This window comes from Tachysurus fulvidraco, chromosome 25 (genome assembly GCF_022655615.1).
Source record: "Tachysurus fulvidraco isolate hzauxx_2018 chromosome 25, HZAU_PFXX_2.0, whole genome shotgun sequence".
NCBI classification, from domain to species: domain Eukaryota; kingdom Metazoa; phylum Chordata; class Actinopteri; order Siluriformes; family Bagridae; genus Tachysurus; species Tachysurus fulvidraco.
The window spans coordinates 14,690,987-14,762,874 of record NC_062542.1 but is presented as its reverse complement, the minus strand read 5'-3'; the positions used below and the strand labels follow the sequence as shown (position 1 = coordinate 14,762,874).

General features: G+C 37.8%; 4 protein-coding genes across 9 annotated transcripts in view; 3 read left to right on the top strand and 1 right to left on the bottom strand.

The window, feature by feature from the left end:
• The window catches only part of ctdspla (CTD (carboxy-terminal domain, RNA polymerase II, polypeptide A) small phosphatase-like a), a 36,841-nt gene extending 20,173 nt beyond the window's left edge, over positions 1–16,668 (top strand). The window contains exons 1-8 of one of the 3 annotated variants that reach the window (XM_027174818.2): positions 1,942–2,137; positions 2,398–2,555; positions 3,805–3,837; positions 9,923–10,024; positions 12,834–12,890; positions 14,522–14,614; positions 15,295–15,480; positions 15,879–16,668. In XM_027174818.2, the coding sequence (XP_027030619.1) occupies positions 2,092–2,137; positions 2,398–2,555; positions 3,805–3,837; positions 9,923–10,024; positions 12,834–12,890; positions 14,522–14,614; positions 15,295–15,480; positions 15,879–16,004 (801 nt within the window). In that variant the 5' untranslated portion in view covers positions 1,942–2,091 and the 3' untranslated portion in view covers positions 16,005–16,668. Of the gene's footprint in view, positions 1–1,941; positions 2,138–2,397; positions 2,556–3,804; positions 3,838–9,922; positions 10,025–12,833; positions 12,891–14,521; positions 14,615–15,294; positions 15,481–15,878 lie in introns of those variants that run through there. The other 2 variants (XM_027174817.2, XM_027174820.2) reach the window with 2 other exon arrangements.
• A 1,761-nt stretch (positions 16,669–18,429) lies between these two features.
• On the top strand, positions 18,430–29,647 carry vill (villin-like). 3 transcript variants are annotated; one of them, XM_027170122.2, is made up of 20 exons: positions 18,430–18,566; positions 21,063–21,139; positions 21,359–21,433; positions 21,626–21,819; positions 21,907–22,015; positions 23,121–23,231; positions 23,316–23,521; positions 24,925–25,003; positions 25,090–25,188; positions 25,272–25,425; positions 25,505–25,605; positions 25,707–25,844; positions 26,018–26,176; positions 26,644–26,823; positions 27,157–27,302; positions 27,411–27,555; positions 27,654–27,842; positions 27,956–28,024; positions 28,433–28,684; positions 29,333–29,647. In XM_027170122.2, the coding sequence occupies exons 2-20, from the start codon at positions 21,074–21,076 to the stop codon at positions 29,444–29,446; spliced, it is 2,586 nt and encodes an 861-aa protein (XP_027025923.2). In that variant the 5' UTR covers positions 18,430–18,566; positions 21,063–21,073; the 3' UTR covers positions 29,447–29,647. The 3 variants fall into 3 exon arrangements, with proteins under 3 accessions (XP_027025923.2, XP_047664900.1, XP_047664899.1); XM_047808944.1 differs by having other exon boundaries at positions 18,452–18,566; positions 21,038–21,139; XM_047808943.1 differs by lacking the exon at positions 18,430–18,566 and adding an exon at positions 18,612–18,776.
• A 1,619-nt stretch (positions 29,648–31,266) lies between these two features.
• Positions 31,267–53,695, bottom strand: plcd1a (phospholipase C, delta 1a). 2 transcript variants are annotated; one of them, XM_027174808.2, is made up of 15 exons: positions 53,482–53,695; positions 49,187–49,345; positions 43,237–43,465; positions 42,938–43,067; positions 40,968–41,196; positions 40,667–40,868; positions 39,148–39,292; positions 38,215–38,367; positions 36,229–36,375; positions 35,654–35,810; positions 34,919–35,035; positions 33,970–34,148; positions 33,247–33,382; positions 33,017–33,166; positions 31,267–32,128 (listed from the first exon to the last, which is right to left on the bottom strand). In XM_027174808.2, the coding sequence occupies exons 1-15, from the start codon at positions 53,525–53,527 to the stop codon at positions 32,040–32,042; spliced, it is 2,268 nt and encodes a 755-aa protein (XP_027030609.2). In that variant the 5' UTR covers positions 53,528–53,695; the 3' UTR covers positions 31,267–32,039. The 2 variants fall into 2 exon arrangements, with proteins under 2 accessions (XP_027030609.2, XP_027030599.2); XM_027174798.2 differs by lacking the exon at positions 53,482–53,695 and adding an exon at positions 51,581–51,810.
• A 6,057-nt stretch (positions 53,696–59,752) lies between these two features.
• Positions 59,753–71,888, top strand: part of dlec1 (DLEC1 cilia and flagella associated protein) — a 16,987-nt gene continuing 4,851 nt past the window's right edge. Inside the window, exons 1-22 of the mRNA XM_047808724.1 lie at positions 59,753–60,106; positions 61,303–61,443; positions 62,402–62,558; positions 62,662–62,772; positions 62,884–63,071; positions 63,217–63,413; positions 66,401–66,488; positions 66,707–66,794; positions 67,491–67,664; positions 67,761–67,897; positions 68,316–68,408; positions 68,646–68,736; positions 68,959–69,121; positions 69,362–69,554; positions 69,644–69,717; positions 69,830–69,986; positions 70,091–70,184; positions 70,472–70,602; positions 70,719–70,874; positions 71,122–71,252; positions 71,353–71,509; positions 71,661–71,771. Coding sequence (XP_047664680.1) covers positions 60,023–60,106; positions 61,303–61,443; positions 62,402–62,558; positions 62,662–62,772; positions 62,884–63,071; positions 63,217–63,413; positions 66,401–66,488; positions 66,707–66,794; positions 67,491–67,664; positions 67,761–67,897; positions 68,316–68,408; positions 68,646–68,736; positions 68,959–69,121; positions 69,362–69,554; positions 69,644–69,717; positions 69,830–69,986; positions 70,091–70,184; positions 70,472–70,602; positions 70,719–70,874; positions 71,122–71,252; positions 71,353–71,509; positions 71,661–71,771 — 2,916 coding nt within the window. The 5' untranslated portion in view covers positions 59,753–60,022. The remainder of the gene's footprint in view (positions 60,107–61,302; positions 61,444–62,401; positions 62,559–62,661; positions 62,773–62,883; positions 63,072–63,216; positions 63,414–66,400; positions 66,489–66,706; positions 66,795–67,490; positions 67,665–67,760; positions 67,898–68,315; positions 68,409–68,645; positions 68,737–68,958; positions 69,122–69,361; positions 69,555–69,643; positions 69,718–69,829; positions 69,987–70,090; positions 70,185–70,471; positions 70,603–70,718; positions 70,875–71,121; positions 71,253–71,352; positions 71,510–71,660; positions 71,772–71,888) is intronic.

Genomic DNA, 71,888 nt, shown 5'->3' with positions numbered 1-71,888 from the left:
GGACATCGTGGATGGGGTGCCGGTCCATTACAGGGCAGAATCACACACTCACTCAACCAACACACAGTATGAACAATTTAGAGATGCGTGTTAGCCTCCAGTGTGTGTCTTAGGACTGAGGGAGAAGACTGAAGAAGCCAGAGGAAATCACAGGGAGAACCTACAAAGTACACAAACTGGTCATAAGTAGAAACTGGGAATTTAACAACAACTAGATTCAAAAACTATCCATAATTTTCATTATTGGAAAACGTAGGTACAATAATAGCTATACTGCTCATATCAATGCTTCTGATCCATATTCATGTTTGATCAAGTAAGAAAATGAGTGAAGAGAACTTACATCTTTTAGCTTGTAAAGGTGGATAAGGCTAGCAGTGAGTGCTGCAGGTAATGAGCTGAGGACTTGTGCCTCATAGAAACCTGACACTGTTTATCAACCAGCTATCTAGTGTTTGGTCATCAGGACAATCTGTAACAATTTACACGAGCTGAACTCAACCCTCTACATGTTGGTGAAAGTCTGAGTTGTGCTCATCTGAGGAAAAGACGAGTTGAGCTGAGGAAAAGAGGAATATGGAAAATGTCAGACTGTGGAGTGAAATGTTAAAGGCCATGTTTGGCTGACGTCTTCAAAAGTGTCCTCGAGCCGTACGCTCTCGGGTCGGTGTAGCTACACCGGTGGAAGTGAGAGATAAAATGTTACTAAAAGATTTAAAGACAAAACGTTTTTGCAATATTTCCCTGTTGCTGTTGGATCTGGCTAAAGCTTCTATGAGCACATCGTGCAACACGGCTGTATCCTGGATCAGCCGTGTTACTAAACAGTGTTACATTCAGACTGTCATTTTTACATGCGAAGTGTTGGACACATTAGGCATTGATGTCCACATCTGTGCAGGGACATGCTGATACTCATCTCTAGAACATATCAGTACAGTAGGAATATTTGTGTTCAAAAGCAGGAGATTTGATTGTCAGTTTTGGGGCAAAGGACGGTTCAAATCATGGAGCTGAAAAAAACAATATGAACGTGATTTTTTAAAAATATTTGATTGACTTTGTATATGTTACATTAAATAAAGTTTTTTTTCTATGATGTATAGAAAAAAATTACATTCTGCCATTTTTGTGTTAAATTTGCTAGTAGAATTTACCTTTAAAAAAAGAAAGTCCAAATGATCAGTTATGTTTTAAAATTCAATAAATAAATAAAAATGAAAATTCAATGAATACAATTCAAAACTTAATTTTTTGTTATTTATATAGTGTATATAAATTCAAGATCTGTAACTGAGCAAAACTAAAAAAAAAAAAAAAAAAATCCCCAAATTTCCAAAATTATTAATGAATTAATTCATATATCAAAAATTATAATTAAAAAATTTTTTTATGCAATTTAAAAGAAAGAAATAAATAAAAGTGTGAAACTTCTCATCTCTAAAATAGCTTTTATGTCAATTATAGCCAAGGTTTCTACAGTGATGTAAACATTTGATGTTTAGTTTAGTTAATGTTCTAGCTAATGAGAGTAAACAAGGAATTTCAGTACAACATTAACATTTAGCTCTGTTCCAGTTCAAATCCTCTGTCTTTACCTCGGTTACTCCACGTCTCGTCACGTCAGATATGACTATAATTGGCTAAATTCTCGGCTTTAGCTCTACGGAGGAGTTTACTCTTCTTTAGGGATCTGAATGTTTCACATTTAGCTTAATTTACAAAAGATCTGTGTTTAAAAATGATTATAAAAATGCTAAAGGTTTCTGACGCGAAAGAGAAAAGTATCGTGATAATATGACGTGACTTCAAATATACAAAAGTCTTTAAATGCGGTTTGCATAGCTGTAGCTCTGAAATATTTTAGTCAAAGTATTTAAAGTATATAGGTGTATATATAATTTTTATCTATTTATTTATTTATTTATTTATGTTTTGCTGTGTCTCAGCTGTATCTGCACAGTGTCCATTTTAGAGGAGGGTTTGGGGAGTAGTCGTGGATTTTTTATTTTTTTATTTTTTTTGCTTCTCCGTGAGTTGCGTAACTTCTTTTTCTCCGAATCCATTACTGTTGACTAATGACATGCACGTATGAACTGCAGCTCAGACAGAACGCATACGAGAGAGCGGGGCAAAGGTAACATGGATACCATGGATACCGTGTTGTGTATACGTTAATACAGGAGGTCCTGTTTGCCCTCTGAGGCAGCAGCTCTGACTAACAGACAACTTTTCCAGTTATTTTTTTTTTCTTTCTTTTTTTTTCCTCCCCCTTCTCTCTCTTTGCTCCGACCTCCTTCGAGTGAGCGAAACAGATGTGAAGCAACAGTGTTCCGAGTTCCAGGGCAGAGAAGGTGAATGTGCAGATGTTGCAGTGACCGCTTTTCTTTGTTGCAGTCTCGCAGTCGAACAGCAGCTTAAAGAAACACAGGAGCAGGAGCATCTTCAGCCCGTTCTTCTGCTGCTTCCGCAACTACAATGTGGACCCGCCACTTCAGAACAACAAGACGTGTTCGCTGCCTCCACCTGCAGAAGAGAACAGCGGCTCCCCTAAGGTAAGCGTGTGCACGTGTGTGTGTGTGTGTGTGTGTGTGTGTGTGTGTGTGTGTGTGTGTGTGTATACATATAGTACATATATATATATATATATATATATATATATATATATACATATATATATATTTATATATATATATATGTATACATATAGTACATATATATATATATATATGTTTTGTGTGTGTTTGAATGTGAGTGCTTGTTGTTGTTTGTGCTATACACACACATCAGATCATTTATTTATTTATTTATTTATTTATTTATTTATTTAAATTGCAATGTTTAACTGAAGTCGTTATTACCAGCATCTCAGTTAAAGACTTGTTTGTCGTCTCACCTCACTCCTCGCTTTGTGTACACTCCGTGCTCTCGGCCTCTCCATCCTCACCGCAAAGTGTTCCAGCTGTTCCGAACCCAGTGAACTCACCCTGATGTTTACCATCCAGCTTCAGAAACGATGGACATGTTTCCCGACACACACATTCTTCAATATCCACCCACACGCACCCTCAGACACACACACACACACACACACACACACGCTCTTCCACTTCTCCGGTCCCCATAAAATGGCCCTTGAGTCTCAGATGATCGATTGCTGTGCTCCATACTTTTTTTTGTTGACTTCTTCTCTTTTCTGTCCCACACACACACACACACACACACACACACACACACACACACACACACACACACACACATACAAACACAGAGCAATGCCGTGCCCAGGGTACGCTACCAATTCCTCCACAAACATGCACATATGTTGCCAAGGCAGGTACACACAGCTATAAATGGAAGCGAGTGGGATCACGTTACTGAGTGGTGTTTACTCGCAAAAGCCTCGCATTCTGCAGCGGAATGTCCCACCGAAGTGCACCAGCTCCGAGCTAACCATGTTTCGGACCACCTTCTCTTTAAAAGGAGCACATAAATTCATGCGAACTTGGTGAACCATGAAACAGAGGGAATCAGTTTACACTCCAGTACAGGGCGCCTGTTCATGGCTTAATGTTGTTTCATTGCTTACATATTTCAAGTGTTTATGTTGATTTTCTCTCTCTCTCTCTCTCTCTCTCTCTCTCTCTCTCTCTCTCTCTCTCTCTCTCTCTCTCTCTCTCTCTCTGTTTCTCTCTCTCTCTGTCTCTCTCTCTCGCTTTCTCTCTCTCTCTCTCTCTCTCTCTCTCTCTCTCTCTCTCTCTCTCTCTCTCTCTCTCTCTTTCTCTTTCTCTTTCTGTTTCTCAGTGTGATCAGGTCCAGGTCATCCCTATCCCCAGTGTATGTATATCTTATATTCTGTCTGCCTGCTCGTGCCTGCATCTGATGTGAAGCTTTTGCTTTTTGTTTCTTTCCTGCACTTTTCCTGACCATTTCTCCAGAAACATCTGTTCATCCATCGTACCGACCCCATCCTCTGGGGTTTAAATCACTTATTATGACATAAGAAACCTCGTTCTCGTCCTTCTCCTAACTTCTCTCGTTTTAGACCTGAACATGCAGACCCATTTATCAAACAAATTTAATTTGTTAATAAAAATTACAAATCTAATAATATAAACATCGGTTGCATATGAGGAATCTCTTTAATGAGAATTTTAGAATCTGTTTAAATTGCTTAATTGTATTAATTGCACACAGAATTTAAATCATTATTTATTTATTATTATTTGTCCATATATTTAAACAGTGTAAGATGAGTCAGTTAGTTGACACACGTAATGTTACCTGATGCTAGGAGGAAGGGTTAATATGTGTTAATTTGTATTAGCTAACTGCAGTGGCCCAGATAATAGATATAATAGATTACAGCTAATAGATTTAATACATTATAGATTATAGCTAATAGATTATAGCTAATAGATTATAGCTACTAGATTACAGCTAATATATTATAGCTAAAAGATTATAGCTAATAGATTTAATAGATTATAGATTATAGCAAATAGATTATATCTTATAGATTACAGCTAATAGGTTATAGCTAATAGTTTATAGCTAATAGATTTAATCGATTATAGATTACAGCTAATAGATTATAGCTAATAGATTATAGCTAATAGATTACAGCTAATGGATTATAGCTAATAGATTTAATAGATTATAGATTATAGCTAATAGATTACAGCTAATAGATTACAGCTAATAGATTATAGCTAATAGATTATAGCTAATAGATTTAATACATTATAGATTATAGCTAATAGATTATAGCCAATAGATTATAGCTAATAGATTACAGCTAATGGATTATAGCTAATAGATTACAGCTAATAGATTTCATCGATTATAGATTATAGCTAATAGATTACAGCTAATAGATTACAGCTAATAGATTACAGCTAATAGATTTAATACATTATAGATTATAGCTAATAGATTATAGCTAATAGATTACAGCTAATAGATTATAGCTAATAGATTGAACAGATTATAGATTATAGCTAATAGATTACAGCTAATAGATTACAGCTAATAGATTACAGCTAATAGATTTAATACATTATAGATTATAGCTAATAGATTATAGCTAATAGATTACAGCTAATAGATTATAGCTAATACATTTAATAGATTATAGATTATAGCTAATAGATTACAGCTAATAGATTATAGCTAATAGATTGAACAGATTATAGATTATAGCTTTAATTAAAGGTTAAATATCCAGTTTCCAAAACAGCTTTTGTTTTAACAGATTACCTGCTAGCTAGCAAACGGGCGATGACACTTGAAGGCACTTCAACACTTGGCTGCCTTTCATCTTTAACACACTCAGAGGAAAGACCTCTATCTGACGGGTAGTTTATTTAGCTTACCCAAAAGTCTATCCGACACTTTTAACACTCAGCCGGGCAGCAGGATGTTAAATGTTCCTCCAGTGAGGTTCACACACTAACTGTGTTACATTCTCATAATTCTTAATTCTGTTCTAATTAGTTATAGAAGCTGTATCTAAACAACCGCTCGAGTGATTCCTCAGACCAAACGATTCCTCAGACCAAACGATTCCTCAGACCAAACGATTCCTCAGACCAAACGATTCCTCAGACCAAACGATTCCTATAACATGTGTGGTCCTGTTAGCTGTTTGTGAAGGATGTACAATATGTAGCAACGATCACTGTTACCTTGCATCAAACAAGCAGTTTTTGGACTGTTTGATTTCATTTGCTTTAGAAGCCCTACTGCGGTTTTCTAACAGGAATAAATAAAACGAGCGAGGACTGTAGAACAAGATACAAAATATAAGCGGCACAGACAGTCCAAGATACAAGATCCCTGAATACGAGCATTCGACTTCCTTCAGCAAGATAAGCACCTCATCCTCATCCTCGTGTTAGGAGTGGATTCCTTTATTCTTTGCTGTATTCTTTGGTTTGCCGTCAACTTCAGGGCTATACACTGAGTCTAGAACTAAATCCTTTAGGAACTTTGTAGAAGGTCACTAAAAGGTCATTGAACATTTCACACTTGAGTCTTGGAGCTGATATAAACACAGCTCTAAAAAAAAAGAATATTTTAGATTTAAGGAAAAAATACATAAAAATATTAAGTTTTCTCTACAGAATGTGATTTTATTGTGGTGACAAGAAACCAGTTCACTTGAAAATGATAAACTATAACATTAATAAAATGAATACTATATTTTATAGAACTGTAAAATATTAAACGTTTTTGTTGCATTATGGGATCGATTTTCAGCTCAGGTTTTTGAGGAGTTCGGTGTATGAGTTTATTCTTAGAAAATAAACGTATTTGATGTCCTAAAACGAACAGTGTTCATGTTACTCGATTCGGTCTCTTAGATCTGATGCAGATTCAGTGAAATTTCCACAGTTTTGAATTTGTTATTAACATATTTTACATTTGCAATGCAGTGACATTTTCTTCTCTCATTTTCTTCTTTTCTTCAATTAACAATAAATGTTGCTCAATAATTTTACCTCTTGTCTTGATAATAATAATAATAATAATAATAATAATAATAATAATAATAATAATAATTTAAAAATCATCCCCATGAAAAAAAGGTGGGAAAAAAAAGTTTCTGGTAAACAAAAACACTTCTGATAGCACAGAGAATTACAGAAGCTCTGGATTAGGCTTGAAATGACTCAAAAATAATAATGAATTATATATAAATGAGTAAAAGAGGGAAATTCAGTATTCAGTATTAAAATTTATTTCTCTGGCTAAAATCTTTGACAACCATTTCTTAATTCCTTATTTTTAAAATTTGTTACTAATCGTATCAGAACTGTATCTTTATCCTCGATGCTAACATCGCGAGTTTAAGTAGCAGCTAATATATCTTTTGTGTTGTTTTGTTTTGTTTTGAATGCCAGTGTTATTGCCACGTTATTGATTTGATTGGCATGATTTCTGCTTGTAATGCACAAAGAGGAATTTGGACTCGGATTTTTTTCCCCCCGGAACGTTCTCTTGCCCGAGGAAAAATGAAACGAACTGCTGTTGTACTAGCGTGTGATAAATGCTGAACAGATGTTTGTCATATTTTGTGTTTATACCTAATGATGCTTGGTAGAATAATGATGCAGCAATTTGATATCAAATAAGGACATTTGCCTTTTATTTATGTAATCCTCCATCTGTATTCTGTGAGAAAAAAAGAGTGAGAGAAAACTCAATAAACTTCACGTTAACATCATATTAGCATCGTTTAAGCGAGGGTTTTAATGCCAAGTTTGAGTAAAAAAAAAAAACGGATTTAGTTTCTATTTACAATAACTTTCTATTAGCTGTTTGGAAGAAGAGAGAGGTTTAATTGCTTTTAAGTGTATCTGACAGATTACGGAGTGAAATATAGCTTGTGAGGAAGTGATCGCTGCTAATCTGCCTCACAAAGCAAGTACAATGTATAATTTGTAACAAACAACCGATTTTCAGTTTTATTTATATTACATTTTTTGTTAGCTTTAGAAGCTCTGCTACTGTTTGTCATTAACGAGCCAGGACAGCGGAATAAGAGCCAAAGTACAAGTGACTTATCGCTTACTAGTGTGAAAGTAGCGTCAGCGTGTCACTGCGTTTGACTTGATCTTTTTAGAAACATCGGTTCCCACTGAGAAAACGTACAGAGTAGAAAGCTTGTTCATGACAAAGCACAACTTTTCAGCTCGCTCACCGATTCTCTTGGCGTTTGGGTTTGATCAAGAACGAGATAGATGTAGGTCTCGGCATTGTGGGTTTGCTTTCGACAAGGTACTCGATGGATTTTCCTCGTCCTTGTACTTATACTTAATTAGCATTCAGAAGCATTAACGAATCTTTCTGCAGCTGGATCTCGAGTTCCATGATTTGACTTTTAAATTGATCAAGGAGTGTTGATGATTTTTATTTACTGTATTAGTATTTGTACTACATGGCCTGTATTCATGGAAATTCTTAGTGTAAAGAGTTTCTCCTAGTGACGGCATTCCAAGAAAACTCTTAGAAATGTCCGAGTTTCCCCTTTAAACTTAATGAGAAGATCCTCGTAAAGATAAAAGTTATTCATAAAGCATTTTAACCCTTAAAAGAGCTCAAAGATCAAAAAGTGTTAGTAGAAGTGAGGAGAACTTTTAAGAGGGTTAATGATATGAGTTAGCGAGTTAATGATACAGATTAGATCGTGTAGGGATTATTTTTGTGACCGATCATATTAGATATAATGTCTCAGACATCAGCACAGAAACAGAGCTGAGATGCCATAGTGACAGAAATAATGTCATTTACATCTATTACATTTATAACATACAGATGTTAGAACATCTTTAATACGATCGGTCACGAACGTAACCCTACACGATATAGACTCAAATATCTTAACAAAGAGATTTATAATTTTTATAATAGACCAGATTTTAAAAGGGCTTCTTTTTTTATCCGTCAACCAATCACAGTCTTTAAAAGAATGCACTATAACTAGTAACGGGTTAAGCCCCGCCTCCTCTCTAAGGCAAGAGTTGTTGTATTTTCCTCGCTCAGAGCTGCTCTGTGATTGGTCCTGAATCACTCTGAAGATAAGATTCCTAGTTAGAAATGTTTAAGCTAAATTATGAGCTCTCTGAGATCAGTCTTAGAATCTTTCTAAATATAGTCCCAGGTTAATAACTAAAAGATAGTGGACGGGACACTACAGGCAAAATAAAGAGATGTTTTGACATTTTGAATAAATAGAAATCTCAGGTTTAAGCTAAAAGCAGGTATGTTATTTATTGCATGTGGTGGATCAGGAAACCCTACTGTCAGCATCGTTGGCACAGATACAGTACATCTCACAGCACGCGGTTCGTCCTTCATTGCCTTTGCTTCTTACACACAATGACACTCTTGTATACAAATACAGACACAGCGAAACACAACCAGTATATCCATTATATTGAGACAGTAAAAATACTGCTAGTAATAAATCATTTGAATAATTAGACCCTTAAGTAAAAGTAAATTAGTCGTATAGTAAAAAAAATGCTTTAATAATAGAATTTTGTTTCTTTAAAAATCTGCTAATTGTTTTGCTGTTTCAGTATTTTGAATGATGAGATGTAAAATACTGAGTACTGAAACCTGCACAGGTTTTTTTTAATTTTTTTTTATTTGCCTTCACTGTCTTAGTCATTGCTTCTAAACTTCTGGAGCTTGAATTTGTGTAAGCTAAATTATTACTATTATTAATTAAATGATTTAAATGAGTCGGATAAAGTGGTAGAAAATGAGTGAGAGTGAGTGAGTTACTTACCGCCCCTGCTATTAGAGTGAGAGAACGTGTGTGTGTGTGTGTGTGTGTGTGTGTGTGTGTGTGTGTGTTCACCCCCCCAGGTGAAGCCATCTGTGTGCTAATCATACCAGAGGACATCCTCACATTAGAGCTAGGTGTCATAGCTCTCAATGTCTCTGTCAGTCCCCCCCCCTTGTGTGTCTCTTTCGCCGTCTCTTTCTTTCTGTCTTTCTCTCACATCTTTCTTAATTATACATCCAAATTGTGCTTAACCACCATGACTAGGCGAAGGAGGCAAACGTTGGGGGAATCACTATTATCATAATCTTCTTGATCAGCTTGTACCCGAAATCTTCATTCTGACCCCCTCGCTTTAATTATCTATTTATTTTTATTTATTACATCACAGCAGGTAACACCAAGCCTATGTCAACAGCAACCTGGATCTGAAATGAAAGCTATAAAGCCGTTACGGTTTACACACCGGACAGCCTTCAGTTCCAACCCCGCTACAGTAATGACTCTGATTCTTTGATTCTGATTCTTTCTGCGAATTAATCACCGTTTTGTTTTTCCTCCTTTTCTGTCTTCTCTTTTTTTTCGTTCCCCTGTCCTTTTGGTCCTGCACGCTCGGTTACTTCTCAGTCTCCAGCCAAATATCTCCTACCTGATGTTAGCATCACGGACTACGGCAAGAACTGCGTGGTGATCGACCTCGATGAGACTCTGGTTCACAGCTCCTTCAAGGTACAACCTCAAACTCTGGGACGCATCATGACGTATTTTGTCAAAAATAAATAAATAAAATCCCTTAACATTTAGCTCAGATTTCACAAATGAGAATTTGTGAAATTTACAAATTGGGAATTTTTAAATGGGGAATTTTCACTTTAATTTATTAATTTATTTATTTATTTATTTATCATCATCATCATCATCGCTGATCACTCATTAGTACAAAAACATGTATTACATCAAATCAAGTGCAAACGTTTGTATAGCCTAAAGTCAAAAACACATTTTGTACCAAGACTGTCAGTGAGTTTGATGTTAAACTGATCTGGAGAAATTTTAAGAGATTTACGAGGAATGAATTGTATCTGATACAGAATGCAGGCTATGAGCTCGTCAGAGTCGCTATAGTAAAATATTTCACGATCATCACTCCTGATCCACCGAGGGCTCTGAGGCTCAGCCGTAGAAGACGCTGTGTGTTTAGAGCTCTGTGTGGGATTAAATCCTCTACTGAGATTTAATGACTGTACGGGGCCTAAAAACGTTCCCCTCAGGAGGCACCTGCTCACCCCGGGGATCTGTTTCACTACTGAATCTCCTGTAATTACACACATGCGCACACACACGCTCGCACACACACGCTCACACACGCACACACACATACAGAGTACACAAACATGCAGGCATACACTCACGTACACATATACAGACACGCATAAACACGTATGTATACACACACACACACGCATGCTCACACACACAAATACAAAAGTAGACACACATGTATGAATACACACTCACACTTACACACACACACTTGCATGGATAAACAAACTACACACACACACACACACGCATGCTCACACACACAAATACAAAAGTAGACACACATGCATGAATACACACTCACACTTACACACACACACTTGCATGGATAAACAAACTACACACACACACAAACACAAAAATACAAAAGTAAACACACATGCATGAATACACACTCACACTTACACACACACACTTGCATGGATAAACAAACTACACACACACACACACACACACACACGCATGCTCACACACACAAATACAAAAGTAGACACACACATGCATGAATACACACTCACACTTACACACACACTTGCATGGATAAACAAACTACACACACACACACACATGCATGCTCACACACACACAAATACATAAGTAGACACACATGCATGAATACACAGTCACACTTACACACACACTTGCATGGATAAACAAACTACACACACACACACACACGCATGCTCACACACACAAATACAAAAGTAGACACACATGCATGAATACACACTCACACTTACACACACTCGCATTGATAAACAAACTACACACACACACACACACACAATTTTTAAAAACTTTTCTCCTCTTTCTTAGGCAACATCATGTTATGTAAACTTTATAGATTGTTGTGTAGAAATCCCAGATCATGTTTTTTCTCCAACCAGCTGATGTTTGACGTGAGAATTAATTCATTGGTTTCCTGATTGGATAATTACTCAAGCAAGGCAGGTTTTACAGGTGTTTCTAATAAAGTGACAGACTGAAGGAGAGATTGAGCGAGAAAGAGAGAGTATGATCAAACCGTCTGCATTAATCGCCTGAATTTGGGAAAAGTGTCTCATGTTCATGACTTTGAGCATGCTCATAAATATTCACACCCATGCAGACACAACTAAACACACACACTCTTTACTGATACACATTATACAGACCACAGGCTACACACACACACACACACACACACACACACACACACACACACACACACACACACACTTTACCACATTAATGCTAATCTGTTGTATAGTTGTTTAGTGAAAGGATGTTAGTGAAAGTAAAGTTATTCTTCTAACAGCAGTGTGTTCCTTAAAATGTCCGCCTGGCAGTTCGTCTCGTTACTTAGGAAAGAGAAGGGAGGCGCTGGCTGAAAGAGAGAGGCCCGGAGAAAGGGAAGGAGTGAGGGAGATGGATGCCTTTGTGCATGCACACATGCTCACTCGCGCCCTCACATACACACACACACACACACACACACACACCACATGTACAAATACGCCCATTTTGCCACCCACACACCCATACTACATGAAAGACTAGAGACGATTGCACCCAAGGGCATGTCCCTGAGGTATACTGCACTGCACAGCCATGTTGAGGGCTGTTTCTTCATCCACGTCCCGCTAAAACACTGCTTACTTTTTCCTTCGAATGGAGTGTTCGAGATGTGGTCTGCTCTCGCTGACTAATTGCCTGTTGAGGGCCACATATTGAGTTGATTTTGTGCCTGTTCACTTGAAGGTCAAGTGGAAGCACAACATGCAGTACAGAGAGAGAGCGAGAGAGAGCGAGAAAGAGAGAGAGAGAGAGATCGGCTTTGTGATTTTCAGAGAATTATCTTTATTTTATATCACCAGGAAATACTGTACAGAAAGAAAGTTGCGTTTTGATGACTGACCAACAAAATCCAAAAATGAGGCATGTCCTGTTGTTAGGTTGGAATTTTCTTGGAAGGTGAAATTTCTTGTGTACATTGCTACATGGAGCTCATACGCCCCCTACTGGACATCTCGTCACTTCACGTATTTTTATTAAAGCATATGAGCCAGAAGCTTGCTTTTAGATCAGAGATCAGTGTTAGATAGTCAAGTCAAGTAAACACCTAGACGCAACTCTCAGAACTATGTCGAGTTTTAGCTCAGCGTGAAATTATAACACGGAAATTATACGTTCTGTATGAGATTTTAATCTGAACCTCTGCGTTCTGATTCCGCAGCCCATCAGCAATGCAGATTTCATCGTTCCTGTGGAAATCGATGGAACGGTACATCAGGTAACGTGAAGTCTATGAGTGCAGAGAAAATGTCAAACATGAACCGATCCCGTGGTAATCGATTGTAATGCTGAGGTGTAGTGAACAAGAAGGTGCCCTTACATGTCACTGAATATAAAGATCAGAGAGGATTCATGCTTCATTTCTGAAGGATCACTTTAAATCCAGAAGTGTACAGTGGTTAAGAACAAAACCTTTCTTGCCACAAACTACCCCGTTCAAGTACAAACAACAAACTAACGTAGAAGAAAAAACAACTTTACCAGATGCTCCATCTTTTAGCCCCAGATCCTATAAGCTAACCTCAACAAAACTAGCTAAATTTGCTATTGCTATAATGTTAGTGATGAACAGGAGCTTGATTTTAGTCATATCGTCGCTTTCGGGCGGAATCCTCGTATCTCCAAAACCATTATTTTTCAGGAAATTAAAAAAACGCCGTATTTTTTTGAGTTATTAAACATTGTATCAGTAAAGTTGTTATTATGCCTTATATTCCTATCATATACTGCACTGTTGTGTACCATCATTAACACAACATTTTCCCGAAGTCACCTTTTATCGGAGATACAAGCTTTATGACTTGGGAGCAGGGAGATACGAGATTATGCTGTCATCGATAAGAACGGTACGGACACAGACGTCGCTGCTGCCGACAGTGTTCAATAAAGTCTGCGGTCACGGAGTTAAGAGATTTGCGCTCAAGCTATTTGCTATTTTCAAGACTTTAGATTGGTTAATAACTTGTAAATATAACAGACCCACGTGGGGAATGACCGATAGCATCGATATGTTAAAAAATATGAAATTGACAAAATTTGGACATAGGAGGTTTCCGCCCGACAGCGACGATATACAGAATAACAGGCCACTTAGAATATATCTATTAACTGATCTGCTAGAATACGGTTATTAAATGTGAGCTAACTTGCTAGCAGTTAGATAGCCAGCTAGGCTAACTAAAGATTTCAGAAGAGAAAGTGGGTAAATTAGCATATCTTGAATATTTATGCATAATGGAATGTAAATTTAATAAACATTTTTTACCTTTAAAAAAAACTTAGTAAATCATTTTATACGTACATTAAACATCTTAGAATGTTGGAGTGATTTTAGCATCTTAAGCAACGGCTAAATGTTCGCTAAAGACAAGCATTTAATAGTTGTATCTTATATGTTATTATTTGATCAGTTTTTTTTCTTTTCTGCTGTTGGATCTACTTTGTTGTATATAGAAGAGAAAGAAGAGGAGGAGGAAAAAGAAAAAAAAAGAAGTGTGAGCAGATTCAGACAGTTTGCTTTAGACCAGTCTGCTCTGAAAGGGAGAACTTTGTAAGAGTCAGTAAGTGAAAAGTGCATCATGTCAGTATCACATTGTCACCACCTGCACCGTGTCTCGTCGGTGTCCAGACGATGGCTGTTACCTGGTTCAAGTAATCCAGGATAGGCTCTGTGTATCAGACTCGGCCTGTTCTTGGTTACTTGTACTGGGTTGCGGTGAATAAACGCCACATACACGAGAGGAAAGAAGACAAGAAGAGTGTATCAGAGCACATCAGAGTGATTGTGCAGATGTGTGTGTGTGTGTGTGTGTTGCTGATCAGCAGTTGTGTTGCTTGTTTTGCCGGCAGGTCTACGTGTTAAAGAGACCTCATGTGGATGAGTTTCTGCAGAAGCTGGGTGAACTGTTCGAATGTGTGCTGTTCACAGCCAGCTTAGCGAAGGTTAGACTCATTAACACACACACACACACACACACACACACACACACACACACACACACACACACACACACACACACACACACATACACTAAATAGAGAATGTATACTTGTTATGTAAAGCACTTACAACTGATTAGTAACGTACTACTTAGAATTTTGCAAATTCATTTTCTTGGGTTGAAATAACTTAGCGGGGTCACAGTGGCTTAGTGGTTAGCACGTTCGCCTCACACCTCCAGGGTTGGGGGTTCGATTCCCACCTCCGCCTTGTGTGTGTGGAGTTTGCATGTTCTCCCCGTGCCTTGAAGGATTCCTCCGGGTACTCCGGTTTCCTCCCCCGGTCCAAAGACATGCATGGTAGGTTGATTGGCATCTCTGGAAAATTGTCCGTAGTGTGTGAGTGAATGAGAGTGTGTGAGTGTGCCCTGTGATGGGTTGGCACTCCGTCCAGGGTGTATCCTACCTTGATGACACCTGAGATAGGCACAGGCTCCCCGTGACCCGAGAAGTTCTGACAAGCGGTAGAAAATGAATGAATGAATGAAATAACTTATTATAGAATCTTAAATAAAACAAAATCGATTATATATTCACTTAGTGAGGAGATATTTCATCTGTAGAAGAAGCTAGCAAAATTTGTGTTTAAATTTGTGTGTGTGTGTGTTTGTGTGTGTGTGTAGTATGCTGACCCTGTGGCAGATCTACTCGATCAGTGGGGTGTGTTTCGCGCTCGCCTCTTCAGAGAATCCTGCGTGTTTCACCGAGGGAACTATGTTAAAGACCTCAGCCGGCTCGGCCGACAACTCAGCAAAGTGATCATAGTGGACAACTCGCCCGCCTCGTACATCTTCCACCCAGAGAACGCCGTACGTCTCTCACAATCTGACCTACCATCTGTGTACAGTCCATAAGAATCTCAGACTGTTATTAAGTACAGTGTTATTATTTCCTCAGAGGGGATAATATATGTGTTATTCTGTCCTAAAGACTTTCCTGTAGTGGAAAACCTACTGATAAAATGCACAGAAATAGAAACGTGTCTCTACACAAAGCTTCACTTTATAAATAATTATAAAGGGATTTCTTTTTAAAATATGTTTTTGAATCTGTTTATTATCGATTGTATTATTCACTGTATGAACATAAACTGTCCTTTATATCACAGCAGGAACAGGACAAGTTGGAGTTCTCTAATTTCTCTTACAGTCTTATTTCCTGGTTTGTGTGTCTTATAAGCGTGTGACTATTTTTGTTTTCTTTTTAGGTCCCGGTGCAGTCGTGGTTTGACGACATGACTGACACAGAGCTGCTAGATTTGCTGCCTCTGTTTGAGGGTCTGAGCAGAGAGCAGGATGTTTACAGTGTGTTACAGAGCCTGAGGGCCAGGTAGCACCAATGCACAGGGATTACACCAGAAACACAGTCCAGCATCGCTGGTCAGGCCACGCTGTCGCATCTGCACTGCCCTACTGTCTGTCTCATGCACACAGGAGAGGACACATGGACCTTGTGCACCTATCGGAGTGCATCGCCACCCAGAGACACCAAGGGCACACACAATATGTACATAACGTTTGTTTCTAATCTTGCTGCAAAACAAGAAGGATTTTTTTTGTAAAAATTGAGATCATTATCCTAAAGTAATATTTCAGAACACAATGAAAATGACAGAAACATGTTGCGGAGGGTTTGGAAGATGCCGTAGCGACCCTCGACTTCGGTTCATGCTATGCAGACAGTCACGTCTCGGTCAGCCGTCTCCCCAACTGTGATTTTCCTTCTTTTCTTATTTAAAGAAAGTGCCTTCTAAACGTTTTTACAGACATACGTATAAGGGACGTTTTTATATGCTGCGTATTTCCAGACCTTTAAAACAATATTTGCTGTAAACCTCGAGCGGACAGACAAGCCTTTATTTTAACACTATTTATTTTATTTATTATTTCCCAGTGATTTCCACCAGACTTCATAGAGCTAAATGAACTGTGATGAAAAAAACAACAGATGTTTGTCTGGATTTATTTTTCAAATAAATAAATAAATAAATAAATAAAAATCATATAAGCATCGTGTTGAATACTGATTAGCATCTAAGTGCAGTTTGAGTAAATGACATGGAAACTGTTAAACAGCACTCAGTAAAGTACAGTATAAGCTTTTATGAGCATTTATCAGAAACAAAATAAAGGATGCAGTCGATATCAGTCATGGCTCAAGGTGTTGTTGTCTTTTAAACCTTCATAAGAGGAAGCAGGCTGAGATTTATTTATTTGGTTGATTGTTTATTTGCTTATATTTCAGCAGAGGATAAAAGTTATTAATTCAGTTGTTTATTTGTTTGTTTGTCTATCTTTGACAGAAGAATAATTGCTTCTTTTTGTTTGTTTGTTTGTTTGTTTGTTCATCTTTGAGTGAGAGTTTATTTGTTTGGTTTGGTTTGTTTGTGTATTTTTTTTATCCTTAATGTCCTTAATGTTTATAAATGTTTAAAAAAATGACAAATAAAAACATCTCCTGAATGAAAACATCATCAAATTTACAATTGTTTTGTTTCAACAATTCAACAAAACACAAAATAAAACATCCAACAAAATGTTTTTGTCTCTCAAAATTGTGGATTTCCGAGAGCTTCAGAGTTTTCATCATTGCAGACTTTCAGTCCCATTTCAGTTCTTCGGCACTGTTTCCTAACACAACGCCGCTGAAATCGATTTATCGAATTTAAAAGTTAAAAGTAACATTTCAAAGTATTTTTTCACATTTTAGGTCAAGATCTCAACATCTCGTCTGCTGTCATCTAAACCCGTTGCATTGTCTTTTGTCAGACACATTTCATTGCTTTAGGTGTTTTCCATTCATCCTGAACATGTTGACACAGAGCCAGAGATGGAAAATGTCATAAATACACAGGACTGTTTTCTCCTTTTTGTTTTGACGGCTGTCTAAAATTGACATTTTGCATTTCTTTCTTTTTTTTACAAGAAATGCACATAAAATACTTTGTGTCCTTTCACCTTCTTTGATAGTTACATGAATGCATCCAAACACCAGGCTCATTTTATATGGATGCACTAAAGTCAGGACAAAGTCTAAAACCTGTCTGTTTCTGAGCAGAGACGATAAAATAAATTTTGTCTTGTTACCAGAAAACTGTGACATACAAACTTCTCTTCGGTAAACTTCCATTTACGGCTTTACGTCTGATTGGTACAGAGTGTTGGCGCTGGAGATATCAACAGCAAATATCAACAATTCCCAATTACATCATAGAGCAGCATACTGTTTCCCTGACGTCTTCATACTATATATAAAAACGAGAGCTTTAATTTACAGTAAACCTTGTTTAGAAGGCAGAACTTCTGTCTGTTATAGAAAAGTACTCAATATCCTTCTGATTATTCAGAATATAACAGGGAGAAAATAATATACAATAAAGGGTTAAAAATAAAAAATATTTGATGCTTGATGGGGGAAAAAATCACCATTTTACAGTCCCATAAAAGTATACAGTTATTTTTGTATTTTTATTTTTTTAAACAGCCTTTTTAAGTAGTATATAAAATATTAATTAAATTAAGTAATTAATTAAAATTATAATCAAGGCCACTGAAATGGAGTATAACTGCTTTCTAATTTTTATTTTCTTGACCTTTTCTTCACCTCTTCATTTGTCCTTTAGTATAATAATAAACTACATGCTTTCCAGTGATATCTGGGGGTTTATTTCTTGAACATCTTCATACACACTTCTATGTATACAATAGAGGACAATAGGGCTTCAGCCTGTAGTCCATATAAAGACATGTTAGCGAACAGTGTGTGCTTGCAGTGTGTGTGCTCACCTGGGTGGAGTGATGGATAGAAACACACCCTGGTTTAACCACAGTGTAGGAGGATTCGATGATAAACACTGGGCAATACGCATACAGCTGAAAGGAACAGAGTTAAAAAGGTAAGAAATGCTGTGAGATGTATATATACAGTATGTATATATGTATATATATGAAATATCGATTATGAATATATTGTGAGTAAGATGACAGCAGATCGATATTGGACTGTGAAGATTAGAGAAACAATAAGAGAAATGCTTGAGTATATATTCATCTCTGACGGTGAGACGTACGATGTTGAAATCCTGCATGCAGCTACAATTCTACATGTAAGATTTTACTGATTTGATTCTGTAATGCTCATGTCTGCGATTTGTATACGAATGTTTTATTCTTTTGTACCCAGATTTTACCCAAAGTTTTTTTTATTTTACATTTACGTTTACATTTGGTACACACCTTTATCCAGAGCGACGACCTTTCTACCAGTAAAACATCAATACTGCTTTACTAGGTCACAGACTTAGGATATCACCAGTCTAAAACTCTTTTGGGAGGAATTTGTAGCATTTTTTAAAAATATATAAAACAAACAGGGAAAATAAGCACTACAGTAGTTTAAGTGTTTCAGGGTAAAGGTAGGTCTTCACCTGTGGTTTAAAGACATATCTCTGCTGTCCGGACGTCTAGAGGCAATACGCATACAGCTGAAGGGAACAGGGGGCAGTCGTGGCCTAATGGTTTGAGAGTCTGATTCGTAACCCAAAGGTTGTGGGTTCGAGTATCGGGCCGGCCACGACTGAGGTGCCCTTGAGCAAGGCACCAAACCCCCCAACTGCTCCCTGGGCGCCGCAGAATAAATGGCTGCCCACTGCTCCGGGTGTGTGTTCACGGTGTGTGTGTGTTCACGGTGTGTGTGTGTTCACGGTATGTGTGTGTGTGTTTACTTCTGTGTGTGTGCACTTTGGATGGGTAAAATGCAGAGAACAAATTCTGACTATGGGTCACCGTACTTAGCCGTATGTCACATCACTTAGAGGAAGTTAATTCCACCACCATCTACCTGTTACTCTAAGAGATGGTGGGAGCAGTGGATCAGTGCTAGCAGAATATATTGCTGTATGATTGATTTATATATATATATTGTTTTGCATGTGACAGTCAGCATTTTCTATCCTTCAATTTTTCAAACTTAATGGTAGTCTGGTGGTTTTCTATACAATGTACAAAAAAAAATAACCTGAGAATGATGTTCATTCAGCTGCTTCTATATATATTTATCTAATATCTTATAGCATTAAATATCTTTTTGCATCCTTTTTCTAATGTTCACAGTAATCAGAAATGGCTTGGGATTTGTTCGATTTTCCAGTATTCCTCGAAAAAGGGCTTTTTATTTTCTAATAAACTCCAAAGCCATGTGATTCATTCATGCTAATGTTTGATTGTTATGCTCTATGTCAATATACTGTACACTGAAACACAAAACCAGTCTTTCTAGGCTAGGCGTACAAAGAACGTCAGAAAGAACATCTGTTTGCCAAACCATTGCCAAGTGAAAACAGAACTGTGTATTTAATGAAATATGACACGTCTCTTTCTCTTAATGGTTGAAATCTATTCAGAATTTAAGAGGAAAATCAAAAAAGGTAGATTAGCAATCAGTAAAATCAAACATCAGATTTTAAGGTTACAAAACTTACGATTTAATAATGCCAATAATATTAATTTCTTCCACGTTATATGAAGATAATGTGCAATAAACTCATGTTTAACTATTCACATTATTTTTATAATCGGTTAGAGTCACACATCTCTGTTGTAGCTCATTAAATCAGTCCGATACTGATTATTTTTAAAGTATCAGGAGTTATGTTTGTTCTTTATGAGTAAACCCTTTATCTGCTCTGGCATTCCAATGAATATTACATCCTGTTAGAGGTGTAGAGGCACTGAAGTATATCAACACACCCAGCCCTGTTAGCCATCCATTAATATTTCTGGTTTTATATGTCAACCATTGTGTTAGTAGTTATTGTGAGTTTTGAGAGAGAGAGAGAGAGAGAGAGAGAGAGAGAGAGAGAGAGAGAGAGAGAGAGAGAGAGAGAGAGAGAGAGAGAGAGAGAGAGAAAATGGCCTGCTTGAGGGCTGGTGCTTTGTTGTAATTTCTTTAACTCTGTGTTTTATTTTGGTTTAAAAATTACTGCTTATTATTATTATTATTATTATTATTATTATTATTATTATTATTATTATTATTATTATTATTATTAGACTTTTTTAGTCAGGTTTGATTACAATAGTCAATCAATATTTGGGTCTATTTCTATCAAGGTTTGTATTTTAATCAATATGTAATCTTTTTCTTTATCTGTTCTAAGACTTTCCGTTATATTTCTGAAATGTTTTACTCTTTAAATATATATACATTTATAAATGATAAATAATTAAATGTATCACAAATGATTGCTGACTGAGCAAAAGAACAGGAACACAGTACGTTTTCACATCCATACTCAGTTACTGTATAGATTTGGATAAAACGCTTTGAAAAAAGCTTTGCATTATTTATGTGTGTATTTATTTACAGTTTGACCTTTCACCCCTTCTCTCAGGATACAGTAAGATGACTGAAAACGCCTCACTTAAAGGCATCAAGTACAAGCCTGGCCTACAGATATGGACTATAAATGTGAGAGACACGCTAATCTGCTCGTTACTGTGTGACATCTCTAGAGATTGAAGTTAATGATATTGATATTGAGATCATTATTGAAGTTAATGATAAATCAGAAACCAAGACAATGCATGTAGCAGGTTTGATTGAACTGACTATTCAATATTCATTCGTATGATGTGACACTTTTTTATTCTCTGTGTTTCTCATGCGGGTCTCTGTTTTTTGCTCCAGGATATGAAAATGGTTCCTGTGCCAAAGGAAGAGTTTGGGAATTTCTTTGAAGGAGACTGTTATGTGGTTCTTTATGTGCGTATGTCATTTCATATTCTGCTTTTTCTGTTGAAGATCCTCTGCAAATACTTCTCTAAGTTTGGTGATGAAGCTTTGAACAGAAGCTAACATATACTGTATATGTGTGTGTGCGTGTGTGTGCGTGTGTGTGTGTGTGTGTGTGTGTGTGTGTGTGTGTGTGTGTGTGTGTGTGTGTGTGTGATTTAGGGAGGGCCAGAGAATGTTCGCACCATGAACATTCATTACTGGATAGGGAACAACTCCTCTCAGGATGAGCAAGGTGCCGCGGCCGTCTACGTGACACAGCTGGACGATTTTTTGGGTGGAAGCCCAGTGCAGAACCGAGAGGTTCAGGGCTTTGAATCAGCCAAGTTTAAAAGTTACTTCAAAAACGGCATAATGTGAGTAAACGTTTAAGCATGAGGTGAGAATCGGTAGAGTAGATGTTCGATTTGTACTAAAGTCCATGCTTTCTTGTTCATCCTCAGATATAAAAAAGGAGGAGTTGGGTCGGGGTTCAAACACGTCGAAACCAACGTCTACGATATTCTGCGTCTGCTGCATGTCAAAGGCCGGAAGGATGTCACTGCCATGGAGGTTTCTCATGCTACTGTTAACCTTCTATAAACAATATATGAATGCATGCATGTTAATAGAAATAGCAAAAGAATTTAGCATGAGAAAGCACCAATGATTGATAATAATCAGACCTGACTTTCTTACTCGTGTAAACGTGCAATTATGTATCTACAATGAAGGCTGAAGTACAATTATTCCCTTTTAGATAATATAATGTAAGATAATAAATGAATTTGTAATTTCCTAAATTTATGGCTCTTCTTTTGCCTAGGAATTTAAAGACCACAGGAAACCACTTGGTAATGCTAACCAAAAACAGCTTTATTACAAGCAATTTTTTCTCAAATGTCAGCTAGCAATGAGGGGCACGGTGGCTTAGTGGTTAGCACGTTCACCTCACACCTCCAGGGTTGGGGGTTTGATTCCCACCTCCGCCTTGTGTGTGTGGAGTTTGAATGTTCTCGCCGTGCTTCGGGGGTTTCCTCTGGGTACTCCGGTTTCCTCCCCCGGTCCAAAGACATGCATGGTAGGTTGATTGGCATCTCTGGAAAATTGTCCGTAGTGTGTGAGTGAAAGAGAGTGTGTGTGTGTGCCCTGTGATGGGTTGGCACTCCGTCCAGGGTGTATCCTGCCTCGATGCCCGATGACCCGAGAAGTTCGGATAAGTGGTAGAAAATGAAAGAATGAATAAATGAATGAAGGTCAGCTAGCAATAAAAAGAGTTTAGTGAGCATAAATAATAATCTAAAAGTAGGCAATTGCATCTTTGGACTGTTGAAACTCTTTAAAACAAGAGAGCCTGTTATGCCTGTTTATGTTCTGCCAGCATGAGCTCAGTCACAAAACCGCCCTGAAAACAATACACAAAACAATACAGAGAAAATATTTTGATGTCTTTGTTTATCATGCCCCTGGCCATGGAAACTGTGAGGTAGTTATTCCATATTTACCGTGAAACATTAATTAGTCTAATTGTGTCTAACTGCCTTTGGCAAATAAAAATATTTGCAGAGTACTTCATTGTACATATACAACCAATTTAAAGTAGGACGAGTAACTAGGGCTAGCTTGATTTTACAGTATTTGAGCACAGTTTGATTCAGTTTGACCATTTCCCTCCTAGGTGGATGTGTCGTGGGCAAGCTTCAACAATGGGGATATTTTTCTGCTGGACATGGGAAAAAACATTGTTCAGTGGAATGGCCCTGAGAGCAACAGACAGGAAAGGTTAAAGGTAAAGTGATGCATTTCACCCCTTTGCTTAGGTCACTAGACTTATATCCCCTTTTTATTTACAGTAGTGCATTTTCCTCCATAGGGATGTTTGCTAGCTCAGAGCATCAGGGATAGAGAGAGAGGAGGACGAGCGCAGATCGGAATAATAGAGGGAGAAAAAGAAGAAGCCTACCCAGAACTGATGAAGATCATGATATCTGTGCTGGGCCAGAGGACAAGACCAGTGAAAGAAGCTATCCCTGACAGCACAGTTGACCAGTTAAAGACTGCTAATGTCAAACTTTACCAGTAAGCATGCTTGTGATGTAATTCTGTGCCTTGTTTTAGCAATTATGTGGTGTCTGTGGTGGAATAATGTAACACATCAGGTCGAAGTCAGCAGATTCTATCCACACAGGCATATTCATACCATTCCACAATCATTTATCCCATTTCTTCTACAAGGATGTACTCCGTCTCTTCCCCTACATTACATACCATATCTTCCACAAAAGAATATCAAATCTTAGATTTTTAGCACGAATATAGCAAATGTCTTCCTTAAGGGAATCTCTAATCTCTTCTGCAAGACTACAGTATGCTTCTACAATGATATATGCCATCCACAACGGTATAGTATGTCCCATCGCTTCCTGATTTAGGTCTTCCACAAGGGTATAGCCAATCACTTACACAGGGATTCTCTGCTTTGTTCTTCTACAATGTTATATCCCATCTTTCCTTCAAGATAATATTCTATCTCTTGCTCAAGGGTATATCCGATCTCTTCCACAAGGCTCTATCCCAACTCTTTAACAAAGTTATGCCTCGTCTGTTCTACAAGGGCATATTTCATCTCTTCTACACAGGCAATATATGCTCTTCCATAAAGAAGATCTTTCAACAAAGATCTCTTCCACAAACATACATACCATCTCTTTGCAAAGGGTATATACTTGCTTTCCAGTAAGAGTCTATTCCTGACCTTCCATAAGAGCGTACTTTTGATCTTCCACCAGGGCATATCCCTATTCTTTAAAAAATGTGTATCTCTGGTCACCACAATGGTCAGAGAAAAAGCATCTGAATTTATGAAGGTCACAATCGCTGTGCTTCGGGGGTTTCCTCCGGGTGCTCCGGTTTCCTCCCCCGGTCCAAAGACATGCATGGTAGGTTGATTGGCATCTCTGGAAAATTGTCCATAGTGTGTGAGTGTGTGAGTGAATGAGAGAGTGTGTGCCCTGTGATGGGTTGGCACTCCTTCCAGGGTGTATCCTGCCTCGATGCCTGATGACGCCTGAGATAGGCACAGGCTCCCCGTGACCCGAGAAGTTCGGATAAGCGGTAGAAAATGAACGAATGAATGAATGACAATCGCTGTGCTGGACCAGATGACGGGACCACCAACAGAGAACACATTAGACCGATACTAATGGCAAACCAGCAAACATACTCAGTGATTGTTCAAATCAGAAATCATGCATGTTTAAAAAAAAAATTTTTATTGATGGGAAGCATTATGCATTACACACTGATCAAGAGTTCAACATGAAGGTATATCCTTGTTCTTCAACAAGGGTTTATCCTGGTTCTTCAATACCAGGTACATCCAATACACCTCTGCTCTTCTGCTGGGGTAAATTGTTGCTCTTGTTTATGCTCTGTTGTTTCACCTTCTTATGATACTGCATAATTATTTGTAATGTTCACAGGATTTCAGATGACAGCGGTAAGCTGATAGTACAGGAAGTGGCTTCTAGTCCATTGACCCAAAACCTTCTCAATTCTAATGTAAGAAAATCTGTCTCCCTATCTTAGTCACATTGCTGTTTGTTCTGTGTACCACTGGCATTCATTGTTTGTAATCTCTCTTTTAGGACTGCTACATTGCAGACATAGGCGGTGTCTCTTTAGCAGTGTGGAAAGGAAAGAAGGCTTCTGATCAGGAGAGGCGTTCGGCCCTTCAACATGCAGTGGTAAGCTCAAGTTTGCATTATTACATTATGTATTATTTATTCTATAAGAATTACCTTCACCTCATCAAAATGTTTCCTCTTAGGGATTTATCAAAGCCAAAAACTATCCCCCCACGACTCCTGTGGAAGTGATGAGTGATGGAGCAGAATCTGCCATGTTTAAACAACTCTTCAAGTCCTGGACAGATAAAGGTCAAACCCAGGGCCTGGGGAAAAGTTACACCAGGGGCCAGATAGGTATTCACTGGATTACCAAACATTAATAGAATAAAACATGGTGCCATGTGTGGCTGTGTACTAATTCAATGTCTTATAGCCAAAGTTGACCAGGTCAAGTTCAATGTCATGGAACTACATGCTGAGCCTAAACTGGCTGCACAGGAGCGAATGGTGGATGATGCTTCTGGCGAAGTAAAGGTACAGTAAGGAGCAATACTGTACATGCAAACAAATAAACACCACAAAGTTATTTGTACCATGTAACATTAAAAATAATATTGCTTAACATTTACATTCAGATTTGGCGTATAGAGCATTTGGAGCTTCAGGAGGTACCACCCAGTACCTATGGGCAGTTTTATGGAGGAGACTGTTATCTAATTCTCTATACCTACAACAGAGCCAACAAACCACAGTATCTCCTCTACATGTGGCTGGTGAGCAAAAGAAAATATATTCTATAAGCTACGGCAAACATTTTGGTCAAATGTACAAATTTGAACTTAAAATCTTATGCTCATGCTTATTATAGAGAACCATGGAATATCTTTTACTCACTATCACAACTAATATAAAATGTGTGCTAAAAACACGCTTATGTATTGTCCAGGGTCGCCATGCCACACAGGATGAGATAACAGCATGTGCCTACCAGGCAGTCAATATAGACAACAAATATAATGGAGCTCCTGTTCAGGTCAGGGTGACCATGGGTAAAGAGCCACGCCATTTTCTGGCCATCTTTAAGGGTAAACTCATCATCTATGAGGTAAATCATATATTCATATGGTTATATAGTAACGAATGGAGATGTGTAGCATATTTTCTGTTTTTTATTATTTACATTTTTTATATACAAAGTTTTTAATTATTTACAAAGTTGTAAATATTGGTAGCATACAGTATGGGCTGGGATGGAGCTTATATTCATACTTAGTTTAATCTATTAACAGTTAATAATAAAAATTTGATTTGATTTGATGATAAGCCACATAGTAGTGGTATAGAATGTCGTACACCTTCTGTATATACGGTATATCCAATCAAATTCTACCGCTTATCCGAACTTCTCGGGTCACGGGGAGCCTGTGCCTATCTCAGGCGTCATTTTGATCAAGACCTAATCATAACAGGAAGTACAGTATCTGACCTATAGAACTGGTTTCTGTGTTATGGAGATAATGAGATGAGACATTTGTCTTCGGATGTTTTAAAGGCATGCTGGTTTGTTTTAAGGGTGGAACAGGAAAACCGGGTGTGGTAAACCCTGATCCCGGAGCCAGGCTTTTCCAGGTTAAAGGAACAGATGAAATGAATACTAAGGCTACAGAGGTGCCAGCTAGAGCATCTTCTCTCAACAGCAATGATGTCTTTTTTCTGAAAACAAAGGACATATCTTACATGTGGTATGGCAAGGCAAGTATTCTTTATATTTTAATCTTCAGTTAGGAAATAAAATATGATAGCATGTGCAGTTATAGGGAAATGATCAGTGACTTAATATTAGTATATTAGTATCTAACCAGCATCTGAATGGCACATTGGTATGTAAGGTCCTTGTTCTCCACATCTACAGCATGTGGAGATGTCGTAGCTTAGTGGTTAAAGCATTGGATTCCAATTGGTTGTGTGATTGAATCCCAGGTCCATCAAGCTGCTACTGCTGGGCTCCTGAGCAAGGCCCTTAATGCTCGCTCGTATGCAGTAAAATGAGGTAAATGTCTGTCATGTCTTTATGTGTATGAATAGGGCTGCAGTGGTGATGAGCGTGAGATGGGGAAGACTGTAGCTGATGTACTTTCAAAGGTGGACAAGCAGATTGTGATGGAGGGCCAAGAGCCTGCGCAGTTCTGGGTGGCCTTGGGTGGAAAAGCACCATATTCCAGTGACAAGAGGTAACTCAAGATGTTCCATTAGCATATCTTAACCTCTGTATGGAATCTTAAACACATAAGCATCAGGCGCTGAATTAATCCTGTTTACACACCATTCACCTTCACTAGCTTTGAGAAGTTAACACCATCGCACACTCCCCGCCTCTTTGAGTGCTCTAACCAGACGGGGCAATTCCGTATGGAGGAGGTGGCTAATTTCTCTCAGGATGACCTGGATGAGGACGATGTCATGCTGCTGGACACGTGGGAGGAGGTCGGCTTGCATGAAATCGGGTTTCTTTTTATATCATTTGTTGCTTTTGTGCTTTTAAAGACAATTAAAATACAATTGCTCTTCATATTCAATCACAGATTTTCCTGTGGATTGGCAACTCTGCCAACCAGTTTGAAATCCAGGAGTCTAACAGCTGTGCATTAGAATATCTGAAGACGCATCCGGCGGGCCGCAGCCCTGATACCCCCATCATCTCAGTAAAACAGGGCTACGAGCCGCCGACTTTTACAGGATGGTTCAACGCTTGGGACACTTACAAGTGGAGTGTGAGTGGGAGGAAAATAACTAAAACGAGTCATTAAAGTGTGCTGGCATCGTTGTGAAAGTGACTACTGTATGCCACTTTACTAAAGAGCATATCTGGATTTGTATTTTTCAGGGAGGTTTGTCATATGAAGAGATGAAGAGTAAGGTGTCTGCTTCAGGATCGGTTTCACAGACCAGTGTGGTATGTTATGTACAGAACTGCTTTGAGGAATGAAAACTCAGATAAAATGATGTTAAACTGTACTATTGCTTATCACTGGGGTGGAAACTTTAAAATACCTTTAGTATGAATGTTTTAACTCTATTTCTCTGTTTTTATCAAAAACATTATGGCATCCCATCATTTTTCCAAGAGCAAAAAGGCACCGTGTCTAAACCCTTAAACCAACTAGAACCATAAATAAAGCCACATTTCCACTCACATTCAACTGCTGATTATGTCTAATGGCCAATCGCATTCAACTTAATGTAAACATTTGTCCCAATTTTAAAATTCCAGCTTTAAACACACTAGCGATATCAATTTGTTTAACTTGCAGCTGCAATCTTCTCTGTCTTCTCTTCACATGAACCTAAACAATCCTATTAGAATATGAACAACAAAGTTATCAACAGAAAGTCAGTGGGTGGAGATGTGCTCAACAGCGCCCCTGGTGGTCCCAATACTGAAATCTCAACTCAGAACTCCAAATCTCAAAATCCTCGACCCCTCGTGAGCAGCGGCGGCTCACGTGTCGATGTGGCTCCTGGTAAAAGTCAAAGCTCAGTGAATTTGGGTCCTGAGAAGCAGACCAATAATAGCTCCAGAGAGCCTCAGGCAGTGGATCCCAGCAACCGAGAGGTGGGTAATGAGCAATGAGAATGTTCTGTAGAGTGAACAGAACATCAGATTTTATGGTTTGTTATTATGATTTATTATTATTTAGTATACTGTAGTGTTGCGTTACTGTAGTATAAGAAATCAAGACAGTCAGATTCAAGAGGGAACAGCATGGTTTCACTGTAAAATCTAAAAGCAAGACAATATGTAAAAATCTTTCAAGTAACATTGAGTTCAAGCAAAAAATATTTTATGTTAAAACACAAAAAATAAACAACGTAAAAGCAACATTACGTCCATTTGATATCTTTTCCCATCAAATATGAAAACGCTTACAGTACGCTTCCGTTTAGTAAAAACTACCCTTCCTAAATTTCATGCACCGGATGATAGAGTGCATAGTTTGTAGTGCATCATTTGGGACACAAGTTTGTCTCTAAAGGTCCTTTAAATAAAGCCACTGAATCCTCCATATTAATTCTTATTATATCAACTGACTAATTAGTCATTACATCCATTTCTGGAATCTACCAGTATGTTTAAAGTCTGTGTAAACTGTGGGGTACGTAAACTCTTTCCAACTGCCGGGTTTAAGGGTCATTACATACACATGTCTTTATCTCATCCCCTAAAAATCATTGATTCTCATCTCTGTCATCTGTGTTTCAGAATTATCTGAGTGACGCAGACTTCGAGAGTCTTCTCGGCTGCTCCAGGAGTGATTTCCAGCGCTTGCCAAAGTGGCGTCAGAGCGACCTGAAAAAGAAAGCTGGGCTCTTATAGGAATTCTCCTAATAAGCATAATCTACTACACAAATAAATACAAAGAATATATTCCAAATATTAAAAAGCAGATATAATTTTACTGTCCCATTAAATCAATATCACTGAAACTGAAAATTTGCTTGCTGAAATGCTTTATATATGCTTTTTAACAGCTTTGACATATATGCCTGAAAATAAATGCCAGAATCTGCTTGATTACCCAATCGAACAGAAATTCGTTTATTTACAACTGATGATAAAACAGAAACATGCATAAGTACAACACAAACATCATATAAAATGTAAAATGCTAACCTGCCCTTAACCGTAACCACTTTAACTTGTAGAGCAGTAGAAAATAAACGGCTTGTTACATTAGTGCATTAGTGTAGAGTTCAATATCTCTTCAGTTTGAAGTTCTCTCATCTTCAAACCTCTAAATAAATTGTTTTTCTCAAAATCTTTGGTCTACTTTTGTCGCTTCAGATTCACAACAGTACATCAGCACGACAAGAACAGCAGCTTTTTTTCTTTACCCGTTTCTATTTCTACACATTTCTACGCAGTTCAATTCAAATCATTTGTATAGCATTTAACAATTAACAACGTCTCATATCTCTTTACAGAAGTATAGAAACAAAATGAAAATGTAAAATTTATAATTAAGTTACTATTTATCGCTAACAATTTTTCTTCATGAACAAGCCAGAGGTGACGGTGGCATGGAAAAAAACCTCTGAGACGATATGAGGAGGAAACCTTGAGAGAAACCAGATTCAGAAAGGAACCTCATCCTCATTTTGGTGACGCTGGACACTAAATAATATAAATATAATAAAATAATGTCCTTTCTAATGGTAACAATTTCCCATAGAATACATTTATCTACAATGTGACCATTATTATGCACTCATTCTTCAACGTTAACAAACTTCAATCTTAGCTGAAAAGTGTCCCAACGGCAGGATGCTACCGTCACCGAGCTTTACCTTTAACACGGTAAGAGAAAAGAAAACAAAGAATTGACAGAATATGGATAAATGAATAAGCTACAAAGAAATGACGGATGAATATACCTCACATTTCTATAATAAGTGTCCTAATTGCAGGATGCTACCACCACCAAGCTTTACTTTATTTTGAACACAGTGTCCAAAAAGAGAGAGTGAAAAACAAAGAAAGAAATTAAAAAGAAAGAAAGACTGAATATTAATAATGATATGATATGAACTATTGATAAGCTACTAGAAAACGTCTACAGATTTCACTGTTGTATTTCACATTTAAGTTTCACTTTTATATAATAAGTGTCCTAACTGCAGGATGCTACCACCAGCATGCTTTACTTTTAACACGGTGTTCGATAAGAGAGATTGAATTTACTGTAGGAAAAAAACAAATAAGAGGGGCATGGTGGCTTAGTGGTTAGCATGTTTGCTTCACACCTCCAGGGTTGGGGGTTCGATTCCCGCCTCCACCTTGTGTGTGTGGAGTTTGCATGTTCTCCCTGTGCCTCGGGGGTTTCCTGCGATGGGTTGGCACTCCGTCCAGGGTGTATCCTGCCTTGATGCCCGATGACGCCTGAGATAGGCACAGGCTCCCCGTGACCCGAGAAGGTCGGATAAGCGGTAGAAAATGAATGAATGAATGAAAAAAACAAACAAATGACTGAAAAATAATAACAGAATAAGAGGCTACTAGAAAACAATGACTTGTTTGAGTCTCATTGAGTTTCACTTTTCTTTAATAAGTGAGTTAAGTTTTTATTAAGATTTGTTTTTATATAGGAAAATGACACTGTAGCAGGGACTAGTAAAGAACCACCAGACACACACACATACAGTAGAAGCCTTTCAAAGGTTTATTCAGATGTTTGTGTACAAGTAGTGACTAGAGAATACGACATATTTGGTCCTGTTACAGTAACAATAAACAATGACTGGTTTAGCGTCTGGAGTCGAACAAATCGTCACCTCACCGAGCAGAAAAAAACGGTAGTAGTGATTACAAGACTGACATGATCGTAAAATTCTTAGATGTTACACATCAACTAAAGACCCCGAACATGGCACATAGGCGTACTTATATAAAGAATTATTATTTTAAAATAATTTAAAGAAAAAAAATAAAAGAAGCAAAACAGATCCCATGTCAGTCCTTTTTAAAATTCCTTTTTGATTCATTTATTTTTTTTATTCTTTTTCCCCTTTATTTTCATTTATTTCAAATAAATGAATAGCTTAATGTAGTGGAAATTGTTTGTGTTCCCACATGCTGGATTTATTTAAAATAAAAAAGTAGAGATATTAATAGACAGCGTTGGGCTGTGGGTTCACTTTAAAAAGTTGCATTCAAACCTGATTCCTAAAACACACACAATTTTTTTTTTTACATTTGTAGTTAATAGAAAATATCATTATTAGAAAGTGCCATTTTTTAAGGAGGTAAAAGATAAAGTCTCTTTTTAAATGAAAGGTTTACACACAATGACTATTTCCTCCACATTCGATAGAGTTATATTCTGAGAGTTTCTTTGAGGATCGTTGCTCGGATCCGTACATCTCCTTTAACCCAGCGTCTCTGCAATTTATCGCTTGCACCGTCGTGTGCTTTAGGGGTCCAGGACCATGATGTGGACGAACAGTTTTGCTGAAGGGATAACGTCTCCATTTTTCGTTAGCAGGGGTACATGGCGGTATCCTGCGGAAACACAGCGGTGTTTGTGAATTAAAACATTTATTACACTCACACTCATTCGTCATGTGACAAACCATCGTATTCTAGGAACATATTAAAGGAGTAGTTTGCATATTTTTAGAGCGGCCTGCTGCCATTTATCCTGCTCCATTTTGCTTGATGTATTTATGTACAACTTGTGAGGAAAATTCTTATTGCTACGTAAGTAACTAAAAGCAATGAATATGTGAATTTCAGGGCCAGAAAATGAAGTGAATGAACTAAATTGCCTTAACTGTGGTCTGGTAATACTGTCAGTTACAGGTAAATCTAAAAGTGTGTGAAGTCTAGAAAACACTTTTCAATGTTACACACTGGTTCTTTAATGAAAAAGGCTGTGGAGAGAAAAAGAGTCATTTTCAGGTCACTAGCACATCGGCTAGAGACGTCGTTGTCAGTTAAACAGGAAGTGTTTACACCTCAGTGAATACAAATGACTGCTTACTAGCTCTTAAACATTAAGGTGAACTTGAAATGAAATACATATTGGAATATTTATTTACATTTTGTCCTTAAGACTTTCCAAACACATCTGGTTTCGTAAGCACAATGTTAATACATTTAGCATTAAAGATTAGACTTTGTTCATAATTTTAATGAAATACATCTTTTTTTCTTTACTAATCTCTCTTTTTTAACCACCTTTGTCTAAGGTGCCAATAATTCTGCCGCAGAGTGGATATCACATTAGCAGTATATTAACAAGGACATGTTTACATGAAATAGAATAAAGACGATAATTATGATTAATCTTAAAAACGAAGGGGATAATGTTATAAAGGGAAGAGCGATAGGTCAAGTTTGTGACATTGGAAGGTTTTAGTGAACAAACTTAATAACCCGGAGCTTTACCATTCTGCATGCTGGTAAAAGGTAGTGTGTACTGGCCAATGAAGTCGTTTTGTGATGCAGCATCATAATCCTCCACCAAGAATCTCACAATGGCCAAATCCGGCACCTGAATGGTGAACTGAAGGTTTGTATTCCACATTGGATTGAAGCCTGCGGACAGAAAACATGAAACAGGAAGTTAGATGACAGTCATGAACGCAACAGGAAGATGATTTGTTGATGAGACTCGCCGTTGTCGTTGATGTATGATGTCTGTGCGCTGGCTCGGTCTGCTGGCACACCGGCGATTTCCACCCTGACGTACGGGTCCACTATGGACTTGGGTTTATCCTTGTTCAGTTTGGGAAGCTGCTGTGCTGAGATAACCTGACAGGGAACATGACAGCTTACGTTTAGTGTCTTTATGAGCTAGGATGCCTTTCTTGTAAGCAATCTTAGCCATAAAGCTACATTGAGGAAATAAAAAAAATTCATGATCAGCTAGCTTATTAAACATGGGATTTTGCAGAATTTTGCAAAAAATACTTTTTCTTTTGCAAATAAATTAATTTAGTAGTGAGATCTTTGCCCTGTAAAAGTATTTAACCTCCTGAACATGCCATATTTATAATGTTACAAACTAGAACTGATATAGACTTAATTGCTCTTCTATGAAAATATACTATAAAAATAATAATAAATGTATAATAATATATAATAATTTTTTTTTTAACAATTTAGAAACATGTAAATGATTACACTGCTGTCATAAACGTCACAACATTAACTATATGGAAGTACTTTAAATGTTAACTGGGCTATTCAGTGTTTGTTTATGTATATAATCGTCATAATATAACAAAACTTTTTCTGATAAACAGCATCACCTGTTGGACAAAATCTGAATGATAGAATACAGTAATAAATGCAGTGCATTCAGAGTATCCAATATATTAGATAAACTAGATAAACACCATAACATGTAGGATCTTCTTGTTCAGCCACTGTCCTTGTGTGAGCTTGTTGGGGTTAAACTGAAAGTCCGGGTTCCTCATGAAATAAGGCTTCAGGATGTAGCCGCACTTCCCATTAGGTAAGAATCGTCCTTGGTTGAAATCCATCTCTTTGCAGTATGTTTGGAAGTTCAGGGCCACTGTTAAAAACAAGAAAAAATTGTTATATTTATTAGTGAATAAGAGTAAATCGAAGTGGAATATAAATAATGTCTAATATGTTCGGAGTTTAAATTTCGTCTTAGCGACATTGCTGGTTTTTCTAAGCTAAGTAACGATCGCTTGTAGCTTCAGGTATTAGCATTGTGCAAAAACTGGATGGACGGCGACACATTTGCATCAGTTTTTTAGTAACAACAAAAGAAAAGAGAAGTGACCAACAGGATTGTGAGAGAAACTCATTAACACCTGTTTGCCCCATTCTCATATATTAAAAAATACAGAAGACGAATTTTGTGTGCTGATGCTAATTTTGAGTGCTAATTTCGAGTGCTAATGCTAATACTAAGTTAAAAATAGTGACATCTATATCCACGTCCCATCCAACTCATTTCGGTTTGAATTTTAAAAACTTCTTTAGCAGACTTTAAACCTACTGAAAAGTCTGATTTACACGATGAAAATCAAGTCAACAGTTGAAATTATACACAGAAATGTTCTCACAAAATCAAACGATATGACATAGCAGAGCTCAGTCCTGTCTCTTACAATGCATCATACTGTATTTTATATAATTTGCTACGTCACTAACAACGAGACGAGTCTGAGGCGAGTCACGAGATCGATCATTTTCGCTTATCTCTGTTAGCTTCATATCAAACTCTATACACCGAACACACCAGAGATCATGAGACACTTTTGCCTGAAGGAAAGGAAAAGAGGAAGAAATAAAACCCAATTAAAATGGCACCGATTTGGCAGCCTGCGTTCCACATGGTCACAGGATTGTAGTTGGACGAGTCTGTGCGCGTGCCTGCAGGATAAATCCTGCTCAGCTTGTCCATGTTATGGTGAATGAATTCAGTAGCTGAAACAAGGAAAAACAAGGGAATCAGTTTAGGTCAGAAACACACAAGACAATGGAGCTACAGTATGTGAGGATAATGACACAAAAACACATTTATATCACTCCTGCTTGGGAGATACTGATTAATTACTAAAGTAATAGCTCTCGCAAAACAAAGCTAAAATGTTGTAATGTCCTAATATATAGCGTCCTTATATATAATATCCTAATATATAATGTCCTAATATATAATATCCTAATACTATATATAATGTCCTAATATATAATGTCCTTATATATAATATCCTAATACTATATAATGTCCTAATATGTAATGTCCTAATATATAATATCCTAATACTATATATAATGTCCTTATATATAATATCCTAATACTATATATAATGTCCTAATATATAATATCCTAATATATAATGTCCTAGTATATAATGTCCTAATATATAATCGAATCACGGAGGAAATATGGCTTTCTTCTGGATGAGAAAATGTAGCTTAGAGGCGTGAGGTGAGACGTGACACGTCTGGTGTGGATTCAGGGTAAAGAGATTTTTAAAGCTTTTTGGTGCATGAACTTAAAAACCACACAGAACCTGGTTTATATGCCATAAAGTAAATTACCTGATTCTTCTGCCAGATGCTTGGCTTTGCTTTCCTTAAAGGAGGCCATCTCATAACAGGCCTGGTTATTACGCGAATGCTCGAAGCTGTTGAAGTGGACACTCTTGCAGTAGATCACCAGGTCGGATAGTTCTTTAGCCAGCTTGATCTTTTTTTTCTAAATAAAGAAACAAATCGGTTTGTATGGACGTGTATGTAATTAAGTAAAAAAAAAACACTGTTGTGTTTTGCTATTCACACTATGAACACAGACGAGCGGAGATTCCTAAATACGTAACTGATTATTGTCTGGAATAAGATGAGTGTGTTTAGTCTCTCTCTCTCTCTCTCATTCTGTCTTTCCACTTCCCAAAAATTGTCTCTCTTTTTCTTCAGACAGTAGATTTGTATCTGCTGAACTGCTGCTGTAATCATAAATCTGCGCATCTCTGGATTCAACAATCTCCTCACACAATTTATCTTTATTACTACGTCGTTCCTCCTATGCGATCTCAGAGACTTTTTCCCTCAACCTTGGTTCTGTATCGGCATCCAGATTTCCGTAAATCTACATTGAGGGTATGTTTAATATGCACCTTAGCTTTGTTCTCCTGTGAATCTTGTTTGGCATCAGCAGCTTCGTCTTCCTCAGACACACTGTCTACGTCATCGGTGTTGTTGTTAAATGCCGCGTCCAGCTTGTTGAGGCGTTTACCTTTGACCAGGATTTTCCCCATTAATTCCTGCAAGCAGAAACATCTTATTACTTTTTACACACTATAGACATGCTATATATGATGCTGCTTTGGATTGTAACAATATGCTCCAGAGTGGAAATGAACGAGGTAACGTTTGCGTTGTGCGACGCTAGAGGGGTGTCCAATTCCACAACGTAGGATTTACTACAAGAGATTTGTCCGAGAGCACAGTGGGAATATCCCACATTGTACTGCTTATGGCAATAGACTCTAGGGTTGTTAAGTGGTTAAGGTGTTGGACTACCGATTGTAAAGTTGTCGAATCCCAGGTCCACCAATGCTGGGTCCCTGAGCAAAGCCTTTAACCCTAAATTTCTTAGTCTTCACACACACACACACACACACACACACACACACACACACACACACACACACACACACACACACACACACACACACACACACACACCATGGAGGAGGTCAGATTTTGGTCAAAAAACCTCTGATATTAAAAAAAGTATTAAATGACTTGAAAGATGACTCGTTGTACCTCCTCATGTCTGTGTGCTTTCATGCAATCTTGTTTGTTTCCCCTGCAAGAGCATTCCAGTCCCGCCTTTTACCCCTGAGGCAAATGAGTAAGAATGCAGCACTACTTCCAAAAAACCAGACGGAACTCACTCCGAGCCAGAAAACCTCTTTGAAGCCCTTAACTTCGGAGTATACGCTAACTAAACACACAAAACTCCACTCACCTCTAAGCTAGAATCACCTCACATTTTGAATAATAATAATAATCAATGCATAATAATTCGCAGCACGAACCGTTACAGAATACGGGGTTGTGTTATTGTTATTTTTTTTTCCAGTTTACAGAAGCACCATCAGAACAACAACGAATCACTGCTTCCGTTGTGCTGTGTGTTATGATGCAACTAAGGGAATTTAAAGAAACAGGAAGTTCAAAATTTTGATTAAGGAAGCCATCTGAGGACAAGTAGGGACAGGAACAGGACAAGTAGGGGAAGGGACAGGAAAGGTTTTATCCCACACCCCAAAGACTGAGCAGCGTCTTTACTGTATCGTTACTTTATCTCCACTCTTTCCACTCCACCTTATACAGCTCTTCCACTCTGGGTTTTAAGGAAGCATCAACATTGTGTTTGTGCATCGGTTTAATTTAATAATGCTGTAAATACACAATGTGAGTGTTCCAATTGATCAAAAATGAATAAAATCCCAAAATCGTATTCTTCCTTCTTTTCTATGTAATAATGTTTTGCTGGCCTTTAAAAAAACGCACATTCGTGACGTTGGTATAAAAAAAAAATCCAGGCAGTAATGACTGTGTCCTGTGGTGAATAAAATAAGATGGTGTCCTGTGGTGTTTTATATCTCGTGTCCTACAGCGATCTGACGATTCTAGTTACATTTAATGTTGTGGAATGCCTGAGGTGCGAGTTCCAGTGATCAATGCTTCTGTTAAAGTTTCTTTTTCCTTTCTCTTTAAATGAACGTCATGTTAGCGTGAGCCCATCATGTCCTCTGAGTGGTGAGACTGAAGATTAAACAAACTCCACCTTTTGTGACACGTTATTTTCTTTTCCTTTAGCCCCACAGTAAATTGTCGCTATAGCAGCAATGATAACGTATGCAACTGTGTACGTGACAAATGAAAAGCATCTCCTGACCGATCGACGGCGCTGTGCTATAAATTATATTCACCAGGAATCGTTTTCCTTCCTTCTTCCCAGATTCCCTCCTTTCATCAAGCAAAGATCTCAGCGCTGTGTCGCTCAGAACCTCTGAGCCGTTTCCCTGAGTAGCTGCACCCTTTAAATAAACAGCGTTTTATTAACCTCGGTGTGATTAAACATGGCTGACCTCAGGCGACGGCAAGCGGGAGGGAATCTCTGTCCCCAACGGCCGAGTGAGAAGAGCGCTGCCCAGGATGGAGGTCATGTGATGAGCCATGCGTTTCTGCTGTTCCACTGAACAATGATTCTCCAAAGACAGGATTACTGGATACTTAGACGCCTGCCAAGAAAAAACAAACAAAAAAAACACACCACAGATGTGAAACATCTCTGATGGAATTCTCTTACTTGCTTGTTTGAAGCTTGTTAGTTACTGTATGTAACAGTACTTAGTTACTGTATGTAAAACCTGATGTGTGTCGCTGTGGCTGAATTTTTTTTAACTCAGTGCTAAGAAACCATGTATTTCAACAAAACGATGTGAAATCGAAGAATTTTTTAAAAATTTCTTTACATTTTCAAAAAAATATTGATTATTTACATTTTATTTACTTTTTAACACTTTTATTTAAAATTTTTATTCATTTATTTTTTTATTTTCATTTACTTTTGTGTTTGTACTGACATTTTTACGTTTACTTTTTTCCATTTTTATTTTATGTACTTTTCTATGCTTTTTATTTTGCAAATAATTATTGACATTTTTTTAGCAATTTATTTACTTAATAAATTTTTATAAATATATTCTTATATTCTTTTCTATGCTTTTTATTTTGCAAATAATTATTGACATTTTTTTTATTAATTTATTTACTTAATAGATTTTTATAAATATATTCTTATTTTTTTTTGGTTTGTTTGTTTCATTTTTATTTGTATTTTATTGTTACATTGATATTTAATGTTTTTATTTCATTAAAAATATCAAGCTAAAGCTTATTTTGAGTACTAACAAAAATGGCTGGCTAACAAAAATTTCTACTTTTTTTTGCTAGCCAGTTTTCCGCTCCCTATGTTACCGTTCATTTCTGGTGGATGAAAGCTGTGTGTCTTCACTTACTTTAAAAGCGTAATCCTTGATCGCCTGGATGACGTCCTTGAAGAGCACCTTGGACGTGAGCGTGTGTCCGTGGTAGATGACGGGCTCGCCATTCTGTCCGTCCCAGCAGTCCAGCTCCACACAGCGGCAGCTTTTTAACAGAGCTCTGAAAACGTCCGCATAACAACAGCATCATAACACGTACTGTAACTACCCCATAGGGCATTTTCAGCCAAAGCACACAATCTGCTCCTTGAGAACTTGTGAATTATTTCTGCCAACTTGTTTCATATAGAGTTTTTTATTTACCTCAGTCAATAATAAAGCTATTTTTTTTATATATTTGGGAGAAAACCACTGAAAACATTAGAATTTATGAGGTTGGGCTCCTGAATTTAAGCCTTCAAGAATTCTATCAAACATATGCAACCGCAAACATTTCATAGAAATAAGGAACAATCTACACACGTCCTTCTGGCGTATGTGTGTACGTGTGACCCACGTTCAACCCTGTTACATCCAATTCCAAAACCCATCAGGGTTTAAACACAGGGACTCATCTGAAGTCTTGGCGCCCCCGATATATAATATTATAATGTGTATAATAATATAATTGTTTCTATAGTAACAACTAATTTAGTAGCAATTGAGTTCTTTAGTAATAACAGCGAGTATACAAAAGTCATTTATTCATTCATTTTCTACCGCTTATCCGAACTTCTCGGGGAGCCTGTGCCTATCTCAGGCGTCTTTGGGCATCGAGGCAGGATACACCCTGGACGGAGTGCCAACTCATCGCAGGGCACACACACACTCTCATTCACTCACACACTACAGACAATTTTCCAGAGATGCCAATCACCCTACCATGCGTGTCTTTGGACCGGGGGAGGAAACCGGAGTACCCGAAGGAAACCCCCGAGGCACGGGGAGAACAAGCAAACTCCACACACACAAGGCGGAGGTGGGAATCGAACCCCCGACCCTGGAGGTGTGAGGCAAACTTGCTAACCACTAAGCCACCATGCCCCCTATACAAAAGTCAGTGAATCAAAATTCACAACAAAATCAGACACTTTAAGAATAAAACAGAGTAAATATCTGTGATGTCACACTGACTTTTAGCTCCAATAAACAACAAAGCAATAGCTTTTCCTTTTCTCATTCATTAACCCCTAGTGGCCATCACGTTTTTTTTCTGTAAACCAATAAAAATGTATGATTTTACAATCCTAAAAATGCCAGGTCACTGTTATTTAGTATTGTTAATTCGGAACAGTGATACTGATGTAGTGAGGACAGGGGGTGTGGCTTCAAATGTGGCACAGCCAATCAGAATCAAGAACCGGAACATTCCGGATTCTAATACTTATTCTACTGTATAACTAGATTAAAACTAATAAGTAATGTTTATAGCTCTAATAGTGAGGAATATACAGTACAGGAACCACTCACATGTCCAAATGGGTTAAAGAATAAATAAATAAAATATAAATATGTTAATATTGGATATACAGAGGTAGTGAGAACATGACCGTACTTGACGTAGGCCTCGGTACTGCTCGGTCCTTTGAGCTGGTCCAGCATCAGGTAGGTGTTATGGGAGGAGGAGATGAAGTAATGATTAAGAGGCTGCCTCATGTCCTGATACACACCGATGTGGGTGGGGTTAAGGATCAAACCTTCCAAATGGGTCAGGTACTTCAGGAAGCCATCTTTGGTCATGTGCTTATTCTGCTTTGCTGGATCAGTGCAAAAAGTAGTACACAGAAATCACGTGACGTGAAAACAGCTAAAAAGGAAGATAGAGCAAACGAAAGCGTAAACGTCAGAGCTGTTACCTGTAGGATCCGGCTCGTATTTGTCTATAAGCTTGACGGAGTCGTCCAGAGTCACAGCCTCCCTCTGCTCCAGCTGCAGGAAATGTAGCAAATCGTTGGCACTCATCTGACCACCGGATCTAGCGAACTTGTTGTAGATGACGTCGATTTCCTGGCGCTTCGTTAGCAGTTCATAGAAGTGCTTGATTTCCTCCCCCTCCAGAGTTCCTGAATTCGATGTGTCACATTGCTGTTAAAGATATTGAAAATATTACAGCATGACAAGAGAAAATTGGAAAGAAACAGGTTCTTTTGGAAGGGAAGGCTACTTGTAATGCAGCAGGTTCACAGATGGCACAGCCATGGCTCACATACTAGACAAGATGAAGCGTTAGCACACTTTTCATCATTTTATGAGAAATCCCGCTTAGAAAAAGTACAACATAGTTAGCGATCATGGACTTGATATTGAAATTTTGAAAGCTGATGTGTTTCATGTGTTTGGAGGTGAGAGAGCTGAACAAAATTAAGCATTAAAGCTCCGCTGCATTGCTTTGTTTATTTAAATATGAAGGCAGTTAAACGAGATTATGGGTAATGGAAAGTGTAAACAGGCCATCATGGGGTGTGGTAACACTTGGCATCACACCACCCTGTCATTGGTTATGAGCACATGGTGTGTGTGTGTGTGTGTGTGTGTGTGTGTGTGTGTGTGTGTGTGTGTGTGTGTGTGTGTGTGTGTGTATTATTCCTTACTCTGGAATTCCTTACATTTTTTACACGTACTGTATAGAGTAAGTTTGTTTCTAACAGTATGAAATACAGACTGCATCACAAATCAGATTTAGTCAGCTGCAAAGAATCTAATCAAATTCTCCAGCATTTTTTTAAGAGTCCCTAGAGTTTCAGTAAGACATGCCAAGCCCGAGCTGTAACCACACCCCAGATGACTCAGTTACTCACTCACTCACACACACACACACACTCCCTCACACACTAGTTGTTTTGTTGTGTTTCTTGTTTAGAGCTCAACAGACTTTACAGTCTACGTCCTTATCTACAGAACTCGGTTACAACAACACAGATTTGATCCAAATCGTGCTTATATTCACGACAAACTCACAGGAGTGACACGTTTGTAGGAGTCTTCAAAATTCCACACAGACTTTTTTCACTCTGAGTCACAGAAACCAGTTATGTGAAAATCTTTGTGTACATGACAACTGTAACACAACGTCCCGAGCTAAAGTGGCTCCATTCGGTTTAAATAAAGGTCGCTGAATCCTCCACGATTCTAATTATAACCTTTTAGTGCTTTTTAGTGCTTTTTAGTGCTTTTTAGTGCTGAGTCACTATGGTGGTGAATGTGGAAATGTCCAGAGTATTAAAAAAAAAGCCCACAAGGAAAAATGTAGACAATGTTTACAATGTCACTAGTTACACAATGTTGTTGTTCAACATACGTTATTGCGATAAGCTGAAAGTGGAGCAAACCGATGAGCAGGAACAACAACGGTGTGTATGATACATTTAGGATAAGAAATTACACACATAGAAGATTTTTCAGGGCAAAAAGGAGGGCAAATGTGAAATGGAGGTAGTTTAAATATAATGGAGGTAGTGATTTAAGGCACGTCCAAAGAGAAGGGGTTGACGAGTGCAGCTGGAGGAATGAAAGAAAAGAAAAGTAATAAAACAAAATCTGCAATCAGTCAGTAGTGAACTAAGACTGGATTATACACCACAAGTCTTTCTCCCTAACATCACTGCATGTTTTTGTTCGAAAATAATCAGGAACATCAGAAGCTCGCTGAAGACCGACGCCACTAAACAAGCACATCGACTTCCCACAGCTTTTACTCACAGCCATAATTAGCTATGCCAAATAAAACATTATTTAGACAGTTAACAGAACTGTTTATGTCAAACACAGTTAATCGGTCGAAGTACTTTACAGATGATCAGAGGCCTAAAATAAAGACGCTTCGTACCTTAAACAGATTGGCAGCGTAAGTGTCGTCCACTTCGACGTTGATCTGGCGCATGAAGCTCTTTACTTCCTTCAGGGTCATCATGTTGTCGCCGTTTTTGTCCGCTTTCCGCATGCAGCTGATGATCCAGCTGTGACTCGGATGTAAGGCAGATGTACATTTGAAGGTAGTTCACAATAACGCTACGTGACATTTCACTGGATTTTGATAAGGTCATGTTTTAGGATAAAACAAAATTTTTTTAAAAAAGAATTCTGAATTTCAGGTTTTCTACATTTCAGATCTCTCCACAAGGATACTGTTCGCTTTTCTGCTGAGAATTGAGGTTTTGCATGTTGGTGATGACCTTATCCAACCCTGTCACCCATTTCTTGGCGTCTTCTTTGCTGCTGGCGATCAGGTCGAGATTGCTGCGTTTGCCTTTGAAGATGATGGAGAAGCACCGATCGTCCAACGTGCTGTCCGTGTACTTCTTCAAGCCTTCGGACTGACGGCCGAGACGCACTGAATCGATGTCGTCGACGGAGACTGATGAGGAGATGGAGGATATAGTTAGAGTTAGTGGGACTCTTCACTGCTGGACTAAAGTGAGGACATCAACATTGGGTAATGTGTCTTCGAGTGTTGGGGATTGTGAAATTTGAAATTTGAAATTTTTAAGAAAAAAGAGAGAGAGAGAGAGAGAGAGAGAGAGAGAGAGAGAGAGAGAGAGAGAGAGAGAGAGAGAGAGAGAGAGAGAGAGAGAGAGAACAATGTGCTGCAGTGCTTCTAGGAAACTCGTCTCGTCACTTGGTGTAAATAAACTTGAATATAAAATTGTATATCAATCTGCATTTTATTTTCAATTGATTTCTTTATTTTCATGATCTTTTTCACCCTCGCTGGAAACGGAGGTAATTTATTTATATTTGTTGTTTTTTTTGTTTGTTTTATCGTTGTTCTTTTTGCTGGCAAAAATGCTGGCAAAAATCTGCATCGACGCGACTGAATGGTACTCGTGCTCGAAGTCGGGGTTTACAAACAGAAACCTGAAACTGTACAACAGGATGAGCCGCTAGTTTCTAGTCTAGAAGAGGTTTCGGAGTAGCGTCGGCTTTTGTCTGTTGTCGACTTTTGTCTGGGTTTGTAATCTAAGCCATGCTTCAGTTTGTTGTGAAATCCTGATTGCATGGCACGGTTGTATTGTTTGTACACTACGGGGTGATAAATCAAGGTCTGAGATAATATTCCAGTGATAACGTATATTGCCGCTGGTTCAGTCCTGTACCTCAGATGGCCTTTGCTCTTGGAGAAAGATCACTGCTCTCTAATTTCCAATGATCTCCAACCTCGTCAAAGGCTCGTCTGATTATGTGCAGCTTACCGTATAGCACCTTGTATGATGTAACCTGTCAGGAATAGCCATCACAATCCTCTTTATCCTCACCCTGAGGCTAATAAATGCCATTTATACCCCAGCTTTTGCGTCAGAAGTCATGGATTCACATTCCACACCTTCAGCTCTGATAGTAGTAGCGTGTAGGGTTTGAGATAAATGGCAGGTATATACACAGTAATGCACTCTTTCTGATATGTTTCTATAGTCACAGCTTGTTCCCAGGGACTTGTAAAGCAAATACAATCCAAATAATGATCTATGTTAGATGTGTCATAGTTCTTGTAGTCCAAATGGTATCAGAGATGACACTGGGGCAGATAAGGTTTTTTTTTAAATCTTATGGATTTCTGAGGGGTTTTTACGTAATATTTACCACAACATTATTGCAATGTTTGTACGTGTAGGAGCATAGGTTAGAACTGATGTTTCTAAAGATTCTCAGGCAAAATCAAACATTACAAACAGAAACGTTATTGCAGATTTTGTTTAACACAACACTACTGCAACGCCTTTACAACATTGCTGCAACATTCTTACTTATAGAAACGGTAACACAACACTAATGCAACATTATTACAACATTACTGCAATGTTCTTGAAGCAACAGTAACACAACATCACTGCAACGTCTTTACAACATTGCTGCAACATTATTACTTGTACAGTAGCAATGGTAACACTACTGCAACGCCTTTACAACATTGCTGCAACATTCTTACTTATAGAAACGGTAACACAACACTAATGCAACATTATTACAACATTACTGCAATGTTCTTGAAGCAACAGTAACACAACATCACTGCAACGTCTTTACAACATTGCTGCAACATTATTACTTGTACAGTAGCAATGGTAACACTACTGCAACGCCTTTACAACATTGCTGCAACATTCTTACTTATAGAAACGGTAACACAACACTAATGCAACATTATTAGAACATTACTGCAATGTTCTTGAAGCAACAGTAACACAACATCACTGCAACGTCTTTACAAAATGACTGCAACATTATTACTTGTAGCAACGGTAACACAACACTAATGCAACATTATTACAACATTACTGCAACGTTCTTGAAGCAACAGTAACACAACATCACTTCAACATTATTACAACATTACTGCAACATTATTACTTGTAGCAACATTAACACAACATTACTGCAACGCCTTTACAACATTGCTGCAACATTCTTACTTGTAGAAACGGTAACACAACACTAATGCAACATTATTACAACATTACTGCAATGTTCTTGAAGCAACAGTAACACAACATCACTGCAACGTCTTTACAACATTGCTGCAACATTATTACTTGTAGCAACGGTAACACAACACTAATGCAACATTATTACAACATTACTGCAACGTTCTTGAAGCAACAGTAACACAACATCACAGCAACGCCTTTACAACATTGCTGCAACATTATTACTTGTACAGTAGCAATGGTAACACAACACTACTGCAACCTCTTTACAAAATTACTGCAACGTTATTACTTGTGGAAACGGTAACACAACACTAATACAACATTATTACAACATTACTGCAACGTTCTTGAAGCAACAGTAACACAACATCACTTCAACATTATTACAACATTACTGCAACATTCTTGTAGCAACGGTAACACAACATCACTGCAACGTCTTTACAACATTACTGCAACATTCTTACTTGTAGGAACAGTAACACGACATTACTGCAATGTTCCATAATATAAGGTCATGTTTCCATAAGGTTTATGTTCTCAGCTAGACAAAATGTAACATTAGGTACAGAAAACTCTCCTGTACAATATACTGCACCACTAATGCAATGTTTTTACATGTAGGTACTGTAAGTAAAGGCTACAGTTTCTGAAACTGACAATAAACATTCCTGTTAACATCTCAGCAACCTTTTTTTACTTGGAACTTAGGAATGTTCCTGTACTGTTTGTTTTCGTCTCAGAATGCTATTTAAGCAAAAAAAATGGAGAACTTTGTGAAGCAAATCATTACAGCCCAACCCCCTTCGAATCGACCAGTGTTTAATAACCCTGAGGAATCAATCCAGAGTAAACCTGCTGTTCCTGAGACAGCACGTCTGGAGCAAGTCCAAACTTGAGACAGCCAAGAGGTGAGGAACACTATTACAACTATTTCTCTCATCAAACCAACAATTGCACCACACATGCAGACATGTTTTCCTGAGAAAGGCTCTCACACTGTTAACAATATGTCGAAACACCCCAGGGATAAGGTCTAATGCTGCTAAGTACATTTTATATGTACATGTCATTACAGCATAGACTAAAGAATAAGAAATGACAAGCCTGGCTGTTATATAGCTGTTATAACTACAGTATACTGTATACTGTTACTTTCCAGCACATCCTGAAGTGTGTTACTGATCTTATACAATAACGGGTTGTAACTACAAGTGTAAAATAAAGAACAATGAGGTCAGGAAAAAGAGAGAGACAGACAGACAGAGAGAGAGAGAGAGAGAGAGAGAGAGAGAGAGAGAGAGAGAGAGAGAGAGAGAGAGAGAGAGAGACGCTTAGACTGATCCAAGTGTAGGTTTTAGACTGTTCAGTGAACACAAGGCACCAATTCGACAGGTAAACCCAACAGGACCGGAACAAACTCAGGCGAACTAGGGCATGCAAGAACAAGGGAGAAATCCAGTGTGTGTGTGTGTGTGTGTGTGTGTGTGTGTGTGTGTGTGTGTGTGCACTAGGGATTGTACCCTGTGGAATGTCTGTAATCCACAGTGTTTGTTGGGAAATGGAGTTCGGAGTGCGGACTAACCTGACAACCAAGTTATACCTTTATTTTTTTATACATTTATAGCATTGTTTAATGTTACAGAGCTTCTCTCTGATTTACATTATACAGTAGCAGCAATTAACACCTCACCTTCCACTTTCTAGTCTGATTGTTTGCCATCAACTATTCTATCTGTTCTTCTTCCTTCCGCCGACCGTAAGACAGACTCGTCTCAGTCGTGTGTTCTCTCTAACCACATCCTGTGCAGATATTTATCCCGTAGTGGCTTTTTGACTGACTTTCATGTCTGTTCGCAGAATGCTGTGAGGAAATGATATTTTAGGATACTTCTGCTTCTGTTATACGAAAGGACAAAGATTTTGTTTACTTCAGTGCTTTTTATACATCAGCAGTTTGGGGTTAACCCGTGTGTCCTGACCCGGGTACTTGGCATTGAGGTATAAAGAATAAAGACCGCTTAATAGACAGCTCAGATTTGTGGATTTATAAAAGCAGAGGCATAAATAATGTACAGTGGAGATCAAAATTAGAGAAGAATTTATAAACCATTTATATCGATCAAAATTAGAGAACAAGTAAGCATTGTAGCAGGAAAGAAGATTACAACTGACGTTGATTATTTTTCCTAGAACCTCACACCCAAGTGTTTAATCCCTTAGGTAAGATTATACCATTTTACCATTCGTACTACTCGTGATGTGGACATAACACTAAAACTCTGCTTGCTACAGATATCGTTTTATTTTTAATATATCCTAAGAGTACACAGACTTTCGCTCCCAACAAAGGAAGACCATAAAACTTCGACTTCCGTCATTATGGAAATGCCTGTGAAAGCAAAAGGTGTCTGTTTTTCTAAATTCAAATCTGAGATCGAATTTCTTTCCTTTGCTCATCACATTCAAGGCCCTGAACTTTGTAGCTCTTTTGTTATAAAATTTTCTGTCATTTGATTTTTTTATTTGATTTTTATTTTTATATAAACAAATGTTGTGTAGTCAGGATTTTTACCATTTTCTATCATATAACTATCAGTATTGGGACACTTGTTTCCCAAGTAGATATCAATAACAAACACACACACACACACACACACACACACATCTGGAGCCAGCTGTTGCTTGGAAAGAACCAGATAAACCCGGCTTGATAAACACTTTTGACCAGAAAGAGCTGGAAAGGAAGTTAAAAGGTGGACACGGCGCCAGCTATTGTGTGGGAATGAGATTTCCAAATGGCTGTAACATCCCCTCCATGTACCTCTCCCCTTTTCTCTGGACATTATCAACCCTGTGTTTTGTTTTCCACACTGACAAAAGGGTTGTACGTGTGCACTCTATGAAAACACTGAAGCAGACAGTAAGAATAAAGAATGAATGAAAGCTTCGTCCTGATCTGTTTCATAAGAGTAAACATATCACGATGCTTTCTGATTGTGGAACAGGAGCCTAAAGCTCTAAGTATGATTACTGTGGAGTCATCACCGGCATCTGGTCCTGATAATGGAAGAAATTTGATCTGAACTGGGTCCTGGGCAACAAGGTAGAAAGTCGACTCAGATTTGTGGATTAATTACAGGACGACAAATGAAATGATCGGAAACGAAACCAAAATGTACATTTGTATTGATTAGAAGTTTGATAAGACGTTTGTTCCTGACAGCCTCCTGAGATACTTTGTGTAAGGAGACTCCAGTTTAAGGGCTTTGTAACAGTAAGCTTTCTGCACAGAAGAGAGACAGAGAAAGAGAGAGAGAGAGAGAGAGTTCTAGCATATGTTTGGACACACTGATTTATTATCTTCTTCTTTTTTAATTTCGTTTTATATTTATGGGAGTAATAAAGCTACATCTCTTATCTCTCTAAAGACCAATCGAAATCTGCATGAAGCCGCTCCACTGGGTTCATACAGGGTTTCTTCTTAATACTAAAAAAAAAACACTAAAAATTTTATGACCTATGACATCATAAGACAGCAGGATACTGTGGTCAGAAGCTACCTATGCTATACCGCCTTGCTGCTACCTCGTGCAATGTTTGTTAGATTCCATTTCCTGCTCAACTCCGATTAAAGTGTACATGCTCACAGGTGTGTTTTTTCTTGAAGCCCTTGTGCGTCTCTTTCCACACCGTCTGTCCGTCCTCCATCAGCTTGTAGAAGCGCTTCTTTTTCCATTTGCCAGATTTCACCTTGGTCAAGTCGCCTCCTTTGGTCAGGAACTGCAGGTTCGCATCACCCTCCAGGCCTGAGTTCACGCACACACACACACACACACACACACACACACACACACACACACACACACACACAAAACAAACGAGTATTAAAACCCAAAATAAGCTGTTTTTCAATATCTTCTTTCACAACGCACTTAACCTTGAGATATCATCGTCCCAAAATTCCAAACGTGTACAAAGTGAAACAATGAGGTGTTTGAATGTTACAGCTAGATGTCTTGTTCCCAGAGGAAACCTTTTGTCTAAGAGGGTATAAACATTTCAACAAAAACATTTTGTATTCAAATATGCAATGGAGTATTTATACAACCTACTGTAAAATAAGAACGCCTAGTAGAACTGAGAAATATTTTATTTTGGAACAATACACAAAACTATTTGGACCTGACGACAAGTCTTTGCTAATGTGTTGCCAGTGTTATTTTGCTAAGTTAGCTTTTTTTTTTCTTTTTCTTTTTTTTTTTGCAAGGGTGTGACAACTTTTATATCTAATTTGGGTTAAAATTGAGCATTCATTCATTAGAGCTCTCCATTTAGGGAAAGTAGGTACATGGCTAAGAATTGTGCTATTATACCACCTTAAACGTGCACACACCAACACACACACGGTTTTTGAGGACTGCTCTGAGAATGTATAAAGGAGACTTCAGAACACTTTTGCTGTGGTGTAAATCAGTAGCTTGATGCAGACCATAAACACACAGGCTAGTTGGAGAAAATTACATACATTTTAAATTAATAAAAGAAATAAATAAAGTACATAATCAGACTGAATTAATTAACATCAGTCATTTGTTATTGTGTAACTTTGCAAGATTTTTAACACAAAAAACATCATTTTAATAATACGCCATGGACAATACTGTATGTACTTCCTTTTTGTTTCTTCTCATCTCCCAGGGTGAGTGTATTTTTGTTTCATTCCCCACACTGTATTTGCTTGAAAGTTGGCACTATATTAAGACTTTCAGCAAAGTCACAAATGAACTGGATGACGTTTATTTCATAGAAATGTTATTATACAGCCGGTTCTATTTTTCTACCACAGTGAGAAAGCTACGTTGATAAATCAGATGCCTACGGAAAGCTTCTACGTTCTACACAGAAGTGATTCTTCTACTCACACCTTACAGAACAAGGAGATTATTTAACCCTCGTGAGCTCTGAGTGGTTCTGTTTTTCATAAGGTGTGCAATGTAAACAAGAAAGCTATTATGCAAGCAAAAACAGATCAGTGCTTTGCATCTACGCTTTGGTTCATTAGACGCTTTCTTCTTTGTCTCTAAAGAAACGCTTGAGTTAAAATAGAGAGACATGGAAGCGATCGTAAACCTGCCAGCAATTGTAAATAGTCAAAATAAAAGATTTAGGGTTCTTGCCACATAGGACCGAACGCCACACAATTCTGATTCAGTGGTATATAAGTCTAAGGGGTCACCACAGAAATGTATACAACTGCTTTAATTTATTGACATCAGGAATAATAGTAGCTCAAGTGGTTAAGGCTCTGGGTTGATGGTCAGAAGGCTGGGGTTCAAGCCGCCACTGCTGGACTCATGGTCAAGGCTTTTCTCTGTTCTAAGGATGCCGCATCATCAGTCGACCCTGTGCTCTCGCCTCAACCTTCAAAGCCGGGATGTGTGAAGAAAGCATTTCACTGTGCTATATAACGTATATCAAAGGATTCTTCATTACAGTACGTTACGTTACACTATTTATTAAAAATAGCTATAAATTCAAAAATACAGCATTCATTTCGAAACCCAGTAAGCAGTTACATCCTCTAAACACGCCATATCTACAGGATAAAGACATATAGGACATATAGATTACTCTGTATATACTTTTCACCCTAACCTTCTTTGAGACCTAGTGAATCTAGTGTCCCTTCAAACTTTAGCTACTTAATATATGCAGCAAATCGAGTCTTTAGTGAGTTCTGATTGGAGAAGCCCGATTTATATGCAAATGACTGAGGGAAAAACCAGGAAGTTAAACAGCTACTTAATATAAATAAGTAAATGATCGAAACTTTAATTAATTAATTGTGATTGGATTGATATGCAAATTAATTTCGGAAGAAGAAAAAAAAACTCCGAATCTGGGCAGTTTATCTGCGATATAAATTCTACATACGACAAAAATAACAGTTTTTTAAAGTTAAGTAAATGTAGGTTTAACAGGACATCTGGAAAAAATAAACAAACCAAAACTATAGCAGATAAATAAAAGGCTCTGTTCACCTTTATGGGCTCCGTTTCTCTTCCCACCGTCATTTAATTCCTGCGTGTTGTTTTCAGAAACCTTGTCTTCAGACATGGTGCCGTGTTTCTACAGCCTTGTTTTCAGACTCACTAATAAAACTAGATGGATATTTTCTGCAAACTAAGATGACACTGGAAACCCATGACGTTCATCCCTGTAAACCAAGTATGGGGCGTGTTCCAAATCTCTCTCTCTCTCTCTCTCTCTCTCTCTCTCTCTCTCTCTCTCTCTCACACACACACACACACACACACACATACAGTACACTCATACACGCATACACACACTCTCTCTCTCTCTCTCTCACACACACACACACACACACACACACACACACACACACACACACACACACACACACACACAGTACACTCATACACGCATACACACACTCTCTCTCTCACACACACACACACACACACACACACACACACACACACACACACACACACACACACGCATACAGTACACTCATACACGCATACACACTCTCTCTCTCTCTCTCTCTCTCACACACACACACACACACGCATACAGTACACTCATACACGCATACACTCTCTCTCTCTCTCTCTCTCTCTCTCTCCCTCTCTCTCTCTCTCTCTCTCTCTCTCTCACACACACACATACACTCTCTCTCTCTCTCTCTCTCTCTCTCTCTCTCTCTCTCTCTCTTTCTCTCTCTCTCACACACACGAAAAATCACCCTTTTGACTCAACCACACGTGAACCCTGCCTTAGAATACTTTCTTAGCACTTTAAACTCAAGTTTTACTAAAGTTAAAGTGTGTTAAAGAACACTTCAAGTTTAAGTGGTTTTCTTCCACAAGGAAATTCAGTGCTTGTGTTTTTAAAAAGTATGTAACCAGGGCTTTGGCTAAATTGTATTACAGTAGGTTACCACGCCATCTGTCGGTGATATGTCCACATTGCAATAGCTTTATTTCATTTTCTTCCAATTCATCATATTTAAATATTAAATACTCGAAATTCATAATTTCCATTCATTTTCAGCTTATTTTAAAGTTGGTCACCAATCCCAGATAGCTCTTGGTAGTTTTTGTAATAATAGTCACTATAATATATTAAAATGTGGTCCACCATTAAAAAGTCAATGCCATGTTACAGTCATGTTACAGAGCATTACACTGTAATAACATTCTCTTAGTCTAATCTAGTTTAGTTTGTTCTTTTAGGATCCACGCTTTCTGATACAGCTTTATAAACCTGTTATATATAAGTGTCTATAACAGAATACAACACCAGCACAATTCATATGTAAGTTTAAAAGCTTGATGATTAAACTGTGATCCATCTACAATAATATAAGTCATTACATTATAGTAGTCATTTTATAAATGGATAAAATGCGTGATGTGTCTTCTCTGATAATTAACAAAAACATTCACTGTTATGGTATAATAGAATTACTGCAGGTGTGTGACGTAATAAGGCCACGCCTTCAAAATATTTTGGTACAAACCCAGTGTCTGACATTATTGTGCATTATTTCAAGTCTAATCACTACATATTGACAAATAATTCTATAAGATTCCTACATAAATAATATCTTACCGATAGAAATAATTAAATAAGCATGCGTAGGTGTGATCAAGGTGAAACATAATGAAGCTTATAGTAATTAAAATGACAATAAGATATTAAACAGGAGCAATGATAAGCATAACAATCTATAAAGAAGAAAAACAATAAAAAAAAAAAAGATTTCGACCTTCAGACCTTCAACCACTAGACGTTGCGATGACGTTTCAACTGTAAACCTACTGTATAAATCTCCACCTTTCACTCTTCCCTCCACAGCAAGTGGTGTCCTCACACCTGAGCTCCTCTGAGACCCTTTAACACTCCATGTGCTTACCGTGTTTGCCCAGAATACTGTTAAACTCCATTGCTGTTCCAGTCATTCCCCTTGCTTCTCTCAGAAACTCCAGAGAATAAGCATGAAGTGTGAACACTGCAAGTCCAAGTCGAAATAAAAGTCAGTATGGGCGTTAATCCACACCCAACCCAACACCAGTCTTTCAGGTCTTCATTTCCATTATTGCCCTTCTAGAAAAATGAGAAAATAACCTGTGGGTGGAATAATGAGCTGCACGTTAATGAGGCAGCTCCAGTGTAAAATGTTCTCACTAGACTATTTATTATATCAAGAAATCTGATCTGTGTGGACATGAGAGAACTTGTTCAAGTTGTCAGCAGGAAGCGAGCAGTAAAAAAAAATCCTTCTGGGATACATGCAACAGCACAAGGGTCAAGTGGCTCATAAACAATAATATGTGATAATGTAGATTAAATACAAAAGCATACGTTCATATGGCATGCAAAAGAACAACGGCTGTTAAGCTGTTATTACATTCATATCCTCACACACAAAACAAACCAGAAGTACATATTTAAAGTATATATTTGTGCAATCTATACTCTGCGTTTTATTTTAGAAGAATTTTATCAGTAAAGGTAATTAGTCACAGACATATCATAAAGTATCTTGCAAAATAAATATATAAATATATAGTATTCCTATATATCATGATTTATCAGTATGAATATATTAGTGTGTTTGTTTTGCCTCTGCTTTTCACCTGGCAGTTTAGGTTTGCTGTTTATTAGGTAAGGAAATCTTTTAGAGGTTTTTGTAACATGGTCAGAAACCCAGGGACACAGCAAAGCATGAAAAAACATGATAAACATGATCAAACACACATATTTACAGACATAAGAAGGTATAAATAACCAAAAGTGAATAAATAATAATTCGTAATCAAGAACAAACACAAAATTGCTTGGCACAATAAAGTAACAAGAAAATTATAACCCAGGGGTGGAGACAGGACCAAAACAAGAACATGAAAACATGAGCTAATAGTGCTCGGTGATTAGGAACAATTTAGCATATAGCCAGTTCATATAGCCTGGGGAGATGGAAGAAAACGGAAGAATCTTAAGAAAATTCATGTGAAACTCCTTATAGAGAGTAACCCAAGCTCATGGTCCAACCAAACCCTGAAGCTGTATGATAATGCCCTTAGCTACTGTACGTTAAACAGTGTTTAAGATAAAGGCTGAACAGGTGACACCACTGAACTGAAATGTCTTCTCACACACTGGGAATAGGGAGTGTGTTGACTTTCCTTCCTGATCTATTTCTCTCAAACACAAGGCTCGAATCCACTGCACTCCTCATTTAAAGGAAGGCGCCAGAGCACTGAGACTGCGGCAAACGTCTTTTCAGCTCATGATAAGCACTTTTGTACATGCATGCAGGGATTCACTCAGAACACATGCTGATACCTATGATTGCATGATCATACCACACTGCGGCAAACGGCCTTTAATATGAACTATTATATTGTATATTATTCAGCATAAAATAATGTAAAAAAGCTTTTTTCCGATATTTCTGACATAAACACACTATGTCCTATCATGTTTCATGGAAACAAGGTGAAACAGCCCTTTTCAAGCTTGTCAGATGTGTGCTTATATAAGGTTTCACGAAAAACTATTAATCTACAGATCTTTCTAATTGTTACTGACATATACTTGAATTTTACATTGAACCAGCTCATATCCTGAATATGTCATATTCCTCTAATCCTAAAACCAGTCCCTCATTTTTAATAGTTATAGTTAATAAAACATCAGTTTCTTATGTTACATAATAACCAAAAAGACCCCTAACGTGTAATATTGGAAAACACCTTAAAAATACATACTAAATTAATATATTCTCACACAAACTCTAAACATGTCAGTAATCATATCAATTACATTTACAAGTAATGACTAATCACCACACCCTACAATTAAAAAAAAGAAAGTCCATCTACACAATTGTATGTGTGTATTTTACCTTGCCCCTGAATGGGAATCTATTATACAGTATATAACCTGTTCATGAAGGCTTGACTGGCGATAAGGTTCTTTGATAATCAAGGGTGCACGAAGTGTTTAACACAGCCACAGTTCAATTAAGCCTAAATGGACATTGCATTGAATAGCTGTTTATTGCAGTCAACATTTCTGATTCTGCATATGGATATAAGTTGATGGCGCTACAATGGAAATACATCTATGTTTTGTAAACAGTACATAACAGTTGCTTTAAGGCCCAGAGGAAATGTTGCTCTGTCAACATGGTTGTTTCCGTATCTCTCAAGGTCTGTCTTGTGTCCCCATTAGTTGATTAATCACTAATCCTACAGCGGAAGTCACTCAGGTGAAAGAACGTGATAAAAAAAAACAAGGTGTGGTTAATGTAGGTTACAGATCTGTCAAATTATGTCAGCGTGTGACTGTACATTCATATGGTGTTTTAGAGGTAAGAAACAAAACATGGCAAGCTACATTCACACAAACTCTTAAAAATTTGGCAATCACTTTTATTCAAAGCAACTTACAAATGATGCAATTCAAGTAATTTACAGAGCTAGTGCTGCAGAATAAATACAGCATTGCTGTGAAACATATTGATAGAAACAAAGTTGTATAGGCATGACAGGCTCATTTACAGTCGAGACGTTTTATAAGAAGCACCGGCACCGTGGTGCAAACCATGTCACAGCAGCACAATGTATTCAATGATGCAAGTACAAGCCATGTTCACATCCAACCGCATGACTTGGGTTGTTGATGAAAGAGGCCAGAGGTTAATCGTCAGACTGGTGCAACCTGACAGGAAAAAAATGTAGCTCAATTAGCAATTCTTTACAGCTGTGTTGAGCAGGAAAGAATCTCAAAATACACAGAATGCCGACCTTTGAGGCTGCTGGGCTTAATGACCAAAAGACAACATTGAGTTTCACTCCCATTAGCCAAAACTATTCTAAATTGGACACAGGCTGACCAAAACTAGAACAGAGCTTGTTAACAAATAGGTTCAATTGCTGACTATTTAAAGTAACTCGTTCATGCACATTCCTGGTCTAGTTTATCCAGTCCAACTTCTTATACAAGATGGGATTGGTCTTGTGAGCTCAGAAGAGACAGTGTTTATATGAAAAACAAATGTAACCCTGCCTTATGCTCTTCATTGCTGTAATTTTCAACATTTACAGTATGTCTGACTGTTGCTGTAGTTGTAGCTGGTTGTTCACTACGTGTCGTATCTGGCTACCGTTCTGCGTTGTGTTCTTGTGTAGCTAATGTGAAATGAAAGACCAGAGACAGTCTGCTGGTTTAATAGCTGTTCTTTATCCAGGTTGCTGCATAAATCAGAAACATGCAGTTACAAACTGCTGCACACTAAGTTTCCACCCTCTGCTCGCTCTGCTCAGGCAACACGTGGACTGAAGCAAGCTTATAGTACAAAAAACATTGCATTCTACAATAATAGTGTAATATATATACATGACATAATATATAAAAACTTTTGCTCAATTAATTTTCACAAATGTATCAAAAATAACAAAATATACACTGACACAGAATGAAATACATTAAGCACTTATACACAAATTCAATTTAGGAAAAGTTCCCTCCAAATTGCTCACATCACCAGCAATTAATATAACCTAACACATAAAGTTGAGCACATAAAGAAAACACAAAGAAAGTGTGTCATACCTGCATAAATCGGAAACATGCAGTTACAAACCACTGCTAAACATTGCCCTTGCATTTCATTCCCAACACTGCAAGTGAAGGGAGAAGAAACCATGTACATTTCACTCTCAATTGTTTAAAGGTTTTTAAATCGCCTTGAAAATTCACCAAGCAGTGCTTTTAACATAGATGAGTACCTGTGGAGGTGATCAATCGATGGTGTGGCTTCCTTGTCATAAAAGCTTTCACTGTGCAGTACATTTCATGCACTAAAAGGCCTTTTCATTGCAGTTTGACATTAAGTTCATTCATTAGTGTAGTCTCATCTACAGCAAAACCAGGATCTGAAAGCTGGGGGATGACATTTCCTTTCTTTATACAAAACTCGTTAATTTATTTTCTCAAGTCACAGACACTTTTTAGTACTTTGCCTAGACTGAGCTACTGTACCTGATAGGTGCGTGGCAGCTTATGTCACGATATTTAGTCTCATTTACCTCCAAAAGTGCAACAAACTACCTGTGATTCAATGCCCTTGCCCTGATGAAGTTAATTAATATAGTGACAATGTTAATAACATGTATTATTTTTAACACTGACTTACACAGCACTTCCTAATGTATAATACAGTGCAAAAATGTCAAGTATTCCTCAGAGCTGGAAGTTTTGACCACCATCCGTTGTCACACCTTCCACCTTTATCCCATTTCAGTCCCAACTTGTAAAAACATTTGTTTGTTTTGTTTTTGTTTATTGCTTCTTTAGGTGCATTTTTCTATTTTATGTACCATAATTACATCTATTAAAATAAATATTACTAGAATATATTTATTTTTCTGCTTACTAGCAACAGCTAATTTCGGAAATTTTGGCCAGCCCCCCTCCAAGTGGACATATCCCAGGGGTGAATTACAGCCAAATTAATAATAGTCAATAATAGTCTTTCACTATTTTTCACAAAGTCAATAATAGTCTTTCACACTTAATGCTAAAATAATTATAATTAATACTAATTAATAATACTTAATTACTAATACTTAATACTTATTAATACTCAATACTAATTAATTAATCACACTTTAAACTTTATACTTAATACTATTTGAATTTGAATAATAAGAAGACTTTCCAGACCTGGATGAGAATGAGCAAAACTCTTTATTGGTGCTGATCAGCCTCTGCTTCCATTGAGCTCAAGGAGGAAAAAACTTCTAAGTTGAAAGTATCAAAGATAAACCCCAACTGCGCATCCACCCAAAAGAGTTCAAACACAAAAAAGCAAGCAAGCAGGAGCAAGAGCACCCCCTCCAAAGGAATCTCCTCAATATATACCCTGGCACCTCTAGGTGCGTCTATACCTTCTTACGTCAATCCACCTGACCTGTCTGGGTTTTTTCCCTGACTCTACAGAATCGCCCCGTGACCCCCCTCATTTCCCCGAAAACAAGTCTGCCTTTTACCAAAAATCAAGTCTGGCCTTTTTTTCTGTTGCAGTACTTCTGCCTTATTATTAAAAAACATGCTGTGTTGTCAAAACTGTTGTTAAAAATGTGCTCCAGAGAACTTCTTGTACGCTTCCCTGTCACCTATCATACAGAAGACACGTCCCGTGGACCAATCTCCCAATCTCCCTTTATACAATTACAATGAGTGAGTTTTTCTCTATCTTTTTCTATGTTTTGTCTGTATATGATTTCCACTGATCATACGCCTATATACGTATACACACACATACACATGAATACGATAACCATGACATACACAAAAACCTATGTGTGAGATATCCACCTATATTAATCACATCTCTACATATAAAATGATCAGTGATGATACTCAATCACCTACAATCACCTATGGTATAGGAGTTCTGATTTAGTCTGATTTAGAATATGATTATGACATACGTTTATGATCATATGTTAGTATTTGACTTATGATTATGTTTTGTTTGATTAGTATAAGTGTACTCCACTATTACTAAGCTAAGGCTTTGTATTTTATAGTATTTTGCATATATTTGGAGATCTGTTTATGCTGACTCCTTTGCTAGACTATGATCTCAGTCTGTCTTGTTTGTCCAGACTGGGCCTGCACATGCATTTTTATTTTTAAGCCTTAGTTCCTCTGTTCTCTCCTAAAGGACAGGTTCCTTTTTCTTGTTTTTCTCAGATTCTTAGAGTTCTGAGTACTGAGTTTTATAACTTCAATAAACCCAATAAACCACCTTATCTCTGTTAACACTTGTCTCAAGGCGTCTAACATTATATATATTATATTGTAATCATATAACTCATATAGCTCAACACTATTACAACATCTGGCCTACCCCCATATGTCCTACCACATCAATTGTAATAGTTCATATAATAAAAGCACATATCAAGATTTTTCCCAACACTAATCTATTAAATATTAAAATCAGTACTTTTTACAATAGGATAAAATTCATATATAGCAGAATTAAGTTCAAGTTATTGTTATTTCTGCCCTCCAACACAGCTCAGGTGTCTCACGTGGCTCCTACATAAACACAATGAAATGAGAGCGCGTTCCCTTTAAGACTCGACGTAACCATGGTAACATCTCGCGCGCTAAGAGTGTGGCTACATCAAAACAAACTCCTGACAGGATTTAACGAGCGCTTTATAAACTTTTTAAGGTTTCATATTTATCCGTTCTTTCGTTTATTTATTCACATACGTATCTGTATGAACTTTTCCCCTCTGTATTTCCATTTATATTTATATTTGAATGTTTTGTATGTAAACGTTACATTATTACATATTACAATACAGTCACATGCTAACTAACGTTAGCCGAATTAAATTAGCGAGCAATAAATTTGTCTGATAAAAATGTTGGAGGAATCTGATCAGAAATGTGAGATTGACATCGAGCCCTCTGTAAACCGACACAAACCAGCATCAGAGAAAACTCAGGTAATGTTTAATCTGACATTTAATGCAAAACACGACAGGTGGAAACGACTAATTAGCAGAGGTAGGTCATATGACTTGACTCGAGTCAGACTTAAGTCGCAAATTTGAGACTTGAGACTTGCTTGACAAATAAAAAAAAGACTCGACTTGACTTTGACTTGACATTTATGACTTGAGACTTGACTCAGACTTGAGGTAAATGACTCAGAAATGAGGGATTTGATTTGAATCGAGTCAGACTTAAGTGGCAAATTTGAGACATGAGACTTGCTTGACAAATATTAAAAAAAGACTCGACTTTGACTTGACATTCATGACCTGAGACTTGACTCAGACTTGAGATAAATGACTCAGAGATGGGGACTCGACTTGACTTGATTCAGACTTAAGTCACAAATTTGAGACCTGAGACTTGCTTGACAAATATTAAAAAAAGCCTCGACTTTGACTTGACGTTCATGACCTGACTTGACTCAGACTTGAGTTAAATGACTCAGAGATGGAGACTCGACTTGACTCGAGTCAGACTTAAGTCGCAAATTTGAGACTTGCTTGACAAATATTAAAAAAGACTCGACTTGACTTGACATTCATGACTTGAGACTTACTAGTGACTTGCACGTGTGTGACTTACTCCCACCTCTGTTAATTAGGTCAAAACATTTGTCAGAATGTAAAAAAAAACAACAACAAAACAAATTGCATTATATAACAAATTGTCATAATAAAAACAACTAAAAGAAAAACAATGATTTATTAGTTTAACTATTTACCTGCACTCATTATCACAGTATTATCTGAAACTGCAGCTGAACATAATAAGTCCATTATATTTTAATTTTGTTTATATGTATTATAAAAAGCACGTATTCTTGATAAATTATAAAAATTATTGCTAAATTATAAAAGCACGTATTCTTGATAAAAACAAACGTCTTGGCGAAGTACTCGGGTCATTGTGTGTTTGGTGTTTTACATTGTGTTATATAACCATTACCATTACCATTAGGTTTGGTGCAGGTTTAAAAAGTCACCTAGAGAGAATCTGGTTATGGAGCAGAAAACCTAGTGATTAGTGACACCATATGCTTGTGTATGTTTCAGAAGGACGCATTAATCAAAAGAATATGACAAATCCAATCTTTTCGGTGACAAATGTTAATAAATATAATAATAATTGTAACTTTCCCTGACAGGACATTTCTCATTTGCTGGCAAGTATATTTAAGGACCAGTACACGAGAGAGGTCATAGGAAAAGACACTGTCGCGAATCTTACAAAATCATACAAGAAAGGAAATGACCACCATGCCAAATACGTAGAGGCACTTCAGCAAGTAAGTTTTTTCCTGCTTCTAGATTATTATTTACATATCATTCCTTCTTTAACACTCTCGCTCATCTAAACCGGGGCGTTTAATACATCCACAATGAGGGAAAAAAAGGTAGTCTGTTTTTAAATGAACTTTCTATGTATTAAAGCATTGGTGGGCAATTAATTTTTATAAAGGGCCGCATGAGACACCTGAGCTGTGTTGGAGGGCAGAAACGATAATAACTTGAACGTCGTTCTGCTAAATACGAATTTTCTCCTATTGTAAAAAGAACTGAATTTAATATTTAATAGATTAGCTGTTACTAGTAATCTGAAAAGTAAATATATTCTGTTAATATTTATTTTAATAGATGTAATTATGGTACATAAATAGAAAAATGCACCTTAAGGATAAATAAACACTAAAAACAAGAACAGTAATCACATCAGTGTTTCATCCTACTTGTTCAGTGGGAAAAATCCAGTCTGTCAATATCTTTAACAAGTGCATTGAAATCTGGCTGAATGTCAAGTATCAATGTGAAGGACAGCTAAGAGGTGATCATCAGTGAGGGAGGATCTGTATCTGGATTTGTTGAACTTTAAATGTCTGTTTACATATGTAGGTAGATCCAAATAGGACAAGAATTACATCCTAAATATGGCTTTATCTTGGAATTCTGTAAATAAATATTCAGCAGTCCATGTTTTGTTGAAAACGTGGCATTCGAAATCAACTTTTTTGTTTTGGTGTGAGATGTCATTTTGAGGGCTAGTTGATCGGCATAACTTGTAGTTGTTTAGCCACACGTGCATACTTTTCATTTATGTTCTAATTTACCATTGATTTCACATGGGCTGGACAGAGCTGACTAAAGGGCCGGATGTGGCCCTGCGGGCCGTAAAATGCCCAGGTCTGTATTAAAGTATTGCGAACCTATATTATATGTTTCACCAAAGAAAACTGCTTTTTCATGCAGGTTCATTCGAAGTACAACAGTCGGATTCAAGAGGCAGATATGTTGGAGGAGCACATCATTCAGGCTCGGCTGAAGGCCAGTGTTACAGAAGAGCATGTCCAGTCTCAGCTCATGGAGGGTGTGGAAGAATCTTACCATCAGCTTGGCTTACCCCCAGGTGCCTGTATAGGGAAAACAAGCAAAACGTCAGCTCTGGGTTATATTAACAATACATTTGAAATTTCCTGTATGACTAAACATTAGTTATTGTGTCCTGTTAGTTAGGTCAACCTTTATGTGGTGTGTGGACAACAGACTCCTCAAGAATCATAACCTGATTTGCCCCCAGGACTACATAACAGAGCAAGTGGCATTTGTTAAAGCTCCACGAGGTAATGCTACATTGACTTATGTTCATACGCAATATATAGACCACAAGAAAACATCTGGGGGAATCTAATGCTACAAATTTTATTTTAATTTCTGTTCCATATTATTTACAGGGAAATCTGTGCCTGGCTTTGCTCAGCCAACTGTGTCTTACAACATGCACGTGTCCACACAACCCCAGGATGACGGCTATACACTAATCCCTGAGCCTGCTACAGCCCAGAGTCTTCTGGAGGAGTCGGAGGGGACACTCACATTGTCCTCAGAGGAAACTTTCTCTATTAGAATGGATTCCTCTCAGGTGACCCTGTTTCTTTTTTTTTTCTGCACAAAATCGATTTTTTAATACAGAACTCTTGCTTGTCGCTTACATTTAATTTGTTTGTCTGAATTTAACATTTTGTAGTAAATGCTGGTAAAATTTTTTTTGTGATTTTGTACTTTAGAAAGTATGCCAGGTGCCTAAACCATTAGGCAAGGAGAAGTCAAGACCGGAGGACAGTGCCGCTTTACAGAAGCTTAAGAAGTGCCAAAACTTTCTGCGCAATCCTCACTTTGAGCCTCTGAGTCATCTAAGAGGGGGAAAATCTCTCATCAAACCAGAGAAGAAAGTGGAGAAAGGAAAAAAGCACAAGAAAGAGAGGTGGGGGTGTTTTCATTTCACAACAACTAGTCACTGATCATCACTGTTAACAATAACCAGTCACTGATCATCACCGTTCACAATAACCAGTCACTGATCAACATTGTTCACAATAACCAGTCACTGATCATCACTGTTCACGATAACCAGTCACTGATCATCACTGTTCACAATAACCAGTCACTGATCATCACTGTTCACAATAACCAGTCACTGATCAACATTGTTCACAATAACCAGTCACTGATCATCACTGTTCACGATAACCAGTCACTGATCATCACTGTCCACGATAACCAGTCACTGATCATCACTGTCCACAATAACCAGTCACTGATCATCACTGTCCACAATAACCAGTCACTGATCATCACTGTTCACGATAACCAGTCACTGATCATCACTGTTCACAATAACCAGTCACTGATCATCACTGTTCACGATAACCAGTCACTGATCATCACTGTCCACAATGACCAGTCACTGATCATCACTGTCCACAATAACCAGTCACTGATCATCACTGTTCACGATAACCAGTCACTGATCATCACTGTCCACAATAACCAGTCACTGATCATCACTGTTCACAATAACCAGTCACTGATCATCACTGTTCACAATAACCAGTCACTGATCATCACTGTCCACAATAACCAGTCACTGATCATCACTGTTCACGATAACCAGTCACTGATCATCACTGTTCACAATAACCAGTCACTGATCATCACTGTTCACGATAACCAGTCACTGATCATCACTGTTCACGATAACCAGTCACTGATCATCACTGTTCACAATAACCAGTCACTGATCACGTGTTCACAATAACCAGTCACTGATCACCATTGTTCACAATAACCAGTCACTGATCACCATTGTTTTAAACCAGGGGTTTCCAAACTTTTCAGATCGCGACCCCCAGTATTAGACACCCCCGCACCCGACCACCCCCCAGAACAATTATAACTTCATGTATAATTGTATTGTAATTGTAAATGTATTCAGAAAAAAACGTCTTAATGTGATGGATGGGCGCTGTGCGTGGAGCAAAGCAGGTCCACTCAGATCTTCTTCCACGTTAAGCCGTGACCTGTGTTCATTCTTAATGTAAGTCAGCACGGAGAATGTCTTTTCGCATAAATACGTTGAGCCAAATTGCATCAGTACATCCAACACGGCTTTCGACAACTGTGGATATTCCAGCGCGAAAGAAACCCAGAACTCATCCAGTGTCTTGCTGTCAAATGCCGTCCTCAGGGTTCGATCGGTAGAACTTTCAACTTATCAGCACATCTGACGCCAGATGATTTGTTGTGGTTACGTTGAATGGTGACCTTATATTGGTCGGGAGCTGCTCCTTCAGGGAAATACTTATGAAAGTGATCCAAAAGGGACATCATTACAATCTTTTTTAACATATAAAAAAATAAATAAAGAAATAAAGTTTCTGGAAATCATCTTGCAACCCCCCGACCCCCACTCATTGTTCCCAGTGCCTATTCTGCTAAATGTTATGCATTATGCAGGTCAGAGAAGACAGTTTTAGTCTATTTACCTCATTAGGAGCAGTGCGCATTGCCCGACAAAGTCTTCAGAAATTGTCTTAAATTTGCATTTTCCAAAGTGAATGCAAATATGTCTTTTTTAAGGAAAATTTGATTACATTTCATCCCAGACAGATGAAATTTTTAGTTATAATTTAGATTTTGTTATGGAAAAACGGTTGGAAATGAGAATGTTTGTCGTTGTTTCTGTCAACATTGCATTCTTAGGGTCATAAATGTTTGCTCAGTGGTCTCATGAGCCAGCTGTGTGTCACTGCATTATTAGTTAATATACAATACACTGAACAAAAGGTCTCGGCATGCATCTGCTGTTATTCGTCACCATGAGGAGTAACATATGCCAGTAAAAGCATCGAGCAGATAGGAGATGTATGAGTTTTGCATTAGATTGAGTCAAGCTTTTTTAAATGTATATAAAAAGGACTGTGCACTTAAATATTCACTTATTGTGTTAGAATGCTGTATTTTACAGAATGTTTGAAACAATCAATCTAACAGGAAACACCTTTCAGTCACTTTTTTGAATGGGTTTAAAACAAAGGTTTGAAGTTTTTTAGTACACATTGCTGTCAGTCATGAAATAAAAGCCTATCGATCTGATCGATTTAATATTCAACTTTTATTCACACAAGTCATTGTATAACAATGGCAAAAAAATTGCCCTTAACATTTCAATGTGTTCAGAGGTGACTGTATTATCTCCAATTATACACAATGATTGTATAAATACATTTTAATTATTAATGCTTAATTGTGGCTATCATTGTTTTTGGTGTGTCCTTTATTGCTGTCTGTTTGATATCCATCATATACACTTCTATCACTTCTGTAAACGTTGGTCCAGTTATTTGCTCTTTAATGCATGGCATAGTAATCATAATAAAATGGAATCCTGTTTAAATCACATCCTGTATTAAACTTGGCATTATTTACAGATTATTTTTGCCAAAGATCCCCAAGTTTTTGAATCGGTTCCTCAAACGATATGTAACATCACATTAACAGTATGGTCTGGTGCTGTTGGAGCTAAATGATCAACGGGGTGTGATGTGGTTAACCAGTTACTGTTAACATCCTGAAGTCCAGTTACAATTGCTTCACCTAGTATTCGTATTTGTGATCTGCCTCATTTTATAGTGGACCATTATTTCTGTTTGTTCATCTGCATTACGTCATGTCACTTTATCCAACAATGACAGTGCAGCTGCTCATATTATTTGGCTTTTTATTGACTTTGTAGTTTTTGTTTGTCCTGTGCATGTTTTTTTTGTTTTGTTCTTATGCTCCTGCTTGACAAACCCGCTTATCAGACACAGCTTCCTTTGTCTCCATTGAACATTAAATTCTTCTATTGTATTTGGCACATTGTTCATGATAATAATCCAGGGCTCTGATTTCACTCTTTGTCCTCTCTAGCTCTAGCCCTGAAGATCCAGTGCCGATTTTCATCGCCAACCCACCCGTAGTCCTGTTCACTGACTACCAGATCGGAGACGTCTACGAGGTACTACGAGATCCTGCTTCATAACTGTCTCACAAACCACAGCTTATTGAAGAGTTAATTGTGTTGTGGTTCAGTCAGTTTTTGACTTGTTCTACAGTTTGATTCTTATCATTATTTACAGTTTTAGGTCATTTTTATAAAAGCTTGAATAAGTATAGTATCTACAGTATTATTGTCAGAGCTTTTGGGTATTTGATGTTCTTTTCTGTCTAATGTAGACCACAGTGGACCTGAGGAACATTACTGCTGCCAGCCGTCACGTGCGGGTCATCCCTCCCACAACACCACACTTCTCTATTGGTCTTGGTGAGAAAACAAAACACCACAAACCACAAACGTTTCCCACCACTAATACACTGTTCTGTTTATAACTGCTTTGTTCTGTTTAATTCAGGACCAAACTGTGAAATTCTAAACTTATACATGACTTAAAATTTAAACCAATCACTAAATCATAACTTACCGATGCTTAATAACCATAATTAATCAAATCCGGTGTCAGGAATAAGACCCGAGAATGTTGGTTTTGCATTCACTCATCACTGTGGCTCTCATAACGGAGTCCTGGGATTCCCAGAGGTCCAGGAAGTTGAGCCAGGACGTGTTTTTTTTAATTACAACCCACCATAATTAAATTAATATCTAATTATTAGCCACTTGAGGTCACTTGAATTGATATAATTTTAACAACTCAAAAACAATGAAGAATATAAATACAGCCAAATTAGACCTTATTTGATCTGTCTGTTGAAGGTTCAGGAATAAATGTCTTTAATTTAATAAATATTAAATGTTTATGGCATAAATCAGCAGTGAGATTTGACGCATCAGCCGGTGATTTTAGGCAAACAGCGCCAACTACAGATGAAAAAATTACAGCGTCAACCTAGTTGCAGTGTATTGTTAAATGACAGTTTTATTCTTTTACCTTCATGTTGAATATATGATTATGAATTTGTAGTTATTTGTACAATGTGTGCTAACAGGAATGTGGTCTCTCAGGCAGGTTCCCTAGTGATGGAGGTACCGTAGCTCCTGGTATGAGTTGTCAGTACACGGTGCGCTTCGCCCCTGACTCTCTGGCTCATTATGAGGACTTCCTGGTGGTTGAGACACAGTCACCGCATCCCCTGATTATACCATTGGAGGCCCACAGACCCCCACCAATACTCACGTGTAGGTTAATGGAAATATTATATATATATATTTATATATAAATAAACTTGTACAGGTCTCTGATTTCTCCTTTTTCTCCTTCTCTGTCCATCTCAGTGCCTGCTGTCTTGGATCTGGGCTACTGCCTGGTTGGTGGGGTGAAGTCCATGAAGCTGTTGTGCCATAACGATGGTTATAGTGCTGGAACCTTCTGCATCATGCCCAAAAGACAGTGGCCTGCTTCCAGTCTCAGGGTACCACACATAGTAACACACATAACAGAGTCATAGAACACCTCAATCAGAATCAGAATCAGAACCAGGTATATTGCCAGGTACTGTAGGGTCTACAGGAATTTTTCTTAGTGTGTTGTTGCATAGTAATAAAAGACAGAACAAAACAAAACAAGCTTAAGATCAAGTTCAAAGCAAAAAACCTGGATGGATACATGTTAAATATGGATCATACAGTACAGGCTCTTTACATCAGCTGTTACTGTAGAAACACTGACATTGCATTAATGTAAAACTTCCAGTCATTCTGACCAATCAGATCTGAGATTTCAGCATCAATGTGATCTAAAATAAAGCATCAAACACTTTACTGACAGTATTTTCAGTGCTTTATTGCATGGGATGATTAGTATTGCATTGTATTGGTGCATTTTATCAGTCTGCAGTGAAAGCCTGCTTTGCAGAGGAGCCTCCGTTTGCGATCAGCCCCTCTTTGTTCTGCTTGCTCCCAGGCCAGGTCGAGGTCATGCAGGTAAGAGTTTAATTAGCATAATGAATATTCATTAATACTGCTAATGTCCCCAGCTAATCTTATTCGGAGGACATTTTGGCATATATATGTAATTTTTTTTTTTTTTACAGTAATGCATCTTAATCTTTAAACAATCACTTTATAATTCCTGTTAGCTGCTGGATTTGTGACTACACTTGAGCAGACTGAATGCTTTGCCTTATAAAATAATGAGACTTATTTTGTTTTGCTGCTCAGGTTGTTTTCTTTCCCACGACAGCTCAGAGCTTCGCTCAGAGCTTCACCATCGTCTGTGACAACTGTCAAGTGAAGGATTTCTCTATACAAGGTTAATGAGGCATACTTTAAAGTAATACATTTTACCCCAAAGCTAATATTACATGGAAATCTAATGCAAAATCTTTTTTTGTTCATGCAAATCATGGAATACATAGAAACTTGGAAATTTGGAATACAGAAGGGATTCATAAGATATTTTGAAAACCCTGATTATTACAGATTGCTGCCACTTCATGTAGCTCAATGTAAGTGTGCTTTGTGTATCTGCCAGGCACAGGTCAGCTGGTCATGCTGGAGCTGGTGGCAGTAGAGGGTGGTGAGGATGTGCCCGCACTCGGGGAACTGCGTGATCTGACTGCCGATCATTTTATAAGATTTGAACCGACCAACGTGCACTCTGTGCTCCAAAAAAAAGTGATAATCAAGAACAGCACGTAAGCATATCTGTCTAAAATTACTAGATGTTTCACTTATATACCCTGCTATAAAAATATATTCCTGTTGTTTATCCTGTTATTTTTACAACCTGAGCGGATGCCTAGATTAAAAATACCTGAGAATTCATCTGCGCATGATGATACCTTTTAACACCTCGATCATAATTTGTTCATAGCTAAATAATGTGGTATGAAAGACAGTTTCATCAGGTGCAGTGTGTCCATAATGTGTGGCAGGCATTTGGAGCTTCCATTTCACTGGCGAATCATGAAGCCCAACCTGCAGTGTGTGCTGCCTGGAGAGGTTCCAGATCCATCAGGCATCCAGCAACAAGCTACCACTGACAACGCCTTCAGCATCAGTCCAGCGACTGGCATGTTGGCTCCTGCACAAGAGTGTGTTTTCCTCCTTACTTACTGTCCAGATGAGGTATATATATATATATATATACACACACCTACAGTACACACACACGCACACAAAATGTATTTAACATAGTGTATTTTATTTTCTCTTAGCTTAGGGATTATCACAGTGTCTGTCACTTGGTCATACTGGACGTTCCAACTTTGCATAAGATTCATGACGATAGGTAACACAAAAGATGTTTAACTTTTATAGAAATTTTTTTATACCTTTAGATTACCAAGAACATGAATACTGTCTTAATCTTTTTCCCCCTCTATTTTACTGTTTTTTTTAAGTAATGCTTCTGAGCATTCGGACCCAGTCGATGACGTGATAGCAATGGAGCTTGAAGTTAAAGGCTCCACTGAGCCATTCAGGATCCTGCTAGAGCCGTACGCCCTTTTCATACCAGGGGAGAGCTACATACACACCCCCATCCGCACGAGATTTAAGGTTACATGCAGTTACGTGGCTTGAAAATGATTAATGAGGATCTTTTGCAAAGCGACTAAGATTGTGTGTGTATCTGTGTGTGTGTATCTGTGTGTATTTCTCAGATGTGGAATCACAGCAAGTCACCTATTTGTTTTCAATGGGAGTGTATCAGCGACTGCCACAGTGTTCAAGTTGAGCCCTCATTAGGGAAAATAGGTAGAAATAACAAGAATTATTTAATTATTTTAATAATTATTATTATTAAGTATTAATAATAAAGTGCACTAATTTATAAATAATCTACCAATAATCAATGAAGTGAATTCATAATACTGACTATGCAACAGACTACAAATCATAAAACATATCACGGCTCATAAAAAAGGATGTATAAATGTATGTATAAACGGTACTTATTTCTGACCAATCAGAATCAAGAATTCAACAGTGCATTCAACATTAAAAGTTAACCTCAGATTTCACACCTGTGTGTTTGCATATAGAAACGAATGAGTGTTTTGATATGGAGCTGGTTTTGATTGGAGGCCGACCGGGTTGCCTAACCACCATGCTTAAGTGTCACATTCAACACCACCCAAACCCAGTCCTCCTGGCCATAGAGGTCACGTTTAAGGTGAGAGGAAACTAGGGTGTATAATGTATATTTAACTTAATTCAACATGGTGCATTCTTTCTTATACTGGTGTGTGTGTGTGTTTGTATGTGTGTGTGTGTGCTTGTTTGAGACAGGGGGCAGACTTGTCTGTAAATGTGCCTAGTGTTGACCTGGGGCTCCTGGAGCTGGGTCAGGAACTTTGCACTAATCTGCAGATTAGCAACAGCAGCCCTTTAGAGGCCCAGTGGAGCCTGAAAGAGCTGCCGACAGACCCTGCACTCAGTGGACAGGTACATAAACAGTTACATCAGCTCGCTTTCGGCAAAGTCTGAAGCCTTAAATAATGAAACTTCCCAGATCCATTGCATGGCCATGTTGAGAGCCACAGATTTTTAAAGGAATCTTTGAGATTATATTAAATAACATTCTAATTAACAATGGTTATCGTCCAGGTTGTTTTGTGTAAGTGTCAGATATACCAAATGAATTTATTGCTTTATCCATGCCTGTGATTTTGTTTTTATTTGTGTGTATTAGGTGAGCATGGAGCCCAGTCAAGGTGTTCTGCCTCCTTCATCTTCATGCAGTGTGAATGTGATTTTCAGAGCCATGTGCTGTCAGAGCTTTGAGTCTGTCCTGCAGCTCTCTGTGCTGAATGGCACTGGATGGTGAGAACAAAAAAAAAATTATAATGTGCAACTTATAACGTGCCAAAGATCTCTGTATGTCGTTTAACTAATCACATTGCACATGGGGGTGTTTTCTCAGTTACCTGCCTGTTCGAGCTGAGGTTCAGTGTCCTCAGGTGTGTTTGCTGAACGATCAGATGGTGCTGCCTGAGCTGTACGTAGGAGTTGCACAGAACGTCAAAGCAACGCTGTTTAACCAAACTCTCCTGCCAGCACACTTCATGTGGAGAAAGGAGGTAGAGATGTGCATTGATCTGTTCTTTCCTGCTGCTGGATCTCAGAGGTTTCTCTGCAATATGTTCAACAAAACCACAGATCAGAAATTTCTTGCTTTTCAGCTTTACCTGTCTGTGTCTGTGTCTGTTTTTCCTCCTGTCTGACTTGCAGCTCCAGGGCCCTCAGGCTCATCTCTGCTCTGCCAGCTTTACTCCATCCTCTGGCAGTGTGGGGCCCAACAAACACATGGAGATTACTGTGTCTTTCACCACACACACTGATGTAAGTCACACCTAACTCAAGCAATCCTTTAAAATGTGTCTGGCATATCAGGGTGCTTCACAGTCAGCTCCTGAGCTAGCTAGATTATAAAAAAAAATATATCATGTACACAAGATC

Bases quoted from the DNA above. Each gene is read 5' to 3' on its own strand.
- vill (XM_027170122.2), top strand. From the start codon at position 21,074: ATGACTGAAAACGCCTCACTTAAAGGCATCAAGTACAAGCCTGGCCTA. The intron at 26,177-26,643 runs GTAAATCATATA...GTTTGTTTTAAG, and splicing joins GTAAACTCATCATCTATGAG to GGTGGAACAGGAAAACCGGG. The intron at 27,843-27,955 runs GTGAGTGGGAGG...TGTATTTTTCAG, and splicing joins GGGACACTTACAAGTGGAGT to GGAGGTTTGTCATATGAAGA.
- plcd1a (XM_027174798.2), bottom strand. From the start codon at position 51,656: ATGTCTGAAGACAAGGTTTCTGAAAACAACACGCAGGAATTAAATGAC. The intron at 39,293-40,666 runs GTACGGTCATGT...GGACGTTTTCAG, and splicing joins AGTACCGAGGCCTACGTCAA to AGCTCTGTTAAAAAGCTGCC. The intron at 38,368-39,147 runs GTAAGTGAAGAC...TTTTCTTGGCAG, and splicing joins TCAAGGATTACGCTTTTAAA to GCGTCTAAGTATCCAGTAAT.